The following is a 51,124-nucleotide window of genomic DNA, read 5'->3' on the forward strand; positions in this document are numbered from 1 at the left end:
GCTCCTAGTCCTGGGGAACACTGATGAGAAGAAGGCCGACAGAGAGAGAAAGACTTCCCCTGGAGCTGATGCCCTGAATTTGGACTTTTAGCCTATTTTACTGTGAGGAAATAAAATTCTCTTTGTTAAAGCCATCCACTTGTGGTATTTCTGTTGTAGCAGCACTAGATGACTAAGAAATTCCATCTTTAGTTAGATCATTCTTCTAACTTCTTAAAAGTCTTTGGTAAGGCTTAATTTAATTTATAGTATAGCTACGCTGATGAAGCAAGATTTGGTTCATATGTTGAGACCAATAAGGTATGAAAAGGTTCACTAGTCACACAAGGAAGCTTTCTGGGGAATGCATGGCAGGCCTCTCAAGCGGTTAAGAAATGGCTTGAGAGAGAAAGTAGATTGGCTTTGGGTTTTCATGGTGGTTAGTGGGTGAGGCTAGGGTGAAGACTCCTGTGCGTGTTTCAAATTTCCTGACGGTGCCAAAGGAGGACCTTTCTTGTCAGTTTGCCCAGTTGTGGGGCAGAACAGGAAGACTGAGGGTGAGGCTGAGAAGATGTCAGCAATCAAGCATCAAAAAATGGAGTCAGATTCTTTATTATATGATAACTCAATAGAACTAATAAAAAAATACAAACTACAAAGACATTAAGCAATATGTTTATACAACTTCATCAAATTTTATATATCATCATTTAAGCCACATACAATTAATTGACAAGCAAATACTGCATATAACATAAAAGGTGAAATCATTTTCTGTTAAAAACAAGAAACGAAATCTTAAATGTTCTTCAAAAAAGGTTTAGGAAAAAAATAAACAGTATCACTGATACAACAATCAAATTTTTGGAAATTAGTCTAGGCCTTCACATTTAATTTCCTTTCATTAAAGATATTAGAATAACTGATGGCCCCTGCTTTTACTATTTGTTGTATTAGAAGAAAATAACATAGACTTTATTCACTATCAAGAACATAAATTCTTTGAGATTATTACTAGAGTACCACTCTGTATGCTGAAATGCAAGTGAAGCATAAATGAAATCCAAAAGTTTTAAAATAATTTTTTAGTACCTAAAGTCCACCTCAGCACTAATTCTGTAGAGTTACCACTAAAAGGTCTCCTGATGGCCTGAAGTAGTCCTTGTTATTATCCAAGCACCTAAAATACTACCAGAATGAAACTTAGGTTCTGGAGAGAATCAGGCTTAATATTTATAATAAAGATTAATGAAAAAAAAATATCAAATTCTATCAAGATTAATAATAAAGGTTCTACTTGAATATGGATTGCAAAATCAAAACCAAAATAAACAATTAGCTAATGCCACAAATAAAAATAAAAGTAGATAACATAGGTTCAATTTCTGTAAATATTTAATACAATCAGATAATGCAACTATGATAACCTATTATTGATTTAATTGCCTTCATGTTTTAAGTAATAATGTAAATTTATGCCCTAAATAATTGACAAACAGTAAAATAATTCAAGAAATTAGTAACTAGTTCAAAAAAAAGTAAATTGTGTTGTAGTTTGTGAGGAAGATGGAAAACCTTTTAAAGAAGAGTGTGTGACATTTTGATCCTGTTCAAATGAAAATGGAAAACTAAAATCATCTTTTCCAGCTACAAATGTATGTGTTGAAGAGTCTGATGGAAAAGAAAATGTAAAAGCATCTTCTCCTTCTGATTTCCCAAATAAGTTTCCTGAGGAAGATAAATATTACAATATCATGTTATTCATGTTATATAATGTTTGCATAACCTACTGAATTACAGTATACCACATACAATATATAAAGTAACATTGAATTCTTTATCTACTAAGCAGATATTTAACTGTATTCCTCTTATGTGCAAGGTACTGTCCTTGGAACTATGTAAGGTTAAAACAGACTAAAACTTAAACCCTACTTTCAAGTAATTTGAATTCAAGAATATAAAGAACTAGTACACAAGGTAGAAAGTGGGGTAAAACACCTCATATGGAAAGAATAGCATAGAGGCACAGAAAGAGGCATGCATAGGAAGTATAAGGGTGACAGAAATCAATTCAGGTTGGCAGGAGCACTGAAAAATAATAAAGAGGTGTAAAAGGGAATTACTAAAGATGAGCTTCAAAAGATTGCTGAATGCCCAACTATAGAATCTAGACTTTATTTGGTAGGTAACAGTAAGCCATTAAAGGTTTTCAAGCTGAGACATGGCATGATTTGAACTGTGCTTTGTAAGGATTACTCAGAAAAGAATGTGTAGAAAGGCTGGAACAGGAGTGTCTAGAAATGGGGATAACAGAAAGGAAGAAGTATCTATTGTCCAAGAAAGAGGTAATAAAAGCCTGACCTTAGCAATGGGAATGAAGGAAAATGCTGGATCTGAAAGATACTGCATAAGTCATACTTATTCAACTATTATTTATTAACTACAATACACTATTCATGGCATTGTTCAAGGAAATTGACAGAGCAGTGCAAAGAGTTCTATAGTTTTAAAAGGAATTTTTAAAGTAAACTTTACATATAGAATTATTTGATTGATGACTCTCTGAATTGCCATCAAGGAAAAATATTGTTTTTCATTTATTATATTATTTAAACCTATAAATATAAAAAATATTTTCAACATCTTAATTATAATATAAAATCAATTATTAAGTAATTAAAAATATACAGTAATCTAAACCCTTACCTGAAACAAATCTTTTAAGGTGCTTACATTTTTTTCAATAGAGAACCAATTCAAACAGTACATTAAACAAAAGAATTTACTTGTGCCATTTTGAAATTTTCATATATTTTTAATAAAACATCTTGATTATTTCACTCTAAATGGAGCCGAGCCAACCAACAGTAGGCTGGATAGAAGAACAGACAGAAGGATGGATGAACTGATTACCAAATACTTGAGTTCTTCTTCTCTCCCTTTTTCACTTTATTTTTCCACTGACTTCACTACACACTCATTAGACTTAAGCAAGGAAAATAGCTATAATGTATACATAGATTCAGAAAGAACCAAAATCTTGAATCTCCCTTTGAATGAATAAATTTGAATTTTTTAAATTTTAGAATAAAAAAGGTTCATATAAGGTCATCATAAAACTCCTATGCTCACTGTAAATAAAATAATAGAATATTGTGTTAGGTGGCATTCTAGGTGCTCTGGGAAATTCAACGGTGAATAAAACAGAATCCCTGCCCTCAAAGGGCCTATGATCTACACTAGATTTTATATATATTCATAAATAACTATGCCAGAAGGTATAAAGTAAAACAGTACTAAAAAAAAGAATAGAGATTCAGAAACACAAGGAAAAGATCTTTCTGGAATGGAAGAGTGAGAGAGGAAATAAGCAAAGGTTTTATGGAAGAGAATTTGGTCTGGAAAGATAGACAGAGGTGGAGGTTGAGGATTTCAAGAAGAAAAAAGTGGATGAGAAAGTGTGGACATATTTGAGAGGCACTGAGTTTTCCAATCTGGCCAAAGCACAGGTTATGTAAATAAGAATAAGATAAGAGGCTTAAAATTATGTTAGAGCTAGGCTAGAAAAGTAGGGGCATAATTGATAGTCAATGGGGAGCCACTGAATGTATTTGACTAGAACAGTAACATGGTCAGTGTTTTGCATAAAGATTAATTAGGTAAGGTAATCTACAGGTAAACTGAAAGGATGAAAAGACCGGTTAAGATGTTACTGCAATGGCCAGAGTGAATGGTAGTAAAAGTTTGAAATATGCTGGTGTCCATGGAAATTGAAAAGAAAGAGAAATAAACGTTTTAGAAACAGAACCGATAAAACTTGATGACTAGCTGAATGTTGTCACAGGCAAAGAGAAGTTAAAATTATCACCGAGATTCTGAATCCTGGCATTTAGAATAATGGAGGTATCGTTAGGGGCCTCAGAAGGAGAACAAGTTTGATTTCAAATATGCTGAGTCTTTAATAGCTACAAAAGTCTTGGATATAAAGAGATTTGGATTATAAAATCAGAAATTAGTCCTTAGAGTTTAGGAGAAAAGTGGAGTTTAGAAGTAAAGTTGGTGGGGAAGACATGAATTTGGTCATTACTTTTACTATAATATTTGAAAGCACTGAAGTGAATGAGCGTCAAGTGAATGAGAGCATCAAAAAAGAGAACGTAAATAAATTTAAAATTTTTATATGGCAGACATTTAAAAAATATCTACGATTAGTAGATTCCTTCTGATCTCCTAGCATTAAATATTATCTATGATAAATCCAAAATTTATGTGTCCACTCCACTGAATTACAGATTCATATATCCAACCTCCTACTTTACTATCTAGTAATTAAAGCAGTTCCAAAACTAAACTCCCAATTCCTGCCAATCTCAAATCAACTTCTATAGCCTTCCATATTTCAGTAAATGGCAATTCCAGTCTTATAACAGTCATTCATGTCAAAACCTTGACATCATCCTTACTTTCTTTCTCTCAATCTTCACATCCAGTCCATAAGCAAATCCTTCCAAATACACCTTTAGAAAACTCTGTAACCCAAATCTGACACCTTCTTACCACCTACTGCCATTGTCCTAGCCACCATCAATTCTGACTTGTATTGTTTTAATAGCACCTGATCGAACTCCTTGCTTTCACCCTTGCTTCCATATACTGTGTTCTTCATATAGCAGCTAGAATAATTCTTTTAAAACCTGTCAAATAATTTGAGTCCTTTGCTCAAAACCCTCCCATCTTGGTTTCCCATCTCACTTAGAAAAAAAAATAAAGTCTTTTATGGTTCTACAAGGCCCGAAAGATATGCTCCCCTTCCATCCTCTGATTTGATCTCCTACCAGTTTTCTCCTTCCTTATTCCATTCCAAATATACCAATTTAGTGCTGTTCAATGAACATGTTGCACATGTTTCTCTCTCAAGGTCTTTGTGCCCTTTGCCTCAAACACTTCTCCCCATAGCTTGTACCCACACATCCTTCAGGTCTCTGCTCAAATGTTGCCTTTTAGTGATACTTTCCCTGATTTCCTTGTTTTACACAGCAACCACTTTCCAAACCAAGAACTCTCTATTCTCCTTACTCTACTCTTCTTCATAGTACTATCACCACCTGTGAGTAAAGAGTTAACACAACTCTGGGTTGATCCAGGCCTGCCTGGAAGAATGACCTTGGAGTCTGACTTCTCACAGTATTGTTTTCTTAGAAAATATAGACTTTAAGTGTGGAGTGTTATGTCTTCCTTGTCTACTGTATGGAACTACACATGAATTGGAGGAATTGTGAGTTAGCATATAGGCCTTGGGCTTCATGATTAGATGGTAAAAAAGACCAGTGGGAAACTGAGACTGCAGATTTTCTGTGTCAGGGTGACCTACATGTACCATGCCTCTTGTCCATTGCAGCCTTACATGCCCTATGTGAGGCAGCAAAAGAAAGCTTATACTAGGGTAGCTGATAGGCCTCTTGATGAGATAAAGATGCTGTGCCTGCTGTTATCTTCTATGCTGTATCTTCTATGTTGTTGCTGTTGTTAGGTGCCGTTCAGTCAGTTTTGACTCATAGTAGCCCTATAGGAGAGAGTAAAATTGCCCCATAGGGTTTCCAAGGAGCAGCTGGTGTTTGAACTACCGACATTTCGGTCAGCAGCCGAGCTCTTAACCACTATGCCACCAGGGCTCCATATCTTCTATAAAGCTAAGTAAATTTATTATTAGATTAAAAGTTTACTGTAACTTTTGAGTCTGACTGCCAATTCAAACCCATAACAACTATTCTTTAATGTACTACCTGACATATTATACATTCATTTGTCTATTTTCAGTCTCTCCCACTAGAACAGAAACCCTATAAGAACTTTGTATTCTTGTCCACTGCTCAATCCCCAGAGCCAAAAGGAGATGGAAGAAGAAAGAAGATCCAGTAAAAAGTAAGCACCAGAGGAGGAAATCCAAAATTCCAGAAAGATGGCAATAGTCAACTCTATCAAGTGCTGCAAAAAAGACTGAATAAATGCAAAAAAACCATAATGTTTGATAATTGGAAAGTCATTAGCAGTCATGGAGATAGCAAGCTTTGATAGAGATAGCAGAAGCTAAGTTACTAAAAGATCATCAGTAAGTAGTGCAAAACTAACACTAATTTTTCAGGATAAATTGAGCACCTAAGAAAATCAGTTAGAGACAAACTAAATACTAAGTGAGCAAGTTAACATGTTTTATATGTAGAAAACTTAAATCACTTACCAATTTCTTGTTGTGATGAGAGAGGATTTAAATTTGCTGTAGAATAATGTTCATTAAACTGAAAAATAATTTCCATTAAATATTACTTGTGAAATCAGTAGAACAGTATACATAGCATTTATAGTTGAATCTATGTAACAATGTAAAACAAGTTTTGCCTGATATACCTTTCATATAAAGCCTAGTCTTCTACTAATCAGAATTACAGCAGACAAAATAGTAACTTTCTATATAGCATATTACTGTGCTTAAAAAGAAATATATCTTCAAAACAACCTGTCATTTATTTATAAAATAAGGCCTATTAACTTGATTCTGGCAATAGATAAAATATTAATAGGCAACATACATTGTACTAAGGATTGTTCCTACTTTAGAATACTAATATGGCCTAATATTCTAGTCAACTTTTGCTTCATTATGAAGGCCTTTATCAAATTAGGTTCTTGGTACTGTTTTTCTGTCTATAAAACTAATAGGAAGTATGATAGCTTCATGTCAGTTCAGGTCAAATTTGCTAATAAAAGTACCTTCTCTGCAAGACAGGCTTTTAAAAAATGGGACCATGTTTTATATGGGACAGTTTTCTGTCCTTTTTTTTTCTCTTAATATTATAGTGTGAGCATTTTTCCATGTTGCTATTTTTCAGACATGATTTTCTATGGCAATATAATATTCCACCATATGAACAGACTGTACAGTTTTCGAAGAGCCCTGGGTGGGCCAGTGGTGTAGCGCTCAGCTGCTAACCAAAAGGTCAGCAGTTTGAACCCACCAGCTGCTCCATGGGAGACAGATGTGGCAGTCTGCATCCATAAAGGTTACAGCCTTGGAAACCCTACGGGGCAGTTCTACTCTGTCCTGTACGGTTGCTCTGAGTCGAAATCAACTCGAAGGCAATGGGTATACAATTTTCAACCATTCCTTTATTTTGGACTTTTAGGTTGCTTCTAATTTTTTTTCTAACATAAATCACACTTGAATAAACATTGTTATGCACATATTTATATATCTTTGACAATCAGTAAGAAAAGCTGTTTTTTCCAGAGATTTCCTAAGTTGCCTGAATTCTTTTTCAGTGACTTATTTACTCATCAAGTAGACCTTGTCTATTTCTCCATTGAAGCAGTCTTTTTTTTTATTACTGGTACATATAAGCTCTTTATATATTAAAAATATTATCATATTATTACAAATATTTTATATCATTTTATCAATTTGCCTTTAATTTTTTTTAACATATAGAAGTTTAAATTTTTGTATGTAACCAAATCCCAATTTTTTTTCTTTTGGTTCTTCTTCCACTGTTTTTATGCTTAGAGAATTCTTCCTCCTCTTAAGATCTGAAAAATATTCACCTATATTGCCTCTGAAATATTTTATCTTTACCTTTTTTTAACTGAATGGATCTGTAACTTCTATTGGTATACAGTGTTAGATGAGTGCCTAACTTATCCCTACTAATTTTTGGTCCCATCTTCACCACTTTCTTTTGTTTCAAGACTTTCTAGAAACAACCACTGTTCAATCTATCAATTCTTATATCACTATCACACCATCTTGCTCACTCTATGTTTACAGGACATTTTAATATGTAGAAAGTGAAGTTCCCCCTCATCAACCTTCTTTTTCATAATATTCTATTATTAATGTTCACAAGATCTATAGTGATATCCTTTCATTCCTAATATTGATAGGCTGTACTCTTTTTCTTTGTCAATCTAGCTAGGCATTTATAATTTTGTCATTTTTTTCAAAGAACCAACTTTGACTTTGTTAATTTTCTCTATTGTTTGTTTTCTATTTCACTGATTTCTGTTTTTGTATTCCTTTAGTTTCTTCATTCTACTTACTTTGGATCTACTTTTCTGTTCTTTTTCTAGCTTCTTAAGGTAAAACCTTAAATCGCTAATTTTAGAATGTGTTTTCTATTAATTAAAGTTTTGAAGCTATACATTTGGCTCTGGCTTTGGCTGCATCCTACAATTTTTAACATGCTGAATTTTGATAATCATACAGTTCAAAGTATTTTCTAATTTCTCTTGTGATTTTCATGGCACAAGTATTTAGGGTTGTTAATGAAGCAGGACTCAATCTACAAGATTGGATTGTGTCTTGAGCCAATCCCTTTCGAGAGAGAAAAGAGAGAAGTGAGCAGAGAGACAGGGGAACCTCATACCACCAAGAAAGCAGCGATGGGAGCAGAGTGTATCCTTTGGACCTGAGGTTCCTGCACTTAGAAGCCGCTAGACCAGGGGAAGATTGATGACAAGGACTTTCCCCCAGAGCCCACAGAGACAGAAAGCCCTCTCTTGGAGCTGGCACCTTGAATTTGGACTTTTAGCCTCCTACACTGAGAGAATAAATTTCTCTTTGTTAAAGCCATCTACTTGTGGTATTTCTGTTATAGCAGCACTAGTTAACTAAGACAAGGGTTTTCCTAGATGTCTTCTAATTTCTAATTTAATTTCATCATGGTCAGAGAACATACTCTGTATGATTTCAATCGTTTTTTATTAAGTCTCATTTTATGGCCCAGAATATGGTCTATCTTGGTGAATACCATGGACACTTGAAAAGAATATATATGCTACAGTTTTTTAATGTGGTGTTCTATAAATGTCAATTAAGTAAAGGAGATTGATATTGTTCATATCTTATAGAAGATCTTTATTGATTTTGTTGTCCAATTTATATCAGTTGCTGAGACGGGTGTTAAAAATCTACAACTATGTTTGTGTTTTGTATTAAAAAAACCCATTGCCGTTGAGTCAATTCCAACTCTTAGTGACCCTATAGGACAGAGTAGAACTGCCCCATAGAGTTTCCAAGGAGCACCTAGAGGATTTGAACAGCTGACCTTCTGGTTAGCAGCTGTAGCACTTAATCACTACGCCACCAGGGCTTCCTGTGTTTTGCATACTCCCTTTAATTATATCAATCTTTGTTTTATGTATTTTGAAGCTGTTATTAGGCGTGTATACACGTGTGGTTATTTCTTGCTAGTGAATTGACCCTTTTATCCTTATGAAATGTACCTTGTTATTGCTAGTAATATTCTTTATTTTTAAGAGTACCTAACATGATATTAACATAGCCATTGAAACCTTCTTACGCTTAATGTTTTCATGACATATCTTTTTCCATACATTTACTTTCAACCTGTCTTTGTCCTTATATTTAAAATGTATCTTTTGTAGATAGCTTATAGTTGGATCTTGCTTGTTTATCCATTCTGACAATCCTTAATGGAGTGTTTAGTCCATTGATGGTTAATGTAATTATTAAAAAGTTCTTATTTTGTTCTACCATTTTACTATTTTCTGTTCTCTTTGTGCTTTGTAACTCTATTCCTCTTTTTCTGCCTTCTTTTGGGTTAATTAAAATTTTTTTTTTAGAATTCCATTTTAATTTATTAACAATCTTCTTTTTGAAAATTTTCTTGCTTATTCTTGACTATTTTTGACCACTTTTTTTCCTAGAAAACTTAAAATTATTTTGTCAGTCTCCTACCCCGATCCCACCACCACAAAAGCAAAACAAAAACAAAAAAAATCAAAGACATACAATCTTGCTGGGATTTCAATTAGATTCAAAATTAAATTAAATCCATAAATTATTTTGTAAAGAAATCATCTTCATAATATTTTCTTCCTATACAGGTACTTCATATATCTTTCTATGTATTCAAAACATTTTTTTCAGTAAAGTTCTTGTAGTTTTCATTACACAAAATGTACATGTTTCTTGTTAAGGTTATATACATGTATTTTGCATTCATGCAACTACTGTAAATGAAAACTAAGCAACTGTAGTAGATAATTATTTTACATGTTCAGTAAATCCCTTCTAAGAATTGCCAGTTTTTATAATAAACATTTAAATAAACACTGAGACAAAAGTTGAAGATATGAAATATATAGTGCTATATCATCCATCAATAAATTCCAATTTTCAATTATTTAATTTAGTATAGGGGGATGTGAGAATAAAATATTCAAATCCATATAAAATTGGCTAAATGTGACTAATTTAAATGAGAAATAACAAAATATTTCTATTAAATTATATTATATTGTATTATATTAATACTTATATAGCATTATTAACTGGTTGCTACTTTTCTACATGCTTCATGTATATAAACTCATTTAACATTCACAAACTATATGGCAATAACTATTATTATTTTCATTTTACAGATAAAGAAACTGAAGCCCAGAGAGTTATCCAGAATTCCACATCCAGTACACACCCAAGTAGTGTAGCTTCACAGTCTACTCATAACCACTACACTGTACTGTCCACTGATAAAATAAAGCACACCTTAACTTTTGGTTTTAATTGGCAAATACAGAAATAAGCACTTAATCATGATTTATATCACTGAAGAATAAAATCTATATTAGAAGGAAGTTCTTTAGGTCTTTTATAATTAACTGATTATAATGTTGCTATGTATACACATGCAGCTTGTGTATACACACAAGACCAAGTTATAAGGTGGAACATTTTTCATGTTGAAGTTATGAAGTTTGTTTTAAAAGTTAGACATATTAACTATAAAGCCAAATTCATTTTTAAACAGCCTTTCACTGCAACTTAAATCATTCTCTCCTCAAGATTCTGTTTTTGGGAATAGATGTCAATTTGGGGTACCTGAAGTTGGAAACAAAAAGATAGTGCAGAGCTTTGATATACTATCATTACTCTGATTTTTTTTTTTTAATTGACTCTGTTTTGTCCTCTGCCCCAAAAGTTTGGTACTAAGGAACTAAAATTATTTGAGGTTCCAGTGTACAATTTTTAGAAATAAAAATTTAGTTTCACAATATTACCTGATCTGATGAGATTTCTGAATCAAATATAGAAGAATCAAATAAATTCAACCCAGGAGATCTAGAAGTATAACTCGAAAGAAAAGAAAATCCAGGGGATTCCTTTTGTGTTTGACCTTCAGGTACTATATTTCTATTTCTGTTACAGAGAAATAAGAAATCATCAGAATGTTTTTTAAAAATCTATTAGTAAACATTGCAGACTGGTGAGCACCATAAGCAATAGCATAGAGGTAAGAATTAGCATAGTAGGGAAAAGTAGAAAGTAAAGTTATTGAAGAATATGGTTTTAGGTGGATAATAATGTTAAATAAAGTAGAACAATCAAGTTGGGGATAATAATAGTTGATACCCACTGATAATGTACTGTTAGTCTCTATCCTAGTTACTTCCATAGGCATTAACTTATTTATTTCTCACAATAACCCCATGAAGTAGATACTATTATTATCACTTTCATTTTACAGAAGAGGATTTTGAAGCATAAAAAGGCTAAATGATCTTCTCAAAGATATATAACTGCCAGAACTGGGATTTGAATGGAGCAATCCAGATTCAAAGTCCAAGCTGTTAACTCCAATGCTATACTGTCTCCAAGCTCTTGAAAAAGATTTTAGTCTTGATGAGAAGCCAGCCATTACAGATTGTTGCATAAGGGAGTTAAACTATAAAAGTAAAGATTTGGGGAAAATAATTAGACAAAGTAGTATATGACACAATGGTTAAAAGCATGGATTCTGGAGCCCTACTACCCGAGCTTGAATCTCAACTTTATTATCATTGACTAGCTCTACCACCTATAATTCTGTTTCCTCATCTATAAAATAAGGATGATAGTGTACTTATACCTCATAAGGTTGCTGTGAATATTAAATAAGCATTATTTATAAAATGCTTACAACAGTGACTTGCACACAGTTGGTGCTATATAAGTGTTTGCTAAATAAAACTGAACATACCACCAGAAATAGATGTATGACCATGAATGAGTCACTTAATTTTACAGGTCATAGTTTTCTCATTCATAAAGAGAGGTTTTAGCATATGATCACCCCAATTCTTTTTCAGATTCTCAGATTTGATGAGTTCCACTTTGAACATTTTGTGCTTGAGTCGACAGCATGACATTCATATCTAAAAATCTCACTAGCAATTTAAAATACAAAAGTAGAACACAGATGAGAGATACCTGATGATGTAAATTTAGAGGAACCTCAGAGTTCAGCATTAAGAAAAGGACTGAACTAAACAAAAAGGTTAAATGCAGCACTATTTTCTTGGCTGCGGATTACAAATCTGTGGTTTCCAGATTTAATAATTAATCATTTGGAGATATTATGTATATTCTGAAATTTAACAGAACAGCAATTCTTGCTTCAGATACATATGGAAAAATGACTTATGGAACATCATGCATTGATAAATCCACAATCTACCATCTGTGGCAGTAGCTTTTTAGCTTAACATTTTAAATTTTCCTGTAATTTTTTTTTATCTTTTAGAAAATATTAAATCCATATACTATTGCCCTAGGTAAGTACTCAGGATCTATGCCATCTTCAGCTAAATGTTACAGGAAAATTGGAGGGGAGGATCTGTCAAACAAGAACAGCAGAACATTAATTGTTCAAATAGGGTGCTGGATACGTGGAGGTTCATTATAATAGTCTTTCCTTTCTATGTTTGAAATTTTTCATAATAAAACTTTTTAAAGTTACAGGTAGTAAAGCATTTTACTACTTCTATCAATTATTTATTTAACCCCATATGTAGATATTTTAATTATAAGTATTAATTACAATCCTACATTTCAAATAAGGGTGTTTTAGGGAACTGCAATTTTTCCAAAGATTCAGGTGTTTTCACAGCTTCAGGAGTTCGTAAAGACAGAGGAATTTCAGGAGTTTTTGGAAAATTCTCAGTCTTTTCTTCCACTTCATTACTTTTATTTTCTATTGGCTTCCCAAAGTGTTCTGAATCTGTAGCCTGCAAATTCAAAATAATAGAAAACTATAAAAATGAATAAATAAAATAAATAAAATCACATATCTAAAAATGTGTAAGGTGGAAAACACCATATTAATCTATGATGTTATTATTATTTAATAGACAAAATAAGTAAAATAAGAATAATTGGTGAAAATAATACCAAAATATATATCAAGAAATTTAAAAATAATTATTTTTCATTATCTAATTTTTCTCCTCTTCCCAGTTCCATCTCCCCCATTTCGACCTAAAAAAGTAAATGACAATCAGAACATACTCAAAATTGATGAAGAAAAATGATTAGGAATTATTTTTTTCTTTTAAATTTTCCACTTCATGCTCTGGGTGAAGAACTGAATATGCTACCTCCTTAAAAGGGAAAAGCAATTTACTTCAAAACAATCTTGCAGTCTTTGGTTTATTGTGTTTTTTGCTTTTTTCTTTTGCCCTTATTAACTCATTATACTACTTTGGCTGTAAAAATTGAGAACCTGAATACTAAGTTTACTATATTTCATTTTCCAGGCTAGGAATGTGATTCAAATATATCTGTTATACCAAATCCCATTACAGAAACAATTTGGGTCCTCCCACCAAAAAATTTAAAATGTGCTTTTACTTGTATTTCTTTACAGCAAAATACTATTGTTTCTTTTGTTTTAATCCTTAGTCACTAGGGTAATATAAACTATAACTATATTCTGTTAGTCACTACTTGACACACATTGTCTATATTTATCATTATTAAAGCTTTCTACTATCATAAAATATTTTCAAGATTTTTTTTTTATTGTGCTTTAGGTGAAATTTTACAGCTCAAGTTAATTTCTCATACAAAAATTTATACACATATTGTTATATGACATTAGTTGCAATCCCTATAATGTGACAGCACACTCCCCCTTTCCACAGTGGGTTTCTTGTGTCCATTCAACCATTCCTGCCCCTTTCTGCCTTCTCATCCTGCCTCCGGACAGGAGCCACCCATTTGGTCTTGAGTATCTGCTTGAACTAAGAAGCACACTCTTCATGAGTATTATTATTTTGTGTTTTACATTCCAGTCTAATCTTTGTCTGAAGAGTGGGTTTTGGGAATGGTTTTTGTTCTGGGTCAAGATATTTTTGTGGCAATCACCGATCTTGAATTGCCATGGAAAACTGTTCAATCTCACCAAACTGTTTTATTCAGTCATAATTTAGTTGTAATCTCAATATATATTGTTATTTAATGACAATTCTTTTTGTATATTTTCATGTAAATTTTTTGTGGCTTCATTTTGTTATCTAAATAACTAAAGTGTTCTAAGAGATAGATTCTCTAACACCCTAGGAACCTGATAATCAAGAATAACTTCTAGATCTTCCATGATCTTTATTGTATTAAATCTGAAATGTTGATGGAAACAGAATGTCTTAAATTGGAAATATCATGCTTAGAAATTAGAAACCAAACATTTGACTTACTTTTGAAGTACATTTTGACTCTTTTAATTGTCTTATTATCGCTTTATCTCCACATTCAGCATCTGTTTGTTGAGAAAAAGCTTTTTGTTCTTTTTGACATTTTATTGTAAAATAACACATTACTGAACCATATAAAACTACCAATATTTTACTTTTTTTAACCTACAAAAGTAGCAATTTCATATGCTTCAGCCCAATATATACAGATAAGAGAATAACGTACATATATATAAAATCTATAACATGGGTGTTATTTACGTAAAAATACAATATTGTCAGACTTTTTAAAATGTTGCTAATCTGGTAGGTGTGTAATGATATCTCATTGTGGTTTTATTTGTAGTGGCTGCCAGATATATGCATTTCCCTACATAGCTCTATCACAGATGTATCGTTCTCTCTCATCTAATAATCCATCAGCTAAAGGATTAAAGGCAACAGAGCACCTGTGCAGGTAAAGACCCAATTCTTTCTCTTAAAAGAAAGCAGGGGCAATATCCACATACATGGAATAAGAATACTGTGCAGAGTAAACCCTGTACTAAAAGTGGCAGAAATAGGCCCACAGTATATGACCATTCTGAATATGCATATATTTATAGAGTTTTCATACTGCCAGAATGAGGCATTTTTAAAACTTCACAATAGAAGTCACTAATCCATATACTACAAATGAGAAGAGATGAAGACTTATATATAGCCTAATGAGTGAAATAATTATTATTCATTACTGGGTTACCAAAGTACGAACATGTACATATATGATATATATATGTGTGTGTGTATATACATGTATATAAGTGTATGTATAGACAGACAGATAGATAGAAAGAAGGATATAGTATTTTCAAGGGTGTGTCAAAGTTCCAATAGCTAGTTGATTTTAGGGTAATAAACTTGTGTGTTTATATCCTGTGAATCTTCTTTAATTTTATTCAAAGAAAATAAGATAGTAAAAGATTTATGTAAAAAATTATGATAGCATTATTTATAGTAACAAAAAAAAAAAAACCCTGGAAATGACAAAATAGTCAATGTGAGAGAATGGCAAAATATATAATGGCATAGTTACACAATGGAACATTATACACCTTCTCCTCACTTATCGACTATCTTATTATCTGACATTTCGCATTTACAATAGTAAAAAATCTACTATCCAACTATTTTGCACATTAACTACGTACATCTGGCAGTAACGAATGCTGAGGTGTGAGGTGAGAGTAACGCTGGCTTTGATGGTTAAGGTTATGTGTCAGCTTGGCTGGGCCATGATTCTCAGGGGTTTCGCAGTTATATAATGATTAATTTGGCAGTTACGTAATGATGTAAACTGGAGGTTATGTAATGATGTAGTTGTCCTCCATTTTGTGATTTGATATGGCCATCCTCCATTTTTGTATATGACCAGTTTCGCATAACGACCTGGTCTTTGGAACCTAACCACGTCAATAACTGAGGAGAGGGTGTACGGTTCATTATACATAAAATCTTTGAATAATATTTAATGACATGGGGACATACTTTCAATAGTATAACAAGTGGGAAAAAATCAGGATACAAAATGATATGTTTAGTATGACTTCAATTTTGGAAAAAGAACAAAATGTACATATGTATAGAAAAAGACTAAAAGAATATACAGCAATAGTTAAGAACAGTTAAATCTGGGTGATGGTATTTTTGTTTCCTTTATATTTTTCTGTCTAGTAAATTTTCTACAAGTATTTTTTCTTATATTTAGAGAAAATGTATTTTAAAACCAAGCATGCATGGTCAGTTAAACAACCCAAGTAATTTATTTAAATAGTATAAAAACCTGATACAATGGTTACCTCCACTTTTTAGGAAAAATACGAACAGCAAATACCTGTATCTCCTTTTTCAAACCACTGATTACAATTTGATTGTTTCTGTGGGGTTAACAATCTAAAACGCAATAAATATAATTTTTATATTATTTGTTGAGTTGATATTCATGAATTATTTTGAAAACTTAAAGCATTTTCTTGTTTTTAAGTTACCTGAATTGCATGAAATTCTGTGAACTTTTCGTAGCTAGAACATGTGAACACTTTGAATGGTTATTCACAGCACAGTCACTAAATACCTGAACCAAAAAAAATAAGCATTAGAATTAGCTATACAAAACAAAAGTTTAGCTTGCTGTGGCTTCTCAGTGTTCTCTCATTTCATTACCACTGTCATTCTCGTCATCATCATCAATATCAACAACTACAAACATTAACTGAAACCACTGCATATAAAACATTAAGTCAAATACTGGAAAACAAATAAGGTTTAAGACTCTCACAGAATTTGGCATTTTTGATAAGTATAAACAATTATGCATGGTAGTATTTCTACACTTAAGGTAAACTTTAAAAAATTCTGTCCCATATTCTTGATTAATCAAGTGAATCTTACCATTTTCTCAACTTATTACCCGATTTCTGCATCTCTCTATCCTCTATAACCTCTTAAATTGAACATAGGAAAGCAAAACAATGGGTTAAAAGATTAAAGCTTGACACTTTCATTCATATACATTTATGAAAGCACTAACATTTTTCTTTAAATTTTGTTTAATATTAATATCTAAGCCACTGCTATATTAATGTATGCACTGTCTGATTCACCTTTCATCCTCCCTGATTCATTTATTTTGAAGGGTCTCTGATTTTTGTTATTTGGCCCAAAATGAAAATCTTTTTACTTTAATAGGAAATTTAACCCATTTATTTAGATCATAAGACAAAGTTGTCAACCTCCCTTAAAGAACAAGTGTTTTTACTGTTTTGAACAATATACATGTTTGTACATGTCTGCTGGTACACATATTCAAGTATTTGTTTAGAGTAGATGCCAAGAAGTGAACTTTTTAGTTATGCACATTTATTTTTAATACGTACTATGATCCAGCCCTCCAAAGTGGCTGTATCAAGTTACACTCCCACTATTCTTGACCACACTAGATGTTATCAAACATTTTAATGTTTGCAAATCTGATAGGTGAAACCAGGTAGCAGGTTGATTGAATCTGCATTTCCCTGTACTCTTGGGGTTGGGCATCTTGTTATACATAGTGACCCTTTGCCTTTTCTTTTCTGTAAATTGCCTTCTTAGCCTTTGCACATTTTTTGTTTGCTTCTTTCTTAATTTATAAGAATTATTATGTATCTCTCTATGTACTGTATATTCTAGACACCAATTTTTGCCCATTCTGTCATTTTTTTTAACCTTGTTAGTGTCTTTTGTTAGTGTCATACAGAAGTTTTTAATTTTGATGTAATACATTGATCAGTTTATCTTCTCCTATACCATAGTTATAATTATTGTGTTTTGATAATGTTTAAAAATGATTTGGGTGATGACAATGCTGTGGAATTAGACAGTGGTGATGATTGCACAACCTTGTGAATATATAAAAACCACTGAATTGTAGACTTTACAATGGTGAATTTTATAGTCTGCGAATTATACCTCAATAAAAAAAATTAAATAAGCATTTTGATATCTGGTAGTACAAGCCCCCCTCTTTAACATTCTTTTAAAAATCTGTTGTTTTTAATTTTCTAATGCTGGACAATTGCTGTATTCCTTTGGAAAATCATAGTTGGTCATGCTATGATATTCTTTTAATGTTACACTGCTAAATTTGGTTTGTTAATAATTTATTATTTTTACATCTATGTTCATTGTTGATACTGACCTATACTTTTCTTCTCTTTCGCTATCCTTGACCTTGATATCATAAGATTCCCCTGACCCTGTGGCCATTGAGTTGATTCCGACTCATGGCGACCATAATTTGTTGGATAGTTTCTCAACTTTTTCCATACAGGTAGTTCCTGATTTACAACATATTTGGGTTACGATGAACTGCACTTATGACCATCCATTTTGTTTGGGGGGAGTACATCTTATCATTAGTAATATGTACTACATACACTGTTGCAGCGTGTAATTTACTGATGTTATCATTCTTAGATGTTTACTCGCAGACGTTTCCAACTCCCAAAGACAAATAAAGAATAGATTTATAAAGATACTGATAATAAAAGACAGTAATAATGAAAACTAAAGGAAAAAAATGAGGCACTCGATTTACATCAGAACCGACTTAAAATGCAGGCTGAACGGAATTCCATCATAAATTGGGGACTACCTGCACTCTAGATTATTTGTATAAGGTTATTTAATCCAGTGGTTCTCAATGGTGGCAATTTTGCCTCTCAGGGGACATTTGGCAATGCCTGGAGGCACTTTTAATTGTCATAACTTGGGTGTGTGGAGGGGTGCTACTGGCCTCCAGTTGTGGATTCAACAGTTTCTTTGGAATTCTATTAATTTGTGCTTTATATATTTTGAAGCTGTATAACTTGTGCATCATAGTTCTTATGACTTACTGGTGAATTTAAAAAAAAATGAAATATGTTTATTTATCCATGTTAATGCTTTTCATTTTGAATTCTATTTTATATGGCATTAATATTGTTAGATCTGTGGCTTACATTTGTCTGATATATTTTTTCTATCCTTTTATTTTCAGCCATCATTTGTCAAGTTGTTTCAGTTGCTCTCTTTTAATAGTACATAGCTGTTTATTGTTTATATGTCTCAAAGAAGTGCCTCGGTCCTTTAACAAGGGGTTTAACCCAGTTACATTTTTATGACTTCTGATTTGCTTGGACATATTTCTGGCATCTTATTTATTTTCTATTTATTATGTTTTCTGGTTGTTTTATTTTTCTCCCCATTCCTACTTTTAGTAGGACTGATTAAGTTTTCCCTGCTTTATCTTTTTTCCTTTACTGTTTTAAAACATACACATTCCTTTTCTTTTCTGGTGTGACTGCCCTTAAATGTTTAACACATATGCATAAATTTATACTTTTCTAGCAATGTATAGCATTAACCAGTCAGTATTCAAATCTTCTTCCCACCTCCATCCCTAAACAAAAAAGAACTTTAGCAAACTTGTGTTCTCCTCATTTATCTTCCCACTCTCCTCCCATATTGATATCATCTGCATTTTAATACTGGATTTTTAAAATTTTATAATTAACATATGTTTAGACTTAAAAATGTTTTACTAATTACTCTGGTCACCACTACCCTATATCTGTGTGTACTGACTATGAGTGAAAGAACAATCATATTTTTCATCAAGGATTGCCCTCAGGATATTTTCAGGAAGAATGGTGGGAGATGGAGATGTGCTATACCAGCACCTAACTTTCTGGGTGGTATGTTCTTTGTTCTTCATAGGCATCAAAAGCTACCCAAGGCATCGCTTGTCTCTCTAACCAAGTTCCCATAGTCACTGTTTCCACCTGTAAAGAATTTCCCAACTACTGATGCCTGGCCAAAGGCAGAGTCGCTATGGTGTGAACAGTTATCAACTAACCTAGCTCCTACTGAAGTAACTCAACCAATTACCCTAATAATTATCACAGGACCTCTACCTTCTGCAACAGCGTTCTCCTATGCATGTTCTGGGCTGCAATTTCCCTCTTTAATCCAATCCTGTTTTCCCACATCAGGGATTTCTCACAGTTTTTGGTTTACTGGGTGCAGAGCTTGCTAATTTAAAATATCTTTTCTATTATTTTTAGGGGTGAGATAGAAAGCTAAAGTATTTGCTTAGACTGCCATACTGAAAGTCCTTTACATTTTTTTAGACCCTGTAATTGTACTAATGGCTGATATATTTGACAACACCAAAAACAAACAACCTGTGTCCTAAGTGCAGTACAATCATTATTTCATCTAATGAAACCAAGTACAATGCTTATGAATATTTAATTTATACTATTAAAACAGAAATACATACCTGTGTATCATTTTCTTTTTGTCTGAAGTCAATATCGGGAAGTTTCACAGAACTTTCTTCTTTTTTATCTGGGTTATTAAATGGTACTATTTCAAATCAATTCCAGAGACAGAATCATATATAATAGTCAATATTTAACCTAACCTTGTAATTAAAAAAACCAAGTCTACATGATTTAATTTAAATTAAAATAGTATTTAAAATTAAATTAAATATTAAATTAAAATTATTAAGTAAATCTTTATGTGAACTCTGAATGTGAAATGAAAACCAGCTGACAAGATTACACCTTTATAACAGGGAACCAAAGACAGAGTGGTGATATTAACAACTGAAGAAAAAAAGACTCAGCCCAATAAATTTAGTTAATCTAATCTGCAGATTCATTGAATTAAATGTGATTCAAATATCTCAGTGACTAAGTTACAGATATCATTAACACAAGTCAGCTACCTACTCCAATCCCACATACTGATAATAATAATAATAATAAAAAAAAAACACTGTCATTGAGTCTATTCAGACTCACAGTGGCCCCATAGGGTTTCCAAGGCTGTAAATCTCTCCAGAAGTAGACTGCCACATCTTTCTCCCACAGAGCGGCTGGTGGTTTTGAACAGCCAATCTTGGGGTTAGCAGTCAATCACTTTAACCACTGAACCACCAGGGCTTCTTTAGACTGACAATACAACTCCTCAAATGAAAAATACACAATTATTCATCCTCCTTTGACAGTTGTGCAATCAGATCACGATACTTTTTTATAGTGTGTGATTTCTCTCTCAAAGAGAAAAAGGTATAGGAAGACATATCTTGCTTGCTCTCAGAAAGAATCCTGAGTCTATAGAACTCCAGTATTGTTTGTTCTTGTTTATTATACCAAATGATAACTAAAATTGCTTCTTTCCTATTTCTTCTCCTGTTAGCAAAGAAAATTAAGTTTTCCAATAATAAACAGATACTGTACCTGTAACTCGTAGTTCTGAAGAATGCATCTTTATTGGTCTGACTAATTTCTGAGATTCATAAGGAAGAAATAATTGTCTGTTCTGATGGTTTTTATCCAATACAAGTCCTTGTTCACCTTTTTCAAATATCCTAAAAAGAAGAGTGAATTTAAAAGACTTTTAAAAAATATCAAAAAATTCCAAACCAAAACTTTATCCATAAATAGCATGCTTTAGGTACCACAGTACTACAAACTTTAAAAAATTATTCACAAATCAACTAGCATGATTACAGAAATCATTAAAACAGTATTATGATCATAAATTAGTCTTTTAAGTTTTTTACTGGAAGAACAGTTTCATTGAGTTTTTCGTAAATTAAAAAAAGTAGAATAAACACTATCAAAATATATATTGAGCAAAAAATTACTAAATAGTTATATAAATTACCCTAAATACACAAAATGTTTATAATATTTTAAAAATGTCAGTAAGGTAAAATTCTATACATTGACCTATTTTTTCCATTCAATGTCATTATAAAATTAAAGACACATCACTATAGACGTGAGATGTGGGATTAAGGGAATCAAGAAAAATAACGGATCAGGGTAACTTAAGAAAGCAATGTATTGAAAAATCTGAATAAGGGCAACGGAGCCTAAGGAGAGGAATTTAAAAAGAATGAAAAAGGGTATCAACAGAAAGAGAAAAAGTAGAAAGTTTATCAGAAACAGCAATAGGGGTACATCTGTTTTTCTGTCACAGTAACAGGTAATATTAATCTTTTTTAATGCCTCGACCACCTCTTCTGCCACCACTGATGCCTATTTTATCACTATTAAGAGGAAAGGCAAGGAAACATATGAAGCCAGAGATTCTGTAGCATCCTTTGGCTTTGTGGCAAAGGAAAACTAATCAAACTGGTGATAGGATAATAAAAAGGTAAAATACTACTCCCACCCTTGTTTCTCCTGTTTTACTCCTATTACTGACCCATCATGGAAAACCCATCAATGTGCAACTGACAGGTTATGGAAAAGATATGCTACTGCTTTCCCATTTCTCTCTACTCATTATCCCTGGATTTACTAAATAAAAAGCAGTTCTAAGTATTAACTCATAATAATATTTAAAAGGTATACATTAAATTTTTCATAAGAAATGAGTATAAAATAGCCTGCACAGAAAATTATTTCTATACTGTATATATTAATGGCTTGGGATAGAATATAAAATCAAACTTTTAGACTTAAAATATCTGCTCACATAAAATCCAATTTTAAATATTACCTATACCCTTCTTTCAATTCCGTTCTCTTTTCTATAATGTTAGTCTTTTCTTCCAGAGTTTTGGAAAGATTCCTAGTTTCATAAAGTCTTGCAGCCTCCTAAAAAGAAAAATGACCAAAAATAAACCAAAATAATTATCTGCAAATTATTAAGGAACATGTGCTTTATCTTAACTAATAAAATTATTTTTCCACATATCAGAAGATTTATATTTTGATAGTATTTGCCATCTATTATTGAAAGCTGTCAAAAACGAGTCAAAATTGACAATAAATCAGATCTCGTTTTCCCTTACAACTCTATTAGCAAACTTAAATTTCAATTAACTTCTATCTTCTCTTTAAAAAAGAAAAATTAGAAGTAGACATTGATTTCTTACATAGACATACAGTTACCATATATTTTAAAGGAAATGGAACCTACTTTCTTTACAATACCAAAATAACATTGCTGTTATTTTGGTACCTCATATCTATTAATAGTAAACATACAATCTTTGACAGAATTTTTAAAAATTTAGAAAATTGGGTATTATATTTGTCTTTCTCACAATTTGGAAGTGACTTTGATGGGTTCTCATACTTGTGTGAATGAAAGCCACTACAATTCAATGAATGACACTAACAATGTATTCAAGAAAATATCACGCATCATCATTCTGAAGGCTAAGCTAGTTCTAGTGTAGCTCTATAAAATTTATAATCTAGTCATAAATTTATCAAGATTAAGTTCTTCAGACTATTTACTCTCTTTGCTCCTTTTTTTGTCAAGATTTTAACAGCTTTTTTTAAAACTGAATTTTAGATGAAGGTTTACAGAGCTAGCTTAAACAGTTAGTACATATATTGTTTTATGGCATTGGTTAACAACCCCATGACATGTCAGTACTCTCCCTTCTCAACCCTGGTTTCCCTATTACCAGTTTTCTTTCCTGTCCCCTCCTGCCTTCTAGTTCTTGCCCCTCAGCTGGTGTGCCCGTTTAGTCTTGTTTTGTCCTATGGGTCTGTCTAATCTTTGGCAAAAGGTGAACCTCCGGAGTGACTTCATTACTGGGTAAAAGGATGTCCGGGAGGCCATACTCTTGGGGTTTCTCCAGTCTCTGTCAGGCCAGTAAGTCTGGTGTTTTTCTGTGACTTAGAATTTTGTTCTACATTTTTTTCCTGCTCTGTCCGGGACCCACTATTGTGATCCCTGTCAGAGCAGTTAGTGGTGGTAGCCGGGCACCATCTAGTTGTACTGGACTCAGTCTGGTGGTGGCCATAGTAGTTGTGGTCTATTAGACCTCTGGACTAATCTCTCCCTTGCGTCTTTAGTTTTCTTCATTTTCCCTTGCTCCTGAAGAGGAGAGATGAGTGGAGTATCTTAGATGGATGCCCATAGGCTTTTAAGACCCCAGATGCTATTCACCAAAGTAATAGCTTTTTAATTTCTGTTATTAAGCTATATCTTCTTCTTTCGTCATCTTCTTTCTTCAACCTCCAATGAAAGTTAAAACTATTCCCCCAAACTGATGAAGTTTAACATATTCAGTAGCTAAAATACATTTTGGCTCCAAAGGTAATCTGAGGCAAATGAATTATTATAACTATTTTCCCTTTGACATACTCTCAGTTAAAAAAAAAAAATACACCTTTCCAGGATTAAACAATTTCACTAGTAATTTATAAATAAATCCAGTATTTTTACTCAACAGAATAATACTAGGCCCATATATCAAAATCAGTTCTTTGAAATGAACTACCTACAAACTGTCAGACGAATCCTGCTGATACTTTCTTAGTGATAACTTAAAAACATCTTTTATTTCACATATAGAAACTCAAACTGAATTTAAAACAAAATTGTAGAAACATATCACTGAGTTCTAAGAGAATCATTCTTTTAATATTGTTTTAACCATGTATCTAAATTGAACAGAAATTCCTTTTGAATTAACTTCAAAATTTTAAGCCTTATCTTAAGCATTTCTCCATGTTTAGGCTCTCTTGAAAACAGCTCTTCTAAGGCTACCACACCATTATACTTACACATTAATCATATTAATATATACTTTAGAAACATATAACAAAATATATACCCGGTTTAAGTAATTAATTTCCATTTCCATTTCATCTACTTCCGTCTTCAATTCAGATGAACTTTTGGTAAAATTATTGGCAAGTTTAAGAATTTCTTGTGTTTTACATCGCATATTAACCCTTTTATGTTAAGGAACCATGTCACGCAAGTAGGTTTTATAATATATGTACTACATCAGAAATAATACATAATATTATGCAACATCATGATAAATGGAGAAATACTAAAGTTGTCAAGGATTTCATTTTACTTGGATTCACAATCAACCCCTGCAGAAGCAGCAGTCAAGAAAGCAAACAATGTATTGCATTGGGCAAATCTGCTGCAAACGGCCTCTTTAAAGTGTTCAAAAGCAAACATGTCACTTTGAGGACTAAGGTGTGCCTGACCCAACCCATAGTATTTTCAATCACCTCATATGCATGCGAAAGCTGGACAATGAATAAGGAAGATCAAAGAAGAATTGATGTCTTTGAATTATGGTATTGGTGAATACTGAATATGCCATGGACTGCCAGAAGAATAAACAAATCTGTTTTAGAAGAAGTACAGCCAGAATTTTCCTTAGAAGCAAGGATAGTGAGACTTCGTCTCACATACTTTGGACATGTTATCAAGAATGACCAGTCCCTGGTGAAGGACATCATGCTTGGTAAAGGCGGAGATCAGCAAAAGAGAGGAAGACCCTCAACAAGATGGACTGACACAGTGGCTGCAACAATGGGCTCAAGCATAGCAATGATTGTGAGGGTGGTGCAGAACCAGGCAGTGTTTCATTTTGTTGTACATAAGGTCGCTGTGAGTCGGAACTGACTCGACAGCACCTAACAGCAACAGTATTTACATGTATGTTTCATATAAGCAATAAGTGATATTAATAATAGTATCTGGAAACAGAGGTAAGATTAATATAAACATTGGACAGACTCACAGATATAATTTACTGTTTATCTAGGTTACATATTGAGCTTAAAAATAAAATTTCATCCAAAATATTTGTTAGGATTTTTTTCTTTCAGTTAAATATGTTTACAGGGAGTTGTTGTTGTTGTTTGTTTTGTTTTTTTTTTTACCCAAGATGATCATGTTATTTAGTGTGACTGATAATATATAATCATGTCTAAACTTAACTCCTTATGTTTCCATTATTTATTGGTTCCAAAGTCAATATTAAAATTCATCCAATTTCTGTTTTCTTGCTTATAAGGTTCATCAGTGCACCCTGAAAAATTCAGAGGAAGACTAGATCTTCTATCTGGATTTTCTGCTTGACCTGGATTTATGCCTAATTTCAAGTAGAGAATTTCTCAGCTATTAACAGACGCACTGTGTGGTTTTGCTTAATACGATTTCCTAAACTACTCTACAATCCATTTAAGGGAATTAAAATAGGAATAGAATAGTGGCAGTGAACAAAAACTCCACAGAGAATTTGTCAGACCTTTCCTATCTGCCTTAAAAAATATGATTTATATGCTAGAACACAAAATTTCAGGTGAATATTCTTTATAATACTACGTTTTTATCAAAATTCTTGATTTAAATTTTAGATAAACCAAAAAACCCAAACCTGTTGCCATCGAGTCGATTCCGACTCATAGCAACCCTATAGGACAGAGTAGAACTGCTCCATAGGATTTACAAGGAGTGGCTGGTGGATTTGAACTACCAACCTTTTGGTTAGCAGCTGAGCTCTTAAGCAGATATGCATATTAAAATTCTAATTTTTCAATTCTTCTACCTCCATTCATCTCTTCTTGTTTGTCGTACAGCCACACATCTCATCCCATCTTACATCCCACTCCCTAAACCCCTGTAGTACCTTCTGCACCTAGCAAGCTCTGCCCCTCCCCACTGAGAAGTTAAGCACAGATGGGCAGGAAATGGACATCTCAGATTAGAATAGGGTAAAATCAAAACACAGAGTGAGCAAGTAGTAGAAGAGTTAAAAGGATGACTTAGGATGAAGCAGACAGGAAGCAAGGTACAATGCAAAGATAAAGAAGACAGTATAAACGGCAGAGTTAGAATCTGATAAGAAAGCATACGAAGGATTGTGGAGGTTAGAAGGGAGTTAAAGTTCCAAATTCATTATCAGGAAAGATTTCTCCAACAAAACAGTCAAGACTTAGATCAATTAAGAGTTACTTAAGCATCTATTACAGTGCCACTGTATTAGATTATTTCTTTATATGTCTGTCTCCCCTACTAAACTGTGAGCTCCTTGGAAGAAAGCTTTGTATTTGTTTTGGTACTACCTAGCACAAGGTAGTTTATACAGATGAATAAATAATTATGACTCACCTCCTTACCACCTTCCATCCTAGTAAGTAATAACCAATTGATTTAACTGGAACTCTTTCTTTGCTTAAGACAGAGCAAGATGACATTTTCATTAAGATACATCACTAAAAGCCAGATACATACACCATTTTATCCCCATAAAATTTCCTGCTTCTGATCACATGGACATATGTGAAAACTAGTTCCAGATGGCCTTTAAAGTAAACTCGAATTTTAATTAAACAAAAAACAAATTCATGTAATTCTTACCAAGGAAACACAATAAAAATTAAAATACTGAAATAATACTTATCTAATAAAAATTCTAGGTAGAAATACAATTGTGGATACAAGTGTAATGTCCATTTAGTAAGTGATGGAAAGGGAGCAGGCACTGAAAAACAAAACCATATTTCAGATTGATTTATTATATTCTTTTCATTATAAATATACCATTATTAAACAACATATAACAAAAATGTTAATACCTAGAAATTCCATAAAAATAGTTTCATTCATTTTTAGTTGTTCAGAGCATGCCAACACTCTGTTTTGAATTTCTTCATGTTCTGTTTTCTTCTCATAATATTCATGTGAAAAAGGTGTTTCTAAATACTTTAGTTGATATTGCTTCAAAACATCTTTATACTGGCATACATAGCCATGATACATTTTTCTGTTAAAAGAAAGAAATGATGTCTATACAGCAGAAGTATATGTAAAAACTATGCAAATATCACTTGTTAAAGTCTACTAAATTAAGTATAAAAGACAAGTCAAATATCTACTTACCCGTTTCCCTCAAATACTGTCTGCAATTCAAACTTTCTGTAACTCCATCACATTTCTCTACTTTTTTCCTCCACTATCTGAGTTATTCATTCCTTAATCCTCTCAATACAACTTCCACACCCACCATTCTAATAAAACTCCTTTTCCCAGCATGCTGAATGATCTAATTTACCCAATTCTATTATCTCTTTAGTGCTCATCCTAATTGACACTGCAGAATCTGGTTCTTTTAATCATTTACTTCTTTGTGAGCCTCTAACCTCCCTGGGTTCTGAGTCTCCATTTCCCCCACTTTGGCTATCTCTGTGACTGTGACTTTTTAATCTCCTTCAATTTTCTAAGCTAAAATTACCACATGAAGTCATGTTCTATGTGTTAGAGCTCTGGGTTCACAATCATTTATGTATACCTCAGAACTATTTTATGAAGCAAATTTCAGCACTGTTTGAAGGAACTCCTCCAGTCCATCTCAGGTAGAGGTGAGATGGTCATCTATTTAAGCACAAGTCTTGAATGGGACAGTTAATTTTATAAAAATATATTAAAACTTTCTTCTTATTTAACCTGTGCTTGATCAGCAACAGAGGTCAGTAAATTATTGCCCATAGGCCAAGTCCAGCCTGCCTCCTGCTTTTGTATAGCTTATGAACTAAGAATGGTTTTTACATTTTTAAATGATTGGAAAAAAAAATCAAAAGAAGAATAATATTTCAGGATACATTAAAATTATATAAAATTAAAATATCAGTGTCCATAAATAAAGTTTTATTGGAAAATAGTTCATTCATTTACGTATTGCTAAAACTGCTTTTGCACCACAATAACAGAGTTGAGTAGTTACAACAGAAACTCTATGGCTCATAAAGCCTAAAATATTTACTATCTCATCCTTTACAAAAAAAGTTTGCTTATCCTGATCTACAACATCAAAAATGTTCAATCTGTTTCTTTATAGAATATATATGTTTGAATCTTCTTTTTATTCAATTCTTATCAAATACTTAGTTTCAAGAAATGATATTCATAGAAAAATTTATGAAAAACATAAACTCCTTATGTTCCTCAAGATTTTCTAAATTTTATATCTTGGATCAAACCATTCTATATGGGAAAATTCTTAAAAGATACCTTAACGATTACCTCACCTTAGCAGAAGAAAAAAGAACAAGTGTTCATAAACTCTTATGTATAATGAGAAGTAAAATAAGGATAACAGCCTTATATTGGTCCGAATCTTAAGAATGTTTGCATTTCTTAATATTACTAAGCTCTGTTCCCTTTAGCAGGATAAAGAGTTGGGTCCAAAACTATTAAGCTCCTATTCCTCTAAATGCATATTTTCTAATTAAGCCCTCACTTCTAATATAACAGCTTGGGGAAATGGTTCAGGGAGGGGAGAAATATCTGTACAACTGAGCCTGGGTCACCAGTTTCAGATGAGATTAGCATACCACATCTATCCTGTCTGTATCGTATATTCACACTCCCTCCTCTAACATATTCCATATAGGAATTTTGGCAGAGGCCAGCATAGCCAAGTCATGGTTCAAAAAGAGTCACTACTATCACATTTGTTGCCAGCAATGCTAGTCTTAGTAAATGTCTGAAACAAGGATGGGAGAGTAAGAGAAATTAGCTGGTGCCTCTACTTCTTTCATTATCCATGACACCAACAAATGGACTCTTCCTTTTACAAATGCCTGGTGTTGAGTCATCAACTCAATCAGCCTATGTGGTTGGTTTAGGGAAGAATTAGATAGCTGTTTTCACTTTAATATCTCTGGCTAGCTCAAAGACATCAGCCATAACAAACACTATCAGAGAGGTGCCTACTTGGACTGGTTTGCTTTAGCCCCTCACAGAATCATTTCTAAGAATTAATGCTTTATAGCCATGGCTTGCATTGAGAGATATTATAAGAAGCAGTTTTAAATTTGTGTGTATGTGTATGTGTGTGTGTGTGTGTGTGTGTGTATGTAGTGGTTATTTTGAGGATTCTCAGGAGGCTACTGAAGATATTTACTATTACATTGTACAATTTCTCCTTTATGAGGATCTATGGGAGAAATTTCTCTCAAGCCTCAGTATCATAACAGGAAAAACTTCTGCTTATCATAAGCAATTAAAAGGAATACTCTGAATACCAAACTGATCACAATCCCTCAATACTTTTACTACTAGGAATTTCAAAGCCTAATTTGTGCCTATCTCTAGCAAATGTGTAGGACCATACAGTATAAATTTATCATTCTAACTTGACCAAAAATTTCATCTTTCTATGATATTGTTACTTTCTTGTAGCCTTGAATTTTATCTCTAGTTTTGTTAATACTATGGTATTCTATATACACACACATTGTCTCAAATCCTTTTTGGAATGAAGCAGGGTCTATAAATAACCAAGTAACAGTCTCCCCTCCGTCTATTTTTTGGATGATGGTGTACCAAGCTTTCTCCTCCTTTTGCTACATACATTCCTCTGGGCAATCCCATCAATTTCCATGATATAAAATGCCAAATAAGTCCAAATCTATGTCTTCAGTCCCTATCTTCTCTTAAGACCCATCTTTGAATATAAAGAGTATTACAGTCTAGATTTGTGTGTGTTTAATTAAAATATAAAAATAGATATGTTTTCGTCCAATTATGTCAAAAATAAAAGCATTTTAATTTTCTTAATTAGGTGACATTTTAGTGTTACATAATGCGTTCAAAGTCCCTCACTTTACTTTTTTCAGTATGTTCACTAATTGCATTCCACCATGTGTCTGTCAGTTTGTCGTACTGTGGTGGCTTGAGTGTTGCTGTGATACTGAAAGCTTCGCCACTGGTATTTCAAATACCAGCAGGGTCACCCTCGGTGGGCAGGTTTCAGCTGAGCTTCCAGATTAAAACAGACTAGGAGGAAAGACCTGTTCAGTGAAAGCCTTATGAATAGCAGTGGAACATTGTTTAACATAGTGCCAGAAGATGGCCCCTCAGGCTGAAAGGCACTCAGAATATTACTGGGGAAGAGCTGCCTCCTCAAAGTAGAGTCGACCTTAATGACATGGACGGAGTCAAGCTTTTGGGACATTCATTTGCTGATGTGGCATGACTCAAAATGAGGGAAAAAAGCTGCAAACATCCATTAATAATCAGAACATGGAATGTACGAAGAATGAATCTAGGAAAATTGGAAGACGTCAAAAATGAAATGGAATGCCTCAACATTGATATCCTAGGCATTAGTGAGTTGACATGGACTGGTATTGGCCATTCTGAATCAGACAATCATATGGTCTATTATGCTGGAAATGACAAATTGAAGAGGAATGGCGTTGCATTCATCGTCAAAAAGAACATTTCAAGATCTATCCTGAAGTACAACACTGTCAGTGATAGGATAATATCCATACATCTACAAGAGCAGTGAATATGACTATTATTCAAATTTATGCACCAACCACTAAGGTCAAAGATGAAGACACTGAAGATTTTTACCAATTTCTGCAGCCTGAAATTGATCAAACACATAATTAAAATGCATTGAAAATTACTGGCGACTGGAATGCAAAAGTTGGAAACAAAGAAGGATGGGTAGTTGGAAAATATGGCCTTGGTGATAAAATGATGCCAGAGATCGCATGACAGAATTTTGCAAGACTAACATCTTCTTCATTGCAAATACGTCTTTTCAACAACATAAGCGGTGACTATACACGTGGACCTCACCAGATGGAATACACAGGAGTCAAATCAACTACATCTGTAAAAAGAGATAATGGAAAAGCTCAATATCATCAGCCAGAACAAGGCCAGGGGCCAACTGTGGAACAGACCATCAACTGTTCATATGCAAGTTCAAGCTGAAGCTGAAGAAAATTAGAACAAGTCCATGAGAGTCAAAGTATGACCTTGAGTATATCCCACCTGAATTTAGAGACCATCTTAAGAACAGATTTGATGCATTGAACACTAATGACCGAAGACCAGACAGGTTGTGGAATGACATTAAGGACATCATACAGGAAGAAAGCAAGAGGTCATTAAAAAGACAAGAAAAAAAGAAAAGACCAAAATGGATGTCAGAAGAGACTCTGAAACTTGCTTTTGAACAGAGAGCAGCTAAAGCAAAAGGAAGAAATGATGACGCAAAAAAGCTGAACAGAAGATTTCAAAGGGTGGCTCGAGAAAACAAAGTAATTATAATGAAATGTGCAAAGACCTGGAGACAGAAACCAAAAGAGAAGAACACGCTCAGCATTTCTCAAGCTGAAAGAACTGAAGAAAAAATTCAAGTCTTGAGTTGCAATATTGAGTGATTCTACAGGTAAAATATTAAATGATGAAGGAAGCATCAAAAGCAGATGGAAGAATACACAGAGACAATGTACCAAAAAGAACTGGTCGACTTTCAACTATTTCAGGAGGTAGCATATGATGAAGAACTGATGGTACTGAACAAAGAGGTCCAAGCTGCACTGAAGGCACTGGCAAAAAACAAGGCTCCAGGAATTGACAGAATACCAATTGAGATATTTCAACAAATGGATGCCGCGCTGGAAGTGCTCACTCATCTATGCTAAGAAATCTGCAAGACAGCTACTTGGCCAACCAACTAGAAGAGATCTGTATTTATGCCTATTCCCAAGAAAGGCGATCCAATCAAATGCTGAAATTATCGAACAATACCATTAATATCACACGAAAGTAAAATTTTGCGAAGATCATCCAAAAGCAGCTGCAGCTGTTTATCAACAGGGAACTGCCAGAAATTCAAGCTGGATTCAGAAGAGTACATGGAACCAGGGATATCATTGCTGATGTTAGATGGATCGTGGCTGAAAGCAGAGAATACAAGAAAGATGTTTACCTGTGTTTTAATGACTATGCAAAGGCATTTGACTGTGTGGATCATAACAAATTATGGATAACATTGTGAAGAATGGGAATTCCAGAACACTAAATTGTGCTCATGAGGAACCTGTACTTAGACCAGGAGGCAGTCGTTCGAACAGAAGAAAGGGATACTGCGTGGTTTAAACTCAAGAAAGGTGTGCCTCAAGGTTGTATCCTTTCACCACACTTATTCAATCTGTATGCTGAGCAAATAATCTGAGAAGCTGGACTATATGAAGAAGAACACGGCATCAGGATTGGAAGAAGACTCATTAACAGCCTGCAATATTCAGATGATACAACCTTGCTTGCCGCAAAAGAGCTTTTTAAAGTGTTAAAAAGCAAAGATGTCACTTTAAGGACTAAGGCGCTCCTGACCCAAGCCATGGTGTTTTCAGTTGCTTCATGGCCACGTGAAAGCTGGACAATGAATAAGGAAGACTGAAGAAGATTTGACTCCTTTGAATTATGGTGTTGGCGAAGAATATTGAATATACCATGGACTGCTAGAAGAACAAACAAATCTGTCTTGAAAGAAGTACAGCCAGAATGCTCCTTGGAAGCAAGGATAGTGAGATTTTGTCCTACATATTTTGGATGTGTTATCAGGAGGGACTAGTCCCTGGAGAAGGACATCATGCTTGGTAAAGTACAAGGTCAGCAAAAAAGGAAAACCCTCAATGAAATAGACTGACACAGTGGCTGCAACAATGGGCTCAAGCAGAACAATTGTGAGGATGGCGCACGACTGGGCAGTGTTTTGTTATGTTGTACACAGGGAGGCTATGTGTTGGAACCGACTCAATGGCACCTAATAACAACAATTACATTTAGTCTCCAAGACTATGTGATTATGCACGTAATAAAATAAACCCACATAACTATCAGTGCTTCTCCATTAAACATAACCACCCCAATCAATCAGCAAAGTCTCAAAAACAGAAGTTTCATATAAAATAACCTTCAAAAGTCAATACTCAAAATTTGTCATAAACTATTTCTAGAGATTCCTCAGTGTTTGCCTATAACAGTTCAATCATGAAGACCATTACTTGAAGCACTTTGTTATAACTGTTACTGATAAATAGTTTCATATCTAAAGACACACCTAAACATAGCCAGGGGTAGAAAGAGCTTCACAACAAGTAAGTAGACCTCCAATGGCACCCAAATAACCCAAAATATTTCACATACTTAAAAAAATTTTTTCAGTTCTTCCTTAGCATGTGTTTGTACATTTTTCAGTTAACATTCTTACAAAGCATAAGGTCCTATTAATACTTATAGAATTTAAAAGCTTAATGTATATACTGTACTTGTCTTTTTCAACAGTTTCTTGATAAATTGTTAATTGATTCTGCATATAATCTTCATGTTTATGGAAAACACCACATGTTGGCTTCCAGCTATGGAAAAAAAGTATATGTGTAATTAGTATTTCAGAATGAGAAATAAATTGACAGAGATAATAAAAAGAAGAATGTAATAATTTAAAGATAATGGAATCATTCTCTTCCTGGAGAAAACAAGCTTACATCAAGAAAAATATTCTCATCTCCCATAAACCACCACTACCACAATTCATGAACTTATACATATGCTCAAATATCCATTAATTTTTACATAAAACCTATTTTGGAACCACGACTCGGGAAGGATCAGATGTGGCATGGCATTTTTACCACACACTCTGCAACACTTCAACATCAGCATTTCTTTTTTATCATATTTCTAAGATCTTGGCCAAGAAAGTCTTTTGGAGTAAGCACTCAAAGAGCTGGGATAGGGCTAAAGAGAGGATTTTTTTCACCTTTGAAACTTAGAAAAGCATGCTGCTACACCTTCCTGAGCTAGAAATGAAGAGACCAGGCTAATATGAACTTTAAAATTAGGTAATAAGAATAAAATTAATATCCATCTTATACACTGTTTTACTCCCTGACTTGAAAAAATATTATCAATATAAAAAATCTAAAATTAGCACACTCCATGTCAGCTTACACTCTAATTACTGCTCAAAAATTTCCTCTAGCTCTTTTTTCTTTTTTTTTTCCTAGATTCAAAAAGTATGCCCACTATGGAAACACAGAAACGTATATAGAGGAAAAAAAAGATCATCCATATTCTCAACATTGAATAATAACCACTATGATTAATAAATTGTGTCCAGATTTTATTATAAATACATATTTTAACATTGTTGAGATCATACTCACATATAATAATGTATCCTCCTTTATTACTTACTTTTAACTTGTATACGTTTTCCTTGTCATTAAGAATTCATTGTAAAGATTTTAATTATACATAATATTCCATAATTTATGTAATCATTCCCATACTGTTGGCCATTTGTGCTTAATCTAGTTTTCCCTATCATAAACAGAACTTGTACTTAAATATTTGTGTGGATTTCTGTTCATTTCCTTAGAAAATACCCCCCAAAATCGAATCACAAGGTCAAAGATTATATGTATACACATTCTGAATATTTTAGAAATTCAATAAGAAATATATATTCACTGAGAAGATATTCACTGTAAGCATTTTCATATATATCCTTCTAGTCTTTTTCTAATTATACATAAATATACAAATACTAAATTGGGTTTGTATTATGAATATTCTTTTATAACCTGCTTTGTTCAATTTGTAATATACTATTAACAATTTTCTGTCAATAAATATCTATATCATAATTTTTATTGGTTACCCAGTGTTCATTTATATGGATATGCCAAAATTCATTTAATTAATTCTCTAATGTTGGATATTAGAGTTGTTCCCAATGTTCTGTTATTTAAAAAAAAAGTTGAGACAAACACCTTGATGTAATGTTGTACATTGCATCTTTGAGAGAATGCCTAATTATTTCCTGATGAAAAAATTCTCAGAAATGGAATCACTTAATCAAAAGTTATGTTTATTTTTTAAGTTTATAAAAATATATACTGAAATGTCATCCAAACAGTTTATACCAGTGTACATTCCTACCGTGTATGCAAGAGCTGATTTTCTTATTCCTTGGCCAACACTAGGTGTTATTTTCCTTAAATCTCTGCAAAACTTAGAGGCAGATAATAATAATAAAAATATTTCATTGTTGCTTTAATTTAGATCTTTGATTATTAGTAATACTGAGCATTTGTATACATGTTTATTAAAAAAAAAAAAATCAATTGCAACTCATAGTGATCCTATAAGACAGAGTGGAACTGCCCCATAGAGTTCCAAGGAGCTCCTGGTGGATTCGAACTGCCGTTCTTTTGGTTAGCAGCCGTAGCTCTTAACCACTACGCCACCAAGGTTTCCACATGTTTATTAGACTTACGCATTTCTCATTTTGTTATTTACCTATTTAGTTTTTTAATCTATTTTTCTAATGGGGCTTTTATCTTTTTCTTATTTTCCACTAGTACTTTATATTTTTAAAACATTAATCTTTATTTGATATTTTTCCTAGTTTATCAACTTGTCTTTTATAGTCATTATGGGGTGTTTTTCTGTTTAATTTGTATGTAGTCTTATTTATCCATCTTTCCCTCTGTGGTTTCTGTCTTTGGTGACATACTTAGAAAGGCCTTCTTCTCCCCAAGAAGTCACCTATATATTTTCTTCTGGTACTTTCATGGGTTTGTATCTTAATTTAAATCTCTTAACCAGCATGCTGAAAACATACACTAGAAGTATTTATAAAGTTGAATATATTAAAATCAATGGATCCTATTAACTCCCCTCAGAACTGAGCAGAGATTAAGCTTGTCTAAACCGTATCTAGGAGAAACGGTACGTTCTAAGGAGAACTATCAGTACTTTTCTAGCACCCATTGCAATCAGCTGAGGAAAACCACTGGCAAAGCCCACTGCCACAAAACCTAAATCAAAACAATGAGAAAAAATTCGAACAATATATAATTTTTGCCTATCATATTGCCAAAAAATTAAAAGATTTATAATTCCAGTGTGGAACACTTGCATCAGCAGGGCAGATGAGGGAGGAGAGGCCTGAGGAGCCAAGGGGCCAACGAACCAGGAAGCAGATGCTGAAGAGATAAGGAACACAGGAAGCAGAGCTGCCTCAGTCTCAAAAGGTAAGGCCAGGACCTCTGGGGTTTCAAAGGGTAGAGCCATGGCCTCTGCTGTTTCTAAGGGTGGAGTTGTCACTCTGATGGAGTAGGAGAGTGGTGAGCCTAAAGTCAAGGGAGCAGAGTTGCTGTCCCAGTGGGCCTGGAAGGCAGAGCTGAAGCCCAGGGCCAAGGGGCCTCCACTCAGAATCCAGAGAGTATGGCCAATACCTAGAGTCTGGAGGGCAAGGCTATTGTGTAAATGGTCTCAGAGAACACAGGCTTATTTGCAAAGCCTTGAGGGCTAATGTAATGTGTTCTGCTGACTTGCTTGGTGCCTGTTATGCTTTCTTTCCCTCCAGTTTCTCCCATTTGTAATGGAAATGTCTAGCTTGTGCCTGTTTGGCCATTGTACTTTGGAAGCAGATAACTTGTATTCTAGATTTCACAGATAAAGAGGAATTTCTGGATTTTGGACTTGGAGTTGACTTAAGACTTTTGCGATGATATAATGGGGTGAATATGTCTTACATGTAGCAAGGACATGAATTTTGGGGGGTCAAAGGGTAGAATGTCATGGATTGAATTTTGTCCCCCCAAAATATGTGTCAACTTGGTTAGGCCATGATTCCCAGTATTGTGTGGTTGTCCTCCATTTTGTGATTGTAATTTTATGTTAAAGAGGATTACAGTGGGATTGTAACACCATTACTAAGGTCATATCCCTGATCCAATGTAAAGGGAATTTCCCTGGAGTGTGGCCTGCACCACCTTTTAACTCGCAAGAGATAAAAGGAAAGGGAAGCAAGCAGAGAGCAGGGACCTCAAACTACCAAGAAAGCAGCCCCGGGAGCAGAGTGCATCCTTTGGACCTGAGGTTCCTGCGCTGAGATGCTCCCAGACCAGGGGAAGATTGATGAGGAGGACATTCCTCCAGAGCTGATAGAGAGAGAAGTCTTCCCCTAGGGCTGATGCCCTGAATTTGGACTTCTAGCCTATTGCAAACAAACAAACAAAACCCATTGCCATGGAGTTGATTCCAACCCATTGCCAGACTGTGAGAAAATAGATTTTTCTTTGTTAAAGCCATCCACTTGTGGTATTTCTGTGATAGCAGCACTAGATAACTAAGACACCAGCAGAGATTAAGCTTGTGTAAAGCATATCTAGGACAAAGGGTAGGTTCTAAGGGGAAACTATCTACTTTTCTAGCACCCATTGCAATCAGTTGAGGGAAACCACTGGCAAAACCCACTACAACAAAACTTAAATCAAAACAATGAGAAAAAATTCAAACAATATATAATTTTTGCCTATCATATTGCCAAAAAATTAAAAGATTTATAATTCCAGTGTTGGCAAGGGTCTGAGAAAGTAGAAATTCACATACATTGTTGGTGCATGTACACTGGTATAAGTAGGTATAACCTTTTTGGAGAACAGTTTGGCATCATTTGTGTCAATGTTTAAATATGCATACTCTTTCATCTAGTAATTTCACTTCTAGGAGTCTATTCTACAGCAGTAAGTGTATAAATGTGAGCAGTAATATTTCCACATCAATTGGGGAATGGTTAAATAACTTAGAATACATCAATACTATAAAATACTACAAAAAAAAAAAAAACAACCCATTGTCATTGAGGTGATTCCGACTCATAGTGACCCTATAGGACAGAGTAGAACTGCCCCATAAGGTTTCCAAGGAGTGGCTAGTGGATTTGAACTACCAACCTTTTGGTTAGCAGCCAAACGCTTAACCACTGCACCACCAGGACTGTTAAAAAGAATTAAATCTACGCATAATTACATGCACACTACAATTTTACTGTTAAGTTTAAAAAGCAAGTTGTAGAATAGTATAGTATGATCTCATTTTTGTAAAAAGAAAGATAGATAGATATGTATACGTGTATATGTAATAATGATGTTACGTGTTTAACTACTAAGCATGATTACCTATGAGGAGGAAGACAGGGCAGCAGGAAGTAAAAAACTTTTACCCCATACAATTGTATATAGTTTGTCTTTTTATACTAGATATATGATACTTTTATAATTTTTTTAAACCAGTTTAAAAAACAATGACAGGAAAAAGCCAATAGGCTTATGAAAATTTTGAATAACAATGTTTTTAAACAAACATGATTCTATATAGTATACTACTTAATATACAATGATCCACATAAAATTAAGTTCAGAAAACCAATACATTTTATTTTTATAAGTATTTGTAATATATAGTAAAATTCTCTTCACAATAAACCCTTTTTATCTTTTTTTTAATTGTGGAGAATATATACGTAAAAAAAATTTGTCATTTCAACATTTTTCACGTTATTCACAATACGTCTTTGTCTCTAAATGTTTGTCTTGTAACAGATTTAACTACTTGAAACCATGTTGAAAGAATCTCTAACATATTGAATACTTTTATTTTGAAAAACTACTAATTTCAGGGTGAATTCCCTTACACAAAAATAAAAACCTAAATATTCAAAGATGGAAATTATTTTAAATTTATTTATCTAATAAGAATTTTATATACTGAGCCTAGATTATTCAAAATTCTATATTTAGGTTAATTGTATCTGAATTAGTGGGATCTTAAATTCCTTGCTCTATTTTCCTTTTGAACTGCCTATAATTCTTTCCTACAGTGGCATGTAACCAGGCAATTTAAGATTTGATCCATCATTTTGCTAGTATAGAACACTTCGTCAATTTTTTCAACTATAAACTCAGAAACCTTGAACAGAAGAATCTTGTGACAATTATTGAAAGTTCACTTCTTTCAAATACTCACTTATTACAGTTGTCTTTGATCTCCTTACTATGTTTACAGTAATAACCAATTTCTTCATCTGTTGCATTTATAGTTTCATGTATCTTACGAATAGTTTTTTTGTTTTCTTTAATATCTTCAAAGCATTCTGGAAACAGGTAATATTTACTTTCTTAAGACAGAAATCATAAATTCAAAATAAACAAACACAGTAGGAAAAAGGAGAAAGGCAAGTTACCTAAAAGGAGCAGAGTCAGAGAATGGAAAGTGCCAAATACTAAAAAGCAGCGAACCAGAACCAGGCTTCAGTCTAGACCCAGAAGCTAAGGAGTTGTATTTGAGACTGAAGAGAAATAAATTTACCCTGCCCCTCTTCTCTAATGTAAAAGGGCTAGATTAGGTGATATCTAAGGTCAATCGCATCCTATGCTGTTATGAGATCATGTAAACAATATTTATTCATGATACTAATAAAATGCTTTTGTTTTTGACAAATGCTAAGTTTCTATTTATCAATTCCATGTCAAGTAATTACTAAATGCATCTTCAACTCACTTATTTACCGGTGAGTCAACTCATGAGAAAAATAAAATCATGTAATTTCCTGACAAGACTAGAATAAATTCTTAATATTCTGTATTTTTTGATCACAAAAAAGATAACCAAATTCTACCTTTTCAGAACTATTAAGAAATTCAAAGTTCTACTTTTATTTTGACAGTTTTTATGTAGAATCCTAAACATGCTATATTCATGTAATTTGCCTTGCCATTTCGTTCATATTATTTTTCAGAATTATTATTCCTGGAAATGTGGAATCCATCAATCTTCATCCCTGATTTTTGGTGATTTTTATAAAGATAAAAAAATCTTTACTCAAATATTTGAAATAACTGTATTATGCAAGCAAAATTATACCTTTTCAACTGCACATAAGGGATCATTTCTGCTTAAAGGAAAATTCTCCAACACAAAATAATTAAATGCTGAATACAGAAACTTATTATCAAAAATTATAATTAAATCACACCTATTTTGCCTTGGGTAAATGACTCATTATTAATCATTAGACAGAACTGGAACAAAAGTTAAAATGCCAACAAGTTGCACCAAACAGGGCAATTGTATATTATATGCCATAAAAAATTAAAAGACTAAAATATCTTCTGATCTACTTACTATTAATTCGTTGAACTAGATCTTCTTTAGTTCTTATGTCTTGATCATACTGGAAAACTATAAGAAATAATTCTTTTGTGACTTCATATCATTATTAAAATGTCAAATGATAATACAAATAGCTACCCATTTCTTTATTTTCATTTTATACCTACCAAATTCTAGCAAAAGTCTGTCCAAACTGACAAATAGGCTGTCATTCATCTTGGCTACTATGTTCAAAAAAAAAAAAAGACATTCATAAGGAACGATTTTCTGAAAAGTCATATTTGAGGTAACAAAACTCTTCACAAAAACATGTGGGTGGAGCGGGAACTTGGGAGGGGAGAGCCCATTTCAACCACCAACTACATTCCTAGTCTAGCACAGGAAAACCAAAAAAAGCAAACCTCTTGCCCACGAGTCAGTTCCGATTCATAGTGACCCAATGGGACAGAAGTGAACTGCCCCATAGGGTTTCCAAGGAGCCACTAGTGGATTCAAACTGCCGACTGTTTGGTTAGCAGCCCAGCTCTTAACCACTGCACCACTAGGGCTCTGTAGCGCCAAAAAAAAAAAAGTTGCTATGGCTAGACTGACTTATGGTGACCCCATGCCTGTCATGGGTACAGCTGTGCTCCGTAGGGTTTTCAACGGCTGATTTTTCCAAAGTAGACCACCAGGCCTTTCCTCCTTGGCACCTCAGTGTGTTCTCAAACCTCCAACCTTTCTGTTAGTAGCCCAGCACATTCACTGGTTGCACCGCCCAGGGACTGCACCTAGATCTGTTGTTGTGTGCCATGGAGTCAATTCCAAGCGACCCTATAGGACAGAGTAGAATTGTCTGTAGGGTTTCCTAGGCTGTAATCTTCACAGGAAGCAGATCGCCAGGTGGAGCGGCTGGTGGGTTCCAACCACTAACTTGACCTTTCCGTTAGCAGCTGAGCCCTTTACCCTTGCGCCACCAGGGCTCCTTGAACATGGATCCAGTAGGCACTTAATACTGGTTGACTATCATCGCTTTATTGAAACTTCTGGGTGAGGCAGGGAAGGCCTTCATAATTGTTTATAGCAGTACTGCAATAAATCTTTAATTCTCCCAGGGCCCAGAGATACCCAGGTTTCTCACAAGTATACTCCCTTTAAAATAAGTAATATCTCTGAAGATTTCCCTTTCCAGAAAGTCGTTTACTCACTCAATAGCGAGGTGAAACCTGGAGAAACAATGCAATCTTACATTTACGAAATTACCACCAAGAATCCAAAAAGTGGACGTTTTCTCAGGACTGCCAACTCCAATTACAAAATCCGCACGAAGCGGGGCCGAATCACTTGTTACCCACAGATTTTGAGCGCTATGCTTTCTGCGCGTTTTCAGGGGGGAACGTCGCTCACCGACTAACTCTCTCACAGCCTGGTTGCTCCCCTCACCCGGGACCGCTCCTCACGCGCGCGGCTCGCCTCAGCCGGCGACGCTCTAGCCACGCGGCGGCGCCCACAGTTCCGCGCTGCACTGTGCGTCGCGGCGCCAGGACCACCGGACGAAGAGACGTGCTCGGCGGTCGCTAGAACGCCACCGCATTTGTTCTCCGGCCGCAGGGCCCGCGAGCCACACCTTCAGGGCCGCCTGCCCAGGAAACAGCCGCCACACACACTCCCTTTTCGCCCATCTCAGCGGCCCCTGTGAGACATCGAAGTCTGTGCTCTTCCGAATCCCAGGCTTTACTCAGGGTCCGAAGAGCGAGGTCTGCGACCGCAGATCTTCTCGCGGAGGAGTTGGAGCCCAGCCCGGTCGCTCCCAGCCGAGAGCCTTCTCCTCCCCCGGCGCCAGCCCTGCCCTACCCGGCGGAATACGCGGCCGGAGCAGTACATCGCGCTGAAAGGCTTCGGACTGTGGCAATCACTCCTTTGTCCCTGGGCGAAGCACGAATAAAGCGCCTTAAAACTACAAATGTGGGTGCTATGAGGTAGGGGGTCTTCCAGGGACTCTCCCGTGGCCTTGAAAACAAGAGTGTTTTAAGACTATTCATTCTTGTTGTAACATAACATTGCACTTTGGAAAATATTTTGGAAAACAGCAATAAAATTGATATTAACTTTATCATGACAGTAAAAAATAATCTGAAATTGAGAATCAAAATTCAATTTTGATTTCAGCATTTTTCAAAACTTCTTGAAAAGGAAGCGTAAGAATTCAAATAACATTTTGATTCAACATTTTGACACTGACTCATTTGTTTAGTTTCCAATGAAATGCACATTAACATTTTTGGCCCAAAATGCTGTCTTTCGATAATTTATACTCAGACGCTGTCTGCATATCCAAAGTGAAACAAAAAGGGGAGAAATAATTTAAATCAGTGCCCCAAATTGCCTCAAATGTTGATATGTTTCTGATAAAAATGTTTTTAATCCTAAACAATCTTAAAAAATTGCCTTAATTCACCAGGACTTAAATTTTTTCACTATTAGTGAAAAAGAAACTTTAAGAAGTATTTGAGAAGTATTGCTTCAGTACTTCAGATCAGAAATGCATAAAGTTTTATTCTAATGTTGCTCACTAGCTATATTAACGATAGTGAGCCATCGAAGTTAATGTAAGTTTTGATAATGTAAAAGGTTAGCAAATTTATTCTTATACTTGTTCACATATATTTATTAACTACCTCTTTTTAGGAAGGCATGAGAAATGAATATAAAGTTATTTAGTCTTGCTGGCACTACATTGATATAACTGTCCAGAAAATCTAATAGGTTAAAAGAGTTGATCCGCAGCAACTTAACACTAGTTTTTCTTATGAAGATTTGTAGAAATTTAGAAATGCCACCTTACTGAGACCTGAAAATCAATCTATTTGCATTTAATGTCAGATCTATGTATCTCCTAATTACTCTCACAAAAATATACCCTAGTTCTATCACCACTAGCACAACCACCTATCCCATTCCAAAAATCTCTGGAAAAGCAATGAAGATGCTCCATCTACTGGAGAGTTTTAAGTAAAAATTTTAGCCTCTTACATTCTACCCCCCACCCTATGAAATACAGTGCTGCATTTGAAAAATTATAGGACTTTGACTCAGATTATCATTTATTCTAACAAATCATTCTCTGGGAAAGTTCTCTCATGAAACAAAATTTTCTCCCTACCCATTATCAGCCCCTTCCCCTCTTGCTTCATATATGCAAAAAAAGAATCTAAAGAAATCCTTTATAGAAATCTGCTAACCATTCTAAATGCATTGTATTCCTTTCTTTGATTGCTAAATTTAACAAAAGGCGTGGGACTCCTACCTACAATTCCTCTCCAGTCCTTTCTTCATTGACCTTTTCAACTCAATCACTAACCCATCATATTTAACTGCTTTCTCGAAGATTATCAATAAAACATTTTTACTCCAAACCTAATGGTCTTTTCTCAGTCTTATCCCTGCCCTTTTTTTCCAACTCTCTTTCTTATTTGGCCCCATTAAAACTCTCTGCATGCCTGACTTCCAAGATATTACTCTCTTCCAGTTCTCCCACTTCTCCTATCTGCCCTCTAATCTCAGCTTCTACTTCTTTTCCCCTTACCACCACACCCCAACTACATACTCTTATCAAGGCTTTTTCTTTAACTCTGCTCATCTGTACACCCTTTTCTTTGGGTTACTCATCCAAAATGGCGTCAGTTACCACTTCTATGCTGTGACTCCCAAATCCATATTTCCACCCTTATCCTGTTATCTGAGAGTTATCTCCAGTATATTCAAATATATACCAAATATTTACATTTACATACTTCACTTTTCCACCAATTTAAGTTCAACCTGATACAAATCCAAAGGCTTCTGTTCCTCTTCCTCTCACATACCTATCTCTGTGACACAGTAATTCTCTCAAAATCAAAACATGAAGACTTGGTATCTTATATGACTCATTACTCCACTTCATCTATCATGAATAATTACTCACAAAATATAGTTGATTTTTAAAAAATATCCCTTCTATGCATCTAATCAACTCTGTAAACAGTTGATGTAGTCAGAGACATATGGATTCAAATTCTGGTTCTATCACTTTTTACCAGCACTCCTCTGTCAGTTTGTTGTACTGTGATAGCTTGCGTGTTGCTGTGATGCTGGAAGCTATGCTACCGGTATTTCAAATACCAGCAAGGTCACTGTCTTAGTTATCTAGTGCTGCTATAACAGAAACACCGTAAGTGGATGGCTTTAATGAACAAAAATTTATTCTTTCACAGTCCAGGCAGCTAGAAGTCCGAATTCAGGGCACCAAATCCTGGGAAAGGCTTTCTCTCTCTTTGGGTTCTGGGGGAAGGTCTTTGTCATCAATCTTCCCCTGGTCTCGGAACTTCTCAGCGCAGGGACCCTGGGGCCAAAGGACACACTCTGCTCCCGATGCTCCTTTCTTGATGATACGAGATAATCTACCCTCTCTTCTCCCTTCTCTCTTTTATATCTCAAAAGAGATTGACTCAAGATACAACCCAATCCTATAGATTAAGTCTTGCCTCATTAACATAACTGACTCTAATCCAGCCTCATTAACATCGTTGTTGTTGTTAGGTGACCTTGAGCAGATTTCGACTCATAGTGACCCTATGTACAAGAGAACGAAACACTGCCTGGCCCTGTGCCATTCTCACAACCTTTGTTATGCTTGCGCCCACTGTTGCAGCCACTGTGTCAATCCATCTCGTTGAGGGTCTTCCTCTTTTTCACTGACCTTCTACTTTACCAGGCATGATGTCCTTCTCCAGGGATTGATCCCTCCTGACAACATGTCCAAAAGTATGTGAGACATAGTCTCGCCATCCTTGCTTCCAAGGAACATTCTTGTTTCACTTCTTCCAAGACAGATCTGTTCGCTGTTTTGGCAGTCCATGGTATATTCAATATTCTTCACCATCACCACAATTCAAAGGCATCAGTTCTTCTTCGGTCTTCTTTATTCATCGTCCAACTTTCACAGGCATATGAGGTGACTGAAAACACCATGGCTTGGGTCAGGCGCACCTTAGTCTTCAAGGTGATATCTTTGCTTTTCAACACTTTAAAGAGATCTTTTGCAGCAGATTTGCCCAATGCAATGCGTCCTTTGATTCCCTAACTTCTGCTTCCATGAGTGTTCATTGTGGATCCAAGTAAAATGAAATCCTTGACAACTTCCATCTTTTCTCCATTTATCATGATATTGCTTATTGGTCCAGCTGTGAAGATTTTTGTTTTCTTTATGTTGAGGTGTAATCCATACTGAAAGCTGTGGTCTTTGATCTTCATCAGTAAGTGCTTCAAGTCCTCTTTGCTTTCAGCAAGCAAGGTTGTGGCATCTACAAAACACAGGTTGTTAATGAGTCTTCCTCCAATCCTGATGCTTCATTCTTCTTCATATAGTCCAGCTTCTCGGATTATGTGCTCAGCATACAGATGGAATAGGTATGGTGAAAGGATACAACCCTGACGCACATCTTTCCTGATTTTAAACCACGCAGTATCCCCTTCTTCTGTTCGAATGACTGCCTCTTGATCTATGTGCAGGTTCATCATGAGCACAATTAAGTGTTCTGGAATTCCCATTCTTCACAATGTTATCCATAATTTGTTATGATCCACAGAGTCCAATGCTTTTGCATAGTCAATGAAACACAGGTAGATATCTTTCTTGTATTCTCTGCTTTGTGCCAGGATCCATCTGAATCAGCAATGATATCCCTGGTTCCACATCCTCTTCTGAATCTGGCTTGAATTTCTGGCAGTTCCCTGTCAATATACTGTGCAGCCGTTCTTGGATGATCTTCAGCAGAATTTTACTTGTGTGTGATATTAATGATATTGTTGGATAATTTCCGCATTCAGTTGGATTACCTTTCTTGGGAATAGGCATAAATATGGATCTCTTCCAGTCGGTTGGCCAGGTAGCTGTCTTCCAAATTTCTTGGCATAGACGAATGAGTATGTCCAGAGCTGCCTCCGTTTGTTGAAACATCTCAGTTGGTATTCTGTCAATTCCTGGAGCTTTGTTTTTTGCCAATGCCTTCAGTGCAGCTTGGACTTCTTCCTTCAGTACCATTGGTTCCTGATCATATGCTGCCTCCTGAAATGGTTTAACTCTACCAATTCCTTTTGGTATAGTGACTCTATGTATTCCTTCCATCTTCTTTTGATGCTTCCTGCGTCATTTAATATTTTCCCTGTAGAATCCTTCAATATTGCAACTCGAGGCTTGAATTTTTTCTTCAGTTCTTTCAACTTAAGAAATGCTAAGGGTGTTCTTCCCTTTTGGTTTTCTGACTCCAGGTCTTTGCACATTTCATTATAATACTTTACGTTACTCAAGCCGCCCTTTGAAATCTTCTGTTCAGCTCTTTGACTTCATCATTTCTTCTTTTTGCTTCAGTTGCTCTCTGTTTAAGAGCAAGTTTCAGAGTCTTCTGACATCCATTTTGGTCTTTTCCTTCTTTCCTGTCTTTTTAATGACCTCTTGCTTTCTTCATGTATGATGTCCTTGATGTCATTCCACAACCTGTCTGGTCTTTGGTCATTAGTGTTTATTTAATGAGTCAAATCTATTCTTGAGATGGTCTTTAAATTCAGGTGGGATATGCTCAAGGTCATACTTTGGCTCTCGTGGATTTGTTCTAATTTTCTTCAGCTTCAACTTGAACTTGCATATAAGAAATTGATGGTCTGTTCCGGAGTTGGCCCCTGGCCTTGTTCTGACTGATGATATTGAGCTTTAGCATCATCTCTTTCCACATATGTAGTCAATCTGATTCCTGTGCATTCCATCTGGTGAAGTCCACGCGTATAGTCGCCCCTTATGTTGGTGAAAAAAGGTATTTGCAATGAAGAAGTCATTGGTCTTGCAAAATTCTGTCATGCAATCTCCGGCATCATTTCTATCTCCAAGGCTGTATTTTCCAACTACTGATCCTTCTTCGTTTCCAACTTTCACATTCCAATCGCTAGTAATTATCAATGCATCCTGATTGCATGTTCGATCAATTTCAGACTGCAGAAGTTGGTAAAAACCTTTGATTTCTTCCTTTTTGGCCTTAGTGGTTGGTGCGTAAATTTGAATAATGGCCGTATTAACTGGTCTTCTTTGTAGGTGTATGGATATTATCCTATCACTGACAGCACTGTACTTCAGGATAGATCTTGAAATGTTCTTTTTGATGATGAATGCGATGCCATTCCTCTTTAAGTTGTCATTTCTGGCATAGTAGACCATATGATTGTCTAATTCAAAATGGCCAATACCAGCCCATTTCAGCTCAGTAATGCCTAGGATATCGATGTTTATGCGTTGCATTTCATTTTTGACGATGTCCAATTTTCCTAGGTTCATACTTCGTACATTCCATGTTCCAATTATTAATGGATGCTTGCAGCTGTTTCTTCTCATTTTGAGTCATGACACATCAGCAAATGAAGGTCCCGACAGCTTGACTCCGTCCACATCATTAAGGTCGACTCTACTTTGAGGAGGCAGCTCTTCTCCAGTCGTATTTTGAGTGCCTTCCAACTTGAGGGGCTCATCTTCCGGCACTATATCAGAAAATGTTCCACTGCTATTCATAAGGTTTTCACTGGCTAATTCTTTTCAGAAGTAAACCGCCCAGTCCTTCTTTCTAGTCTATCTCAGTCTGGAAGCTCAGCTAAACCTGCCTGCCATGGGTGACAGAAACACACAACCCCCCACAGTACGACAAACTGACAGACACATGGGGGCATTAACATCATAGAGGTTAGGATTTACAACACATAGGATAATCATGTCAGATCACAAAATGGTGGACAGTCACACAATACTGGAAATCATGGCCTAGCCAAGTTGACACACATTTTAGGGTATACAGTTCAATCCATTAACAGTCACCCATGGTGGACAGGTATCAGCTGACCGTCCAGACTGAGACAGACTAGGAAGAAGGACCTGGAGACCTACTTCTTAAAAAAAAAAAAAAGCTGGCCAGTAAAAACCTTATGAATACCAATGGAACATTGTCTGATATAGTGCCAGAAGATGAGCCCTTCAGGTTGGAAGGCACTCAAAATACAACTGGAGAAGAGCTGCCTCCTCGAGGTAAAGTTGACCTTAATGTTGTGGATGGAGTCAAGCTTTTGGGACCTTCATTTGCTGAAGTGCCACAACTCACAAGAAAAGAAGCAGCTGCAAAGATCCATTAATAATCAGAACGTAGAATGTATGAAGTATGAATCTAGGAAAATTGGAAATCGTCAGAAATGAAATGGAATGCATAAAGGTTGATATCCTAGTCATTAGTGAGCTGAAATGGACTGGTATTGGCCGTTCTGAATCAGACAATCATATGGTCTACTATGCCAGAAATGACAACTTGAAGAGGAATGGTGTTGCATTCATCATCAAAAAGAACATTTCAAGATCTATCCTGAAGTACTGTCTTAGGCTGGGTTCTCTAGAAAAGCAAAACCAGTAAAGCATATAAATATGTACAGAGAGAGATTTATGTCAAGGAAATGGCTCAGCTGCCACAGAGGCTGCAATGTCCCAAGTCAGTGGGTCAGAAAAGAGGCTTCTCCTGATTCACGAAGCTGCAGGGGCTGGCGAACCCAAGATCAGCAGGCCAGAGAGCAGGGCTGTTGCTCACAGGCCATGAAGATCGATGAACCCAAAGATTGGCAAGCCAGATGGCAGGTAAGCTGCTAGCTCAAGTCCCAAGAACCGGAGGTCAGATGAACAGGAGCCAGCTGCAGGATCCAGAAGGAGCAAAAGCCCCTGCAAGGAGAGAAGGAAAACTAGGCCACAGAGGGTGGAGAGATGAAGGGGGTGGGGGAGGGCAGTGAGCTGCCACAGGCCCTGCCCCCACCAGTACCAACTCACAGCAGATCCCATCATGGGGAGGATCACGTATCAAATCTCAACAGGGAAGTGATCACAACATTATATGACTGCCAAAACACTGAGAATCATGGCCCAGCCAAGTTGACACACAATCTTAACCATCACAAGTACAATGCTGTCAGTGACAGGATAATATCCATACGCCTACAAGGAAGACCAGCTAATACAACTATTATTGAAATTTACTCATGACTATTATTCAAATTTGCCCATCAACCACTAACGCTAAAGATGAAGAATTTGAAGACTTTTACTAACTTCTGCAGTCTGAAATTGATCAAACATGCAATCAAGATGCATTGATAATTACTGGTGATTAGAATGCAAAAGTTGGAAACAAAGAAAAATCGGTAGTTGGAAAACATGGCCTTGGTGATAGAAATGATGCTGGAGATTGCATGATAGAATTTGCAAGACCAATGACTTCTTCATTACAAATACCTTTTTTCAACAACATGAACAGTGACTACACACATGGACCTCACTGGATAGAATACACAGGAAGCAAATCTACTATATCTGTAAAAAGAGATGCTGGAGAAGCTCCATATCATCAGTCAGAATAAGGCCAGGGGCTGAATGCAGAACAGACCATCAACTGCTTATAAGCAAGTTCGAGTTGAAGCTGAAGAAAATTAAAACAAGTCCACAAGAGTCAAAGTACGACCTTGAGTATATCCCACCTGGATTTAAAGACCATCTCAAGAATAGATTTGACACAGAGAACATTAATGACCAAAGACCAGGCGAGTTGTGGAATGACACGAAGGACATCATACATAAAGAAAGCAAGAGGTCATTAAAAAGACAGGAAAGAAGGAAAAGACCAAAATCCATGTCAGAAGAGACTCTGAAACTTGCTCTTGAACAGAGAGCAGCTAAAGTGAAAGGAAGAAATGATGAAGTAAAAGAACTGAACAGAAGATTTCAAAGGGTGGCTTGAGAAGACAAAGTAAAGTATTATAATGAAATGTGCAAAGACCTGGAGTTAGAAAACCCAAAGGGAAGAACACCCTTAGCATTTCTCAAGTTGAAAGAACTGAAGAAAAAATTCAAGCCTAAAGTTGCAATATTGAAGGATTCTATGGGCAAAATATTGAACGAAGCAGGAAGCATCAAAAGAAGATGAAGGAATACACAGAGTCACTGTACCAAAAAGAACTAGTTGACTTTCAACCATTTCAGGAGGTAGCATATAATCAAGAGCCGGTGTTACTGAACGAAGAAGTCCACGCTGCACTGAAGACATTGGTGAAAAACAAAGCTCCAGGAATTGACGGAACACCAATTGAGATGTTTCAACAAACGGATACAATGCTGGAAGCGCTCACTCATCTACGCCAAGAAATTTGGAAGACAGCTTCCTAGCCAATGGACTGGAAGAGATCATATTTGAGCCTATTCCAAAAAAGGGTCATCCAACAGAATAAGGAAATTATCGAACAATATCATTAATATCACACATAAGTAAAATTTTGCTGAAGATAATTGCAAAAAGGTTGTAGCAATACATCTACAGAATTTCAAGTTGGATTCAGAAGAGGACGTGGAATGAAGGATATCATTGCTGATGTCAGATGGATCTTGGCTGAAAGCAGAGAA

At 34.9% G+C, this 51,124-nt stretch overlaps 1 protein-coding gene across 1 annotated transcript; it reads right to left on the minus strand.

Annotated features, from left to right (window-relative positions):
* Positions 1-1,507: 1,507 nt before the first annotated feature.
* CUNH14orf39 (chromosome unknown C14orf39 homolog) lies at positions 1,508-40,854 on the minus strand. Its single transcript, XM_004370918.1, has 17 exons — positions 40,806-40,854; positions 40,651-40,707; positions 39,493-39,619; positions 33,939-34,028; positions 27,438-27,625; positions 27,301-27,343; positions 24,665-24,785; positions 22,594-22,685; positions 21,315-21,445; positions 20,348-20,415; positions 16,536-16,621; positions 16,382-16,440; positions 14,512-14,573; positions 12,866-13,044; positions 11,059-11,203; positions 6,221-6,278; positions 1,508-1,707 (listed from the first exon to the last, which is right to left on the minus strand). The coding sequence occupies exons 1-17, from the start codon at positions 40,852-40,854 to the stop codon at positions 1,508-1,510; spliced, it is 1,755 nt and encodes a 584-aa protein (XP_004370975.1).
* Positions 40,855-51,124: the final 10,270 nt, after the last annotated feature.

This window comes from Trichechus manatus, unplaced genomic scaffold (assembly GCF_000243295.1).
Source record: "Trichechus manatus latirostris isolate Lorelei unplaced genomic scaffold, TriManLat1.0 scaffold00010, whole genome shotgun sequence".
NCBI lineage: Eukaryota > Metazoa > Chordata > Mammalia > Sirenia > Trichechidae > Trichechus > Trichechus manatus.

Excerpts from the sequence above, each read along its gene's own strand:
- CUNH14orf39 (XM_004370918.1), bottom strand. The coding sequence starts at position 40,854 with ATGAATGACAGCCTATTTGTCAGTTTGGACAGACTTTTGCTAGAATTT. Across the intron at positions 16,622-20,347 it reads AAAAAGAAAATGATACACAG|GTATTTAGTGACTGTGCTGT; the intron begins GTATGTATTTCT and ends TTTTTGGTTCAG. Across the intron at positions 16,441-16,535 it reads CAGAATTTCATGCAATTCAG|ATTGTTAACCCCACAGAAAC; the intron begins GTAACTTAAAAA and ends ATTGCGTTTTAG.